At 34.8% G+C, this 71,519-nt stretch overlaps 9 protein-coding genes and 1 non-coding gene across 11 annotated transcripts; 6 read left to right on the forward strand and 4 right to left on the reverse strand.

Annotated features, from left to right (window-relative positions):
* The first annotated feature begins 691 nt into the window (after positions 1–691).
* Positions 692–9,949, forward strand: LOC109168289. Its single transcript, XM_019317307.1, has 21 exons — positions 692–793; positions 2,247–2,282; positions 2,384–2,419; positions 2,521–2,556; positions 2,658–2,693; positions 2,789–2,830; positions 2,932–2,967; positions 3,069–3,104; positions 3,206–3,241; positions 3,343–3,378; positions 3,480–3,515; positions 3,617–3,652; positions 3,754–3,789; positions 3,891–3,926; positions 4,027–4,062; positions 4,164–4,199; positions 6,674–6,829; positions 7,963–8,115; positions 8,257–8,313; positions 8,453–8,889; positions 9,204–9,949. The coding sequence occupies exons 1-21, from the start codon at positions 703–705 to the stop codon at positions 9,819–9,821; spliced, it is 2,058 nt and encodes a 685-aa protein (XP_019172852.1). The 5' UTR covers positions 692–702; the 3' UTR covers positions 9,822–9,949.
* A 181-nt stretch (positions 9,950–10,130) lies between these two features.
* LOC109168343 lies at positions 10,131–11,272 on the reverse strand. Its single transcript, XM_019317358.1, has 2 exons — positions 10,661–11,272; positions 10,131–10,546 (listed from the first exon to the last, which is right to left on the reverse strand). Exons 1-2 carry the CDS (start codon positions 11,150–11,152, stop codon positions 10,466–10,468), a joined length of 573 nt encoding a protein of 190 aa, XP_019172903.1. The 5' UTR covers positions 11,153–11,272; the 3' UTR covers positions 10,131–10,465.
* Positions 11,273–17,945: 6,673 nt separating this feature from the next.
* LOC109168297 (ankyrin repeat-containing protein NPR4-like) lies at positions 17,946–21,526 on the forward strand. The gene is made up of 5 exons (XM_019317315.1): positions 17,946–18,271; positions 18,878–19,027; positions 19,726–19,791; positions 19,986–20,419; positions 20,832–21,526. Exons 1-5 carry the CDS (start codon positions 18,022–18,024, stop codon positions 21,447–21,449), a joined length of 1,518 nt encoding a protein of 505 aa, XP_019172860.1. The 5' UTR covers positions 17,946–18,021; the 3' UTR covers positions 21,450–21,526.
* A 339-nt stretch (positions 21,527–21,865) lies between these two features.
* Positions 21,866–24,955, reverse strand: LOC109168283. The gene is made up of 3 exons (XM_019317301.1): positions 24,593–24,955; positions 22,248–24,496; positions 21,866–22,134 (listed from the first exon to the last, which is right to left on the reverse strand). Exons 1-3 carry the CDS (start codon positions 24,783–24,785, stop codon positions 22,054–22,056), a joined length of 2,523 nt encoding a protein of 840 aa, XP_019172846.1. The 5' UTR covers positions 24,786–24,955; the 3' UTR covers positions 21,866–22,053.
* A 4,663-nt stretch (positions 24,956–29,618) lies between these two features.
* Positions 29,619–30,416, forward strand: LOC109165584 (agamous-like MADS-box protein AGL62). Its single transcript, XM_019314423.1, has one exon. It carries the CDS (start codon positions 29,619–29,621, stop codon positions 30,414–30,416), a length of 798 nt encoding a protein of 265 aa, XP_019169968.1.
* A 1,086-nt stretch (positions 30,417–31,502) lies between these two features.
* On the forward strand, positions 31,503–31,575 carry TRNAF-GAA. The gene has a single exon. It is a non-coding gene; the product is annotated as a tRNA-Phe (tRNA).
* A 2,274-nt stretch (positions 31,576–33,849) lies between these two features.
* LOC109165592 (agamous-like MADS-box protein AGL62) lies at positions 33,850–34,897 on the forward strand. Its single transcript, XM_019314435.1, has 2 exons — positions 33,850–33,989; positions 34,322–34,897. Exons 1-2 carry the CDS (start codon positions 33,867–33,869, stop codon positions 34,895–34,897), a joined length of 699 nt encoding a protein of 232 aa, XP_019169980.1. The 5' UTR covers positions 33,850–33,866.
* Positions 34,898–38,677: 3,780 nt separating this feature from the next.
* LOC109168310 (protein PFC0760c-like) lies at positions 38,678–41,454 on the reverse strand. Of its 2 annotated transcripts, none has more exons than XM_019317332.1 (2): positions 41,099–41,454; positions 38,678–40,123 (listed from the first exon to the last, which is right to left on the reverse strand). In XM_019317332.1, exon 2 carries the CDS (start codon positions 40,079–40,081, stop codon positions 38,942–38,944), a length of 1,140 nt encoding a protein of 379 aa, XP_019172877.1. In that variant the 5' UTR covers positions 40,082–40,123; positions 41,099–41,454; the 3' UTR covers positions 38,678–38,941. The 2 variants fall into 2 exon arrangements, with proteins under 2 accessions (XP_019172877.1, XP_019172871.1); XM_019317326.1 differs by having other exon boundaries at positions 38,678–40,120; positions 41,094–41,454.
* An 18,286-nt stretch (positions 41,455–59,740) lies between these two features.
* Positions 59,741–60,402, forward strand: LOC109168402 (basic form of pathogenesis-related protein 1-like). Its single transcript, XM_019317427.1, has one exon. It carries the CDS (start codon positions 59,783–59,785, stop codon positions 60,287–60,289), a length of 507 nt encoding a protein of 168 aa, XP_019172972.1. The 5' UTR covers positions 59,741–59,782; the 3' UTR covers positions 60,290–60,402.
* A 7,719-nt stretch (positions 60,403–68,121) lies between these two features.
* LOC109168397 (basic form of pathogenesis-related protein 1-like) lies at positions 68,122–68,790 on the reverse strand. Its single transcript, XM_019317413.1, has one exon. It carries the CDS (start codon positions 68,739–68,741, stop codon positions 68,235–68,237), a length of 507 nt encoding a protein of 168 aa, XP_019172958.1. The 5' UTR covers positions 68,742–68,790; the 3' UTR covers positions 68,122–68,234.
* Positions 68,791–71,519: the final 2,729 nt, after the last annotated feature.

Below are 71,519 nucleotides of genomic sequence, written 5' to 3' on the forward strand. Positions count from 1 at the left end.
CATCGGGGTGCATCAAATATAAATTCACAGGCTTAAATTACCTAAATAATCTAACATGACATGAACCAAACGCCGCCCCTTTATTGTACAACGTAACAACTCTACAGTTATGAAGATAAAGGAATCTTTACCTCTAGTTGGTGCAAACAATAATACAGTAGGACCTTTGGTTGGAACGTTATACTGTGAGCACGTACCGACCTTGCAAGGTGGGCATAGTTCCATATCCATAATTTCTATACTATAGATTCATAATTTTTATACTGTAGATCCATAATTTCTATACTGTAGATTCATAAAATTTATACTTTAGATTCATAATTTCTATACAGTAGATTCATAATTTCTATACTGCAGATTCATAATATCTGTACTGTAGATTCATAATTTCTGTACTGTAAATTCATAATTTCTAAACTGTATAGTTATCAATTATGAACATATAGTTCTCTGATTTGTGAAAACAGAGTTTAACAATTGAAATCTAAAGTATAAATTTTATAAATCTACAGTATAAAAATTATGGATATGAAATCGTGAGGTGGGCACATGCTCACAGCATAATTTGTCCCTTTGGTTGGTGCAAAATTTAATAATGTAGGAAACCTACCTACCGGCATGGCCGGTTTGCAGCTATTTAAGGTGCTGAGGCACTTCTCATAATATAACATTAAGGTCTCATACAAAATCACTGAGTCAAGCATGCAATTCAGCTTAAGGCAACAAGTTAAGGTCTCATACAAAATCACTAAGTCAAGCAAGCAAAGGAAACAAGTATCAACTAAGGCTAGAGGTTAGACCTATATGTTTCATGTCATTTATATTTTTACAGTTGGTAGATGAGAACATGATGATGGATCATAGGCAAATTATGCTGTGAAACCACAACCCCGATAAATAACCAGTACCTCTTCTTCTCGCAACATCTTCTCTATCCAACCACAACCCCCATAAATAACCTACAAATAGCTCATCATTTTATTTCTATTAAACTTACTTTCTCAAACTATCTCTTCTGAAAAACTTAACTTGTTCCATTTCTCTGCGATCAATATAATGTCTCAGTGAATACGTTGATGTCAAGTTACCGTGTCTGCTTCATTTGCTAAGGCTTCGGATGAGTGTTCTATTGTAGTTGCGCTCCGAATGAGTTTTCTTTTGTAGTTGTGGTCCGGATGAGTGTTCTATTGTAGCTATGCTCTGGATAAATGATTCGTTGTAGCTGCTCTCCGTATGAGTGTTTTGTTGTCGCTGAGTTCCGGATAAGTGTTCCGTTGTAGATGTGCAGTGCTTTGAATGAGTGTTGTTCCGTTGTAACGATCTTGAGGCTGAAATTTTTGATCCGTCAGGATTATTTTATTTTGTTCGTGACAAAGTAGCATAAAAGGAACTACAAGGAAACTACATCTCTACAAAAAGACCACACATCTTTACTAAGTCACTAACCACAACAAGGCTAAATGATCTAAGGGACGAGCTCAATTTTCTTTCTTGAAAACCTTAACTTGAGGGGCATATTAAGACTCTATATTCTGACACACTAGAATTCATTTTTCCTTTTCTTATATTATTAGGAATATTACCATTTACCATTCATATCATAACTGTAACTCTTTGTATCCTTATAAATACACATCTTTATCATATACTTCAAATCATCATTGATGAATAATAATATCATTCCTACCATTATTATTCTAATAACATTGTGTTCTACTGATTTTGCAAGGCCGGAATTAGTACATTAAGCGTATCATTGATTAAAGGGACAAATTAAATTGTGATTTTTTTTTTTTTGGGGGGTGTTCTTATGGTTTCTCGGACCGAGATCGCATTAAATTGTGATTCTTTGCTTATTGATATAAAAGCAACTAACAAAAAGTAAGAAAAGCTAGCATAGCTTTGATTCCTATGAATTTGGTAGTGATTAGCATTAAAAAAAAAAATTACACTTTTTAATCCTAATTTATAGAGTAATCGTAGATTTCGTTCTTATGTGTTGGTGGTACTCACTTTCGTTCCTAAGTTATCATTGACGTTGCATTTTTCGTTCCTTTACTAATAAAACATTAGGGACGAAATTTGCAATATTAGTATAACTCAGGAATGAAAAGTGAAATGCCAATGATAATTTACGGACGAAAAGTGCAATGCCAATGATAATTTTTGTGTGTGTGTGATCTATAACTTTGGGATAAAAATCTAATTTGTAAAAATTAAAATTAAATTAAATTAAATGGATGCAGCTTCTTCCCAAGTAGCACTTCCTCAACAACCGCCAGGTAGAGTACGTACTATATATATGTGTGTGGCTTAATCTATAACTTTGGGATAAAACCCCAATTTGCAAAAATTAATATTAAATTAAATTAAATGGATGCAGCTTCTTCCCAAGTAGCACTTCCTCAACAACCGCCAGGTAGAGTACGTACTATATATATGTGTGTGGTTTGATCTATAACTTTGGGATAAAAATCCAATTTGCAGAAATTAATATTAAATTAAATTAAATAGATGCAGCTTCTTCCCAAGTAGCACTTCCTCAACAACCGCCAGGTAGAGTACGTACTATATATATGTGTGTGGCTTGATCTATAACTTTGGGATAAAAACCCAATTTGCAGAAATTAATATTAAATTAAATTAAATGGCTGCAGCTTCTTCCCAAGTAGCACTTCCTCAACAACCGCCAGGTAGAGTACGTACTATATATATGTGTGTGGCTTGATCTATAACTTTGGGATAAAAACCCAATTTGCAAAAATTAATATTAAATTAAATTAAATAGATGCAGCTTCTTCCCAAGTAGCACTTCCTCAACAACCGCCAGGTAGAGTACGTACTATATATATGTGTGTGGCTTGATCTATAACTTTGGGATAAAAATCCAATTTGCAGAAATTAATATTAAATTAAATTAAATGGCTGCAGCTTCTTCCCAAGTAGCACTTCATCAACAACTGCCAGGTAGAGTACGTACTATATATATGTGTGTGGTTTGATCTATAACTTTGGGATAAAAATCCAATTTGAAGAAATTAATATTAAATTAAATTAAATGGATGCAGCTTCTTCCCAAGTAGCACTTCCTCAACAACCGCCAGGTAGAGTACGTACTATATATATGTGTGTGGCTTGATCTATAACTTTGGGATAAAAACCCAATTTGCAGAAATTAATATTAAATTAAATTAAATGACTGCAGCTTCTTCCCAAGTAGCACTTCCTCAACAACCGCCAGGTAGAGTACGTACTATATATATGTGTGTGGTTTGATCTATAACTTTGGGATAAAAATCCAATTTGCAGAAATTAATATTAAATTAAATTAAATGGATGCAGCTTCTTCCCAAGTAGCACTTCCTCAACAACCGCCAGGTAGAGTACGTACTATATATATGTGTGTGGCTTGATCTATAACTTTGAGATAAAAACCAAATTTGCAGAAATTAATATTAAATTAAATTAAATGGCTGCAGCTTCTTCCCAAGTAGCAATTCCTCAACAACCGACAGGTAGAGTACGTACTATATATATATGTGTGGTTTGATCTATAACTTTGGGATAAAACTCCAATTTGCAGAAATTAATATTAAATTAAATTAAATGGATGCAGCATCTTCCCAAGTAGCACTTCCTCCACAACCGCTAGGTAGAGTACGTACTATATATATGTGTGTGGCTTGATCTATAACTTTGGGATAAAAACCCAATTTGCAGAAATTAATATTAAATTAAATTAAATGGCTGCAGCTTCTTCCCAAGTAGCACTTCCTCAACAACCGCCAGGTAGAGTACGTACTATATATATGTGTGTGGTTTGATCTATAACTTTGGGATAAAAATCCAATTTGCAGAAATTAATATTAAATTAAATTAAATGGATGCAGCTTCTTCCCAAGTAGCACTTCCTCAACAACCGCTAGGTAGAGTACGTACTATATATATGTGTGTGCTTGATCTATAACTTTGGGATAAAAACCCAATTTGCAGAAATTAATATTAAATTAAATTAAATGGCTGCAGCTTCTTCCCAAGTAGCACTTCCTCAACAACCGCCAGGTAGAGTACGTACTATATATATATGTGTGGTTTGATCTATAACTTTGGGATAAAAATCCAATTTGCAGAAATTAATATTAAATTAAATTAAATGGATGCAGCTTCTTCCCAAGTAGCACTTCCTCAACAACCGCCAGGTAGAGTACGTACTATATATATGTGTGTGGCTTGATCTATAACTTTGGGATAAAAACCCAATTTGCAGAAATTAATATTAAATTAAATTAAATGGCTGCAGCTTCTTCCCAAGTAGCACTTCCTCAACAGCCGGTTGGTTAAAACGCGTTTATTATGGCCTGTTTGGTAAAATGACTGTTAGCTGATAGCTGTTAACTGTTAGCTGATTGTGTTAATTAGAGGGTATAAATAGTTTATAACATTGGCTATTGTAGAAAAGTGTTTGGTAAATTAGGTGTTAGCTGATAGCTGTTTGGTATAATTTATTTTATCAAAAAGCTAATTGAAAAAGTTGCTTGGAGTAACTTTTTGTATTTTAGCCTTTTGGAGTTGCCAAAAGTTAATTAACCAAACATTTGTATTGATATTTTAACTAAATCAAACAATTAATAGTAGTCAAATAAGCCAAAATTGGCCTATAGGCCAATTTTTTTACCAAACAGGGCCTATATATGTGTGGTTTAATTTTATTAATTACTCCTTGTACTATTTAACGTGTTTACTATTCATTGGTTAAAATAATTTTAATTTTTTTATGTTTATTTTTTAGTAAGTTTTAATTATTTTTTAATTGATTTTTTATTTAATTTAATAATTCTTTTAATGTAATTTATAATATAAATATAAATTTTATATAATAATATTGAGGTGTATTTAAAAAATTCGAAAAATTATTTATAAAAATTATTTTTCAAATTTCTCGTGTTTGGTCAAGAGTTAAAAATGTGAGTGAAAGTCATTTTTCAATTTTCATACCAATACCGAACCACCACTAGCACTATTACCACTGCAACACCACCACCACCACCATCGCCAACACCTCTAACACCACCACCACCACTACTACTAGAGGTGGCCACAGGCCAGTTCAAGGTCGAACCAACCCTGAGTCAGCCCGGAAAAAAGTGGGCCTGGGCCTTACTGGGCCTGAGCCGGGTTTAGCTCGAACCGGAACCGCCTTGTTAAGGGCTGGTTCAGGTCCTTTTAAAAAAATTCGAGGCCCAGCACGGAACCGGCCCATGGCCCAGGCCCGGGCCTAGGCCCGGGTAAACAAAACGATAGCAGCAAAGCATGCCAGCTTTGCTTCCATGGCTAAATGCCTAAAATTCTAAACAAAAATAGTAATTTTGATTGTGGCAGCTAGACTTATTACTTACTACTTATCCCTGCAACGTGAAACGGCCAAATATATTTGGCCGTTGCATGTAGCCTCTGTCGGAGGCTAGACTAGGCTTGGCCTCCGGTAGAGGCTACTCCTGTTCTCGCCTCTCGATCAGTGCAACGGCTAAATTTGTTTGTTTTTCTTCTTTTTATTTACCATTTTACCCTATAAATACTCTTTTCCAATTTATTTTTATCACACAAAAATTCTTAATCCGACACTTTCTTACTTCTAATCACAACAATTCCCCATAAATTAAAAGCAAACCCAATTTAAAAGTCTTTTATAAATTTTTAATTTATCATCTAACATAATTTAGTGAGTAAAAATCAAATGAACTTTATAAACTATACTACATTTTATAATATTTATAAAAGTTATCAAATAATATTAAGTCAATAAGTCTTATATAAAGTTTTAATAGTACAAGACTACAAGTTCAAATGTATTTAACGTCATTTATAAATTTTAATTTAGTAGAAAATCATGTTAATTTTAAATTTTGCGATTAATAACAAAAATATTAATTTTAGAAAAGTGTGTGACTGTGTGTAATGTGTATATATACATTAATTATTATTTATGTATCAAGAGGTTGTAATAGCTTAATTGGAAAGAACTTAAATTGATAACTAAGATTAAGATAAGATAAGAGCTTCAGGGTTTAAAACTCATTTTAAACAAAAATATATTAATTTATAAAAAAAATTATATATTTAAAATAAAATAAACAATATAATAAATTACGGGCCTAGCTCGCGGTCGGCCCATAAGAAGCCTGGGACCGGCCCTGACTACTATGGGCCGGTCCCGAGCTGTGCTGGCTGAGGCCCAAGATCAGTCCGGGACCGGACTTTGGCCAGCTCTAACTACAACTATCAGTCTACCACTACGACTACCACAATTTATATTATTATTATTATTACAAATGTTATATTCTAAACAAACATAAATAAAATGTTTAATTATACAATTTTGCTCATTTTTTGAAAAATAAATCAAAAGACAAATTTCTAAAATGCAACCAAATTAAACATTGAAAATGAAAATGTTTTCTGAAAGATGACTCATTTTTGAGAAGTTGTTTTCTTAGTTTCTAAGCACACCATAAACTTAATATTATGAAAAATTGAATTAAAAATAGTTTCAGTCAAGTCTTGTTAATTAGAACCAGACACATAAAATAGGACGGGGAGTAATTAATTGTAGGTAGCTTCAATTCCCCGGCCCAAATATGATATGATATGATGATGATAGACGATGAACATGATGTTGCAGTTGATTACAGCAAATACCGGCCACTAAACAGAGCTATATTGGCAGCAAATTGGGAGGAAGCTCAAATATTCTTCAACCAACACCCTGCAGCAATTCAATCTCCACTTAACAGCCACTTAGAGACTGCATTGCATATTGCTGCTAAAGTAGGTAATGCCTCCTTTATGGAAAAGCTTGTAGAATTATTGTTGGACCATGAACTTGGCCCCAGAGACGTCAATGGGTGTACCCCACTTCACTACGCTGCCCAGACTGGAAACATTGAGGTGGCTGATATCCTTGTTCGCAGGAATTCTAATCTCCTCTATCTTCGCAGCAAGAATGGTTTTTTCCCCATCCATTATACGGCTATGCCTATGAATAATCACAAGGACGCCTTTGTGTATTTCCTTGGTGTGACTAGGGATTACGGCCACCCTAATCCATATGCAGGCCCAACTGGTGTCTCTTTGCTTGTTCTATTAATCGCAAATAAATTCTATGGTACGTATAGTAGTACATACCCGGCCTGGCCCCGCCAACTATATCTTATCCATCTTAATTACCCTCTTTGCTTAGCTAGCTTATTATAATTTAGAGTTAATTCCAGCAATGGTTCTCCGACTATATTGATTTTCCAAAATTAGATTCTGACTTTTAATTTGGACACATTAGGTCCCTCGACTTTCAATTTCTTTCCAATTGAGGTCCTTTCGTTAGAATACAATTAATTGAACTTTAAATGAAAGGGTAAGCTCGTCCTTTCACCTGCCTATGTATTATTCTTCATATTTCTCCCTTGTATAAGCGATATATATATATATATATATATATATATATATATATATATATATATATATATATATATATGTATGTATATATATATATATATATATATATATATATATATATATATATATATATATATATATATATATATATATATATATATATATATATATATATGAAGATAATCTCAGTCGAAGTCCTAGAATGTTCCTCGCCGTTCCCCATTTATTGACTGCTCATGTGTGCGTTTCTCCGTTATTGAGATGTCTACAAGGTATAACAGCGAAATACAAAGGGAAAAATACGAAGAATAATACATAGGCAGGTGAAAGGACGAGTTTACCCCTTCATTTAAAGTTTAATTAATCATATTCTGACGAAAGGATCTCAATTGGAAAGAAATTAAAAGTCAAGGGACCTAAAGTGTCCAAATTAAAAGTCGAAGACTAATTTTGGAAAACCAGTATAGTCGGAGGACCATTGCTGGAATTAACTCTTATAATTTATATATACAGATTTGACTCTGCAGTTGGTTGTAAGGTACCCTGATTTGGGCGGTCATAAGAGGTTAGGTAACGATATATCAGCTTTGGATGCCTTAGTTCTTGGTGACTGTTCCATTATTAACAAACACAATCTAAACTTTTGGCAAAGTTTCATATATTACTGTGAGTAATTTTCCGTTATTTAATTTCCATAGTCCACCTTTATTTATATATAGACTTATTCTTCCATCTCGTGCCTGCCAACCAATTAATTACTACTCATTTCGATCTTTAACTTACTAGTAAAATTATTATTGCATGCAGGTGTTTCTAAGGCCGAGTCAAAAACAATTTTCCACCTCATCACCTCACTACTACCATGTATGTATGTATGGATGTGTGTGTATACATAACTACCTAACATGACCACATCAAATCAGAACATATAGTTGGAAGATATATAATAATAAAAATATAATAGATTTTCATTTTTATTGTTTTAATTCGATATATCTATCAGGGCTTGTAGGGAAGAGCATAGTAAACAAAATGGTGCTGCACCACCAAGCTATGAAGCTTCTTAAATGCTTGTGTGATCAACTCACAACCCTAAATGATACACAAGTAGTCTCATTGGCAAAACGTGCAGTCTTTGAAGCAGCGAGTTTAGACATTTGGCAAGTTATCCTAAATATTGCGGAAGCACTTCCTACGTCCGTTAATTTCAGTAACCACAAGAAGCAGGGTATACTTCACATAGCAATAGAGAACCGTAGCGAAAATGTTTTTAACCTTGTTTGTGGAACCACCAATATGCTTAGGACTAATTTACCGCATTTTGAAGACATAAATACTAATACTCTTTTGCATTTGGCTGGGAAATTGGCACCTCCGCACAAACTAAATCTTGTTTCTGGTGCAGCTCTTCAAATGCAACGAGAGCTTCAATGGTTTAAGGTATGGTATGTCACACTCCATCTCTTATGTGTTTTCTCTCATTGTTTCATTTTTATTTTTGTGATGACGGTGAAGCTCACATCCATAGATTACACGAAGGTACATACACAGGGTAAACCCCATGCTAGGACGTCTTGTCAGTAAATCAGTCTAGATAGTTTTATTGAGAGTCAAACTTGTTAATTTGTAATTATCAAATCAACGACCAATTTGGTTGGGGTTGGGTTCTCTGACCAACTTTAATTTTTATTTTTAATTTTTAAACACACACACATATATATATATATATATGATTCGTTTCATCTGATCTGCAGGAAGTGAAAAAAATCACACCATTTAATTACTTTCAACTTCCGAATAAAGATGGCAAAACTCCGAGTGTGGTCTTTACGGAGGAGCATAAGGAGTTAAAAGAGGCAGGGGAGAAATGGATGAAAGACACAGCAACTTCATGCACAATTGCAGCAGCCCTCATTGTTACTGTTGTCTTTGCAGCTGCCATTACAGTTCCTGGTGGCAACAATGATAAAAATGGCCTCCCATTCTTCTCCAACCACAATGCTTTCACAGTATTCGCCATCTCAAATGCTGCATCTCTCTTCACATCAGCTACTTCCTTGCTCGTCTTCTTGTCCATCCTAACTTCGCGCTATGCAGAACAAGACTTCCTATACGCTCTTCCCAAGAGATTAATCATAGGCCTCTTCACCTTGTTTTTGTCCATAATATTTATGATGATTGCCTTCTCCGCCACAGTGTATCTCGTATTCGGGCAAAACAGAAGGGGAGTTCTTATTATGGTGGCTTCATTTGCATGTTTGCCGGTCACTTCATTTGTGCTACTTCAATTCCCTCTGCTGATAGATTTGGTGTCATCTACGTACGGACGGGGCATTTTCGATCAGCGTGGCTTTCCCCAGCTCCCATTTTGACTTGCATGCCACTCATATTGAGTTTGTAATGCTTTGATCATTTTAATTTGTGGTTCTAGGCATAAGTTTAAGCCAAAGTACATTTGTTATGAGCTTTCTCGTGAATCAAATAGACTAGTTTCACATAATGGAGATACCATATCCTATATCATTACCATATTTTTCTTTGAACATGTTTTAATAAAATATTTAGACTTTATACAATATATATTATTATGCTTTTTAACTATCACAGGCCACTTAAAGTCATTCTTGGTGTTATTGTATTCTGATCTTATTGAAAATTTATAGAGTAAATATATTCTTGCTTATTGTGCATACATATAATTGTTTGACATTGTGAAGTTGTGGATAATAATCTACTCACTAGACCACGCTTTTTGATTCCATAAGGCAACCATATATCTCCAACACACTTCACCACAAGTACTAAATATAAACAGAATGTGAACAAAAAAAACAGCAATGTTTTTAACCTAAGCTACCAACATCCTAGAAAATCACAAACAATCATTTCAAGTTCAGTCAGAAACTGACTATAAATTCCCATCTGCACACGTGAGATGTTAAAATCTAATGCCTAAAGTTATGTTGAGAGCTGAGTTCTTCAGTTCATGGTGAAGAAAGCTTCAGACTTGAAGAATTCATGGTGAAGTAACTTGGCTGCTTCGAATTCTGCTAGAGCGCCTCACAGGAGTTATAATTTCTTCACCTCCACCACTTCCCTATATATAATAACAAAGAAAATAGGTTAAATAGCCATAGTTGTTAGAAAACGACAACATTTTTAGAAGAGGGGAATGGTGAAAAAAACAACATTTTTAGACTGATGAACTTACATGTTTGATTGGGATCTTCTCATAGGTGGTGAAACTTCCATAAGAAGGCGATGGCGAACCCAGAGAGTAATCCGAAGAAGCAGCAACCGACTCCCTTCTCGAACTGCTGCTTTTACCCGGTTTTCTTTCCCGTCTCTGAGCTCTGCTGGTCTGCATTGCATCATCCTTTCTGCTGTGAGATGTGCTCATTTCCGAAGGGCAAGACGACTCTGCAACAACATCGGTTTCTGGTTCCCAATCCTCATCAGAAGATTGTTTCTCTTGCACTATAGGCTTTGCAGAAGCTGATGATACTAGGTTGTTCTTGGGCAAACATGCTGGAACCACCACATAATCTGGAGTTGCATTCTTTTGTTTGAGAAAGACAAAGGCTGCAACTGCCACTGCACCGAGTAAGAACGACGAAATTCCTAGGATTGTAGAACTCCTTTCCTGAATCGTAGACGCCAGCATTTCTAAAGTTGAGGGCTTCTCAACACAAGAATCATCCATTTTAGTCTCGAGATTGGCATCCAACAAAGCGGTTTCGTGCGCCCGACTGTGTCCATGTTATGCGCCAAACGCGCACAACATGTGATCTTTTTTTTTTTTTTTTTTCCAATGCTCCCCATACTTGTAAGTCTATTCTTTCCCCCATTCTTTCTTCTTCACACTAATTATTCTCCCCATTTATCTCCACATTCTTTACTTAGTGTGGATGCTCTAAGAGAAGTCCAATCAAATTAAATATAATGTTCAGCTTACTCAAATTCAAAACCAGCCAGCTGAAATGCATTAAATAAAGAGCAGCGTAAAATGGCAAAATCTTTAGGAACCCACCAACCACCCACTCCATTAAATGGTCATTTAGACCTTAGTTCAAAAAAAATTATATAATATATTACGGAGTATATGTTAATTGAAGATACATAATATGCACATGCATTACAATGTACATAATAATAATGAATCTTGATCCATTAAAAAAGATGAAGAGTACAATTTCTGCCTTTTTAAATCAATGCCTTGTTAGATTGAGAATATATATATATATATATATATTGGGTGGCCTGGCGATTGAAATTCGCAATTAATATCAAAGTGTATGCATTATAATTTCTGTTTACAATTAGCAGGATATGCTTTCCTTTTTTTCTTATATACTAGTTACACTCGCGCATTGCACGGATGGTTCAATGTCCAATATGTATTTTAAAATTAGTATTTCAAAATTTATCAAAGTATTATTTTGTATACTAATATATGATTCTAATTAATTGACTAAAGTAATGTTAAAATTTATTTTGTATTTTTTTAATACATTGAATTTCAATCTAACATATTCATAATATATGTAGGTGTACCGTTTTATCAATGTCAATGTGTGATTCTAATTAGTTTACCAATGTTCATGTTAAATTTTATTTTTTATTTTTTTAATACACTGTATTCTAACATATTCTTAGTATATGTTTAATAATTATGTCAATTTTGATTGGGATGAGATTAAAACCTAAGACCTTTTTTATAAAATTACAATCAATAAGTAAGTTAACAATAATAAATTCTTCTGTTACTAAAGTTTACATTAATAGAATGGATGGTATATTTACAAGAAAAAGAGAGATAGGGAGGGTGAGGCTAATGATGAAGAGTCAAAAGCTAAGCAAATGACACTTCCAATAAAGTTGGTGTTGTAGTGGATAGTATTTCAAGAAAGCTTTGTGGGTCTTTATACATACTTCATAAGCAGACAGAAAAAAAGAGAGAAAAGATGGAAAAGGTAGGGAGCAGTACGTTCGGCTGGGAGAGTTCATGGTAGTTACAACCAATCTCAATGTCTCATTGCTTTTGGGAAGTTATGAAGAAAAGAGAATGCTGGAAAATGGAGAAGAAAATGGGGAAAGAGTGTGGGTGGGAGGTGGAAAGGGGAAGACAAAAATTAGTGGAGGAAAAAGGAGAGGAAGAAAAAGGGAGGAAAAGAGAAAGGAGAGGAGAAAATGGAAATGGGATTGTATTTTTTTAACAAGAGTGTTTGTTTTTAGAACTATTGACCCTAAGAGTCAATGGTGTCCCCAAAGACACTCATAACCTCTCATATGGAAAAATCACCGTGTTACTAAATCACAAAATTATTAGTAAAATAAATAAATAAATAAATAAATAAGATTATATAATTTCAATCGTTATGTTGTGCATCTGTATGCACTATGCATAGTGCATACGGATGCAAAAACGACGTCGTTTTGACGTCTAACTTAAAAAAAAAAAAAATGAAGGGTCTAAGTGCTCTGAGCTTAGCATTCAACTGTTTGCTAGCTTGTTTAAGGCCACCCAGTGACCTTGTTAACCTGCAAACTTGGTTAGGTGGAATGGTGCATTTAAGGTAGAGTCCAACACTCTTAACCCTGTAATTTTATTTCACTCCAAAAAATAATCCCACTTCTACATTATCAAATTTGTAAATTTGTAATATTTTCACTATTTTTTTACATCTCTAAAATTTTAACTCCCTCCGAAAAGTGAACCTCAATTTTAAATCCATATAATTCCAACTCACTTGTTAACACTAATACTAATAAAATAATTTTAAAAAATAGAAAACAAGTACAAAAGCTAAAAAGCTTAGCAAGCTTGCAAACCAAGTGGCAAAAAAATAAATTTTAAGTAAAAATTTAAAAAGAAATTGCCATGTGGACTTGCAAGCTCATATCATTTCAAGGATGGAGTTAGCCTAAGAATGTTGTTGAAAATTACCGACTACTGCAACTTAAATTTAGAAAATTATCATGTGATGTGTGGACCATTAAAAAAAGTATATTTTTAATATATTAAAAATATATTATTATTATACTGAATATACATTATACAAAATAATGTATTCTTAGTACTTAAATAATGTAATTTCTCTAAGGTACTGTTTAGCAAACTTAGCTGAAAAGCTATAAGCTATGAGCTGAAAACTAAAGAACTGTTATGATTAAAAGTGTTTGGTAAAATTAGCTTTTTGATAAGCTGATAAATGTAAAAAGACTAAAAATGACATCTTTAAAAAATTTAAAGTAGTTTGTTAACATATTAAAATTTAACATTTTGTCTTAAAAAATTAACATTTTGAAATAAAACTATTAGCATAATCATGATCTAGCATCACATAATGATGTAACAATATTGTTGCGAATCTCCTCCATTTCAATAGAGGTCTGACTTAAATTTTCGTTGATGGAGATATTACTACTTGAAGATGAAGGGAGCGGAGTGCGAATGAAGATAATGGAGGGATTGTCGTGCGGTTAAAGTTGTTGAGAAGAGAAAAGGGTTTTAATTGAGAATGGTAGAGTATGTCATTTCTTTAAAATAATAAGGATAAAGATTGAAAAAAAAAATTAGGAAGCTAGTAGCTTATTTTGAAACGCTACATAAATGTAGTGTTCCAAAATAAGCTCTTATTTTAAGCTAGGAGCTTATTTTAGGAACATTACCAAACAGAGCTTATAGCTTATTAGTAGCTTAAAATAAGTTATAAGCTCTTAAATAAGCTTTGTCAAATAGAGCATTAAACTCTGTTGGGCAAACTTAGCTGAAAAGCTATAAGTTATAAGCTATGAGCTGAAAACTAAAGAACTGTTATGATTCAAAGTGTTTGGTAAAATTAACTTTTTGATAAGCTGATAAATGTAAAAAGATTAAAAAGGACATCTTTAAAAAATTTAAAGTAGTTTGTTTACATATTAAAATTTAACATTTTTTCTTCAAAAAAAATATTAACATTTTGAAATAAAACTATTATCATAATCATGATCTAGCATCCCATAATGATGTAGCAATATTGTTGCGAATCTCCTTCAGTTCAATAGAGGTCTAACTTAAATTTTCGTTGATGGAGATATTACTATTTGAAGATGAAGAGAGCGAAGTGCGAATGAAGATGGAGGGATTGTCGTGCGGTGAAAGTTGTTGAGAAGAGAAAAGGGTTTTGTTTGAGAATGGTAGAGTATGTCATTTCTTTAAAATAATAAGGATAAAGATGAAAAAAAATTAGGAAGCTAGTAGCTTATTTTGAAACGCTACCTAATGTAGCGTTTCAAAATAAGCTCTTATTTTAACCTATGAACTTATTTTGGAAACATTACCAAACTAAATTTATAGCTTATTATAAGCTATATGCTTCTAAATAAGATTTGTCAAACAGAGCCTAAATATAGCAATACAAAACATTACTTTCCAAATATACTCTAGTAATGTTATTACCGTCAAATTCGCAATCACTACATTTGAATATGTAGACAAGATAACTCATTATTTAGGTTTTATGACACAATCATTAAATTTGAATAGGTTTTATGACGAGGGAAATCGCAAATCACAATCATTACATTTGAATATGTAGACAGACTTTTGGTTTTTAAGATTTGAGCAATTTGAATTTTAAGCATTTGATGAGAAAATAGGACCTCGGGGGAAGGGAAAGTTTTGGCCAAGGGTGTGGCAGAGAGAAATGGTGACCTAACCAACAAGAATCAAACTCACAACTTTCTATTTCACAACACAAACATCAACCATCCAAACTACCACTCATCTTGTGTATAGGAAGGAAGGATACTCTATTTACCCATTGTAGTTGCGTTCAGAATGAGTGTTCCATTGTAGATGTGTTCTAGATAAGTGTTCCGTTCAAGCGATGTTTCAAATGAGTATTGTTTCGTCGCTGCAGATCCTTAGGCCAAAAATTTTGGTCCGTCAGGATTCTTTTATTTTATTCGTGACAAAGTAGCATAAAAGAAACTATATCTCTACAAAAAGACCAACTGGCAAGCATCTTCACCAAGTCACTAACCATAGCAAGACTAAATTATTTAAGGGACAAGCTCAATGTTTTCTCTAGAAAATCTTAAACTTGAGGGGGCGTAATCTTAAACTTGAGGGGGCGTATTAGGACTCTGTATTTTAACGCACTAGAATTCATTCTCTCTCTCCTTATATTATTAGAAATATGATGAAGGAATATTAACCATTATCATTCCTATCCTGAATTTGTTATATCCTTATAAATATTAGGACTATATTATTCATATTTGACTAGGACTATTATTCGTGTTAGTTTAGGATTCTATATTCGTGTTGGTCTAGGATTCTATCTAGTATCTCTATATATTTACATTCTGTACTCTCAGACATCATTACTGAATACAATACTTTTACATACACTCTCATCTTGTTTCAGCTTCTAGGTTTCTCTCCCATTGAAGGTCCCGGTCTACCTGATGATGGCTCTGCTCGATCTTCTGAACGGACCATTACCGAGACTTCTCCTATGCCTACTGGGAATAGCCTATCATCGGCTCATCACTTTGTCTCTCTCAAATTGACCTCCCGTAACTATCTGTTTTGGCGAACATAGATGCTACCGTTCTTGGAAGGTCAAGGCCTTCTTGGCTTCATCGATGGGACTATTCCGTACCCGGTCACGTCGTCGGTTGCTGCTGCCGACACCGTCGCCTCGACTGCCGACAGCATGGCGGCGGCGGGTGAACTCGTTGCGCAACAGACGGCATGGAAAAGGCAAGACAAAACTATTTTATCTCTTTTAATTTCGTCTCTCTCAGAGGAGACGATGCGTTTTGCTGTTGGTTGTTCCACTTCGCGGAAACTCTGGCTCACCATAGAACAATCTCTCGCTTCTTCTTCGAGATCCCGGGCATGGCGATTGTTCGGTGAGTTACAAGCTTTACGACAAGGTGACTCTTCAATAGCGGACTACATCGGCCGTGCGCAACTATTAGTTGATGATTTGGCCATGGCCGGTCGCGATGTTACGTTAGACGATCAAAATTTGTATGTCTTTCGTGGCTTGCGGTCTAAGTTTCGTCCACTTGTGGCAACCCTAGCTCGGAGTGCTCTGGTTCCGCTTGCCGAGGTGGCAGACTTCTTGGTATCTCAAGAATGGATCTGTGCCGGGGGTGTGGCGGCAGTCGCGATGGCAGCAAGCAGAGGCGGTGCAACTGCGGGTCACGACGGCCATGGCGGTCGCGGCTCGGGCGTGGCTCAAAGTCAGGTCCGCGGTGTCAAATTTGCAACAAGCAAGGTCACGATGCTCTTGCGTGTTGGCATCGGTGCAACTGCGGGTCACGACGGCCATGGCGGTCGCGGCTCGGGCGGAGGCAGGCGCGGTCGCGGTCGCGGGCGTGGCTCAAAGTCAGGTCCGCGGTGTCAAATTTGCAACAAGCAAGGTCACGATGCTCTTGCATGTTGGCATCGGTTCTTGACCCCCCCCCCCCCCCCCCCCCCCCCCCACGGGCTCCTCAGGCGAATGTGGCCGTTCCTGGTGATAATGGTGATAGTACTGGTCCCAATGAGTGGTTCCCTAACACCGGTGCTACGAATCATGCCATCCATGATTCATCCTTAATGACCTCTGCAACAAGATATGATGGCCCAGAAACTCTACGAGTCGGTAGTGGTACATGTTTGCCTATAGTTAATGTTGGTTCCGCTTCGTTAGCCACTAATTCTAGGTCGTTTAAATTACATGATGTTTTGCATGTCCCTGGTCTTTCTTCCTCTCTATTGTATGTTCAACGCTATTATTCTAGATTCGTGTTGGTCTATGATTCTATCTAGTATCTCTATATATTTACATTCTGCATGTACTCTCAGACATCATTACTGAATACAATACTTTTACATACACTCTCATCATAAATACATATCTCATCATGTATTTCAAATTATCACAGATCAATAATATACAGTTTGCATCGCACGGGTGGTTGATATAAAAGCAAAAAAGTAAGAAAAGCTAGCATAGCTTTAATTTGAATTTGGTAATGATTAGCATAACAAAGAATGTGGTTGTTAGGTTGTAAAGTAGGTGATAGCAAGCCTGGCCTGGCCTACCTGCTTATATATAAATCCATTATTTTGAAGTTTGAAGCGCTATAAAATGAAACGGTCTGCATAAATTTTAATCGCCAGATAGAGTTAGTTTATAAGAGCAGATAGAATAAATTTGCAGAAATTAAATTAAATGGCTGCACTTCCTCCACAACCGGCAGGTAGAGTACGTACAATATATGTGTTAATTAATTCTTCCAAATATGATATGATATGATGATGAGGATGATGTTGCAGTTGATTACAGCATATACCGGCCACTATACAGAGCTATTTTGGAAGCAAATTGGGTGGAAGCTGAAATCTTCTTCACCCAACACCGTGAAGCAATTCAATCTCCACTTAACATCAACTTAGAGACTGCATTGCATGTTGGTGCTAGAGTAGGTAATGTCTTCTTCACCCAAAACCTTGTAGCATTACTGTTGGAAAATGAACAAGTAGAAGCGCTTGGCCCCAGAGATGCCGAAGGGCGTAACCCTCTTCACATGGCTGCCCGGCATGGAAACATTGAGGTGGCTGGTATCCTTCTTGCCAGGAATCCTAATCTCCACTATCTTCCCAACAACAATGGCTGGTTCCCCATCCATTATGCGGCTACGAATCATCGCAAAAGCAAGGACGTCTTTCTCTATTTCTATCGTCTCACTAGGGATGGTCAACACGGGCAGCCTAATCCATATCAAGGCCCAACTGGTGTCTCTTTGCTTGCTGAATTAATCGAATATAAATTCTATGGTACGTATATATAGTACGTAGTACAACGGCAAATTATGCTGTGCATCCGTATGCACCATGCATGGTGCATACGGATGCAAAAACGACGTCGTTTTAATAAAACGCGCGTTTCTCCTTAAAAAAAAAAAATCAGGTTCGATTCCCAGCAACAACATATGAACTAAAATTTCATAATCGATGAACTATATTTCCATAATCGATGAACTATAATTCCATAATCTAATCTATGAACTAAAAATTCCAGAATGAATGAACTAAAATTCCATAATCTATAAACTAAAATTTCAGAATCGATGAACTACAATTCCATAATCGATGAACTATAATTCCATAATCAATGAACTATAATTCCATAATCTATGAACTAAAATTCCAGAATGAATGAACAATATAATGTTGTTGCTGGGAATCGAACCTGAAAATTTTTTAAAGGGGAGACGCGCGTTTTTTAATAAAACGACGTCGTTTTGGCATCCGTATGCACCATGCATGGTGCATACGGATGCACAGCATAACGATTGGTAGTACAACCCCGTCCAACTATATTTGCTTAGCTAGCTTATTATTAAAATTTAATTGTGTATATATATATATATATATATACAGATTTGGCTCTGCAGGTGATTGGACAGTACCCTGATTTGGGCCGTCATAAGAGATTAGCTAACGACGCATCAGCTTTGGTTGTCATACTTAATGACTGTTCCATTGTTAACAAACACAGTCTAAAATTTTGGCAAAGTTTCATATACTATTGTGAGTAATGTAACTTTCCATTTCTATCGTCTATCTTTATATATATATATATATATGAGTAAATACTCAAAATGGTCCCTCGACTATAGCTAAATTCACAAATTGGTCCTCGACTTTTAATTTCAACCAATTAAGTCCTTAACTTTGTAATTTTAACATAATTTGGTCCTCTGTCTATTTGACCGTTTGTTGATTGTGATTTTTGAGGATATATATGTAATTCCATGGTCCATCGTCGGTTTTTTAAGGTTCTAGTTGCATTTCCAGACCGTACTGTTACATTTGAATCTACTGCCAAAAGCAATGTACCAAATCCGGTCGCCTTTCTTCATACCAGAGCGAAGAAGACGACGTGTTTCCGAACCAGTGCAACGTCATCCTGGAGGCCTCCACGTGCTCTGACGAGAGCTAAAGGTTCTTCTGGAGATCGTCGATCACGGTCAACAAACATTCAAGTAGATAGAAGACCAAATCGTGTCAAAATTACAAAGTTAAGGACTTAATTGGTTGAAATTAAAAGTCGAGGATCAATTTGTGAATTTAGCTATAGTAGAGGGACCATTTTGGGTATTTACTATATATATATATATATATACACACACTTATTGTTCGATCTCGTGCCTGTAAACCATTTAATTACTGCTCATTTCAATTTTTAACTTACTAGTAAAATTATTATTGCATGCATTATATTGCAGGTGTTTCTAAGGACGAGTCAGAAGCATATACACCAATTTTTCACATCATCACCTCACTACTACCATGTATGTATGTCGTATGGATGTGTGTATACATAACTACCTAACATAACCACATCAGATCAGAATATATATATATATATATATATATATATATATATATATATATATATATATATATATAGTTGGAAGCTAAGATATATAATAATAAAAAGTAATAGATTTTTATTTTTATTGTTTTAATTGGATATTTCTATCAGGGCTCGTAGGGAAGAGTATAGTAAACAAAATGGTGCTGCACCACCAAGCTGTGAAGCTTCTTAAATGCTTGTGTTATCAACTCACAACCCTAAATGATACACAAGTGGTCTCACTGGCAAAGGATGCAGTCATTGAAGCAGCGAGTTTAGACATTTCGCAAGTTATCCTAAATATTGTGGAAGCATATCCTATGTCGGTTTATTTCAAGAACTCCGATGAGCAGAATATACTTCACATTGCAGTAAAGAAACGTAGCGAAAATGTTTTTAATCTTGTTTGTGGAACCAATGTGGTTAGGAGTACTTTACTGAATTTTCCGGACATAAATCTTAATAGTGTTTTGCATTTGGCTGGGAAATTGGCACCTCCACACAAACTAAATCTTGTTTCTGGTGCAGCTCTTCAAATGCAACGAGAGCTTCAATGGTTTAAGGTATGGTATATATGTCACAATCCATCATATGTTTTCTCTCATTTTTATTTTTATTTTTATTTTTGTGATGACGGTGAAACTCACATCCATGGACTACATGAAGGTGCATACACAGGGTAAACCCCATGCTAGTACTGTCTTGTTAGTAAACCAGTCTAGACAGTTCTATTGAGAGTCAAACTTGTTATCTTGTAGTTATAATTCAACAAACTTGTTATCTTGTAGTTATAATTCAACAATTTAGAGACCAATTTGGTTGGAGTTGGTGTTGGGATTGTCTGACCTAACATACTTTTATTTTTATTTTTTAACTAACACACACACACACACACACACACACACACACACACACACACATATATATATATATATATATATATATATGATTCATTTAATTTCATCTAATCTGCAGGAAGTGAAAAAAATCTCACCATCACGTTTCTTGTCATATCGGAATAGAAATGACAAAACTCCGAGTATGGTCTTTACGGAGGAGCATAAGGAGTTAAAAGAGGCAGGGGAGAAATGGATGAAAGACACAGCAACTTCATGCACAATTGCCGCAGCCCTCATTGTTACTGTAGTCTTTGCAGCAGCCATTACAGTTCCTGGTGGCAATAATGGTGGAAATGGCCTCCCAATCTTCTCCAACAACACTGTTTTCACAGTATTCGCCATCTCAAATGCTGCATCTCTCTTCACATCAGCTACTTCCTTGCTCGTCTTCTTGTCCATCCTAACTTCACGCTATGCAGAACAAGACTTCCTATATGCTCTTCCCAAGAGATTAATCATAGGCCTCTTCACCTTGTTTTTGTCCATAATATTTATGATGAGTGCCTTTTCCGCCACAGTTTATCTCGTATTTGGACATAACAGAAGGGGAGTTCTTATTGTAGTGGCTGCATTTGCATGTTTGCCGGTCACTTCATTTGTGCTTCTTCAATTCCCTTTGCTGGTAGATTTGGTGTCATCTACGTACGGACGGGGCATTTTCAATCAGCGTGGCTTTCCCCAACTCCTAGTTTGACAACTTATTAATTACTGCTTCATATCTTGTAATCCATTTGTTGCGGGCTTTGATTTAAAAAAGGAAAATTATGTTTTTTTCCATAAGTTATATGCTTATAATACTTTTTTCTCATGAGTTATTCATTCTATGAGTGGAAGGATTATTAGTATGCTATTTGTGGGTGGATTTATAGTAAACTGTTATTCCATTTAATTTGTAGTAGTTTTTATGAAATCAACGATGAAGCAATAGAGATGAATACAAAAGAGAGAAACTAGAGCTTACTGGAATTGAAGCAAGAGAGGATGAAAGAGTTTGTTATGAGTTGTTACAATTTTTAGTACCCTATTTGATTGAAATCAGGCAGCCATATATCTCCAACACACTTCACCACATGTACTAAATATAAACAGAATGTGAAAAACCAAAAAAAAAACAGCAATAATGTTTTTAACCTAAGCTACCAACATCCTAGAAATCACAAACAATCATTTCAAGTTCAGTCAGAAACTGACTACAAATTCCCATCTGCACACGTGAGATGTTAAAAGCTAATGCCTAAAGTTATGTTGAAAGCTGAGTTCTTCAGTTCATGGTGAAGAAAGCTTCAGACTTGAAGAATTCATGGTGAAGTAACTTGGCTGCTTCTAATTCTGCTAGAGCGCCTAACAGGAGTAATAATTTCTTCACCTCCACCACTTCCCTATAATAACAAAGAAAATAGCCATATTTGTTAGAAAAAAACAACATTTTTAGAAGAGGGGGATGGTGTTTATCAGCCTGAAAAAAATAACATTTTTTGAGTGCTGGACTTACATGCTTGATTGGGATCCTCTCATAGGTGGTGAAACTTCCATAAGAAGGCGATGGCGAACCCAGAGAGTAATCCGAAGAAGCAGCAACCGACTCCCTTCTCGAACTGCTGCTTTTGCCCGGTTTTCTTTCCTGTCTCCGAGCTCTGCTGGTCTGTTGCATTGCAGCATCCTTTCTGCTGTGAGATGTGCTCACTTCAAAGCTGCTGCTCATTTCCGAAGGGCAAGACGACTCTGCAACAACATCGGTTTCTGGTTCCCAATCCTCATCAGAAGTTTGTTTCTCTTGCACTATATGCTTTGCAGAAGCTGATGATACTAGGTTGTTCTTGGGCAAACATGCTGGAACCACCACATAATCTGGAGTCGGGTTCTTTTGTTTGACAAAGATGAAAGCTGCAACTGCCACTGCACTGAGTAAGAACGACGAAATTCCTAGGATTGTAGAACTCCTTTCCTGAATCGTAGACGCCAGCATTTCTAAAGTTGAGGGCTTCTCAACACAAGAATCATCCATTTTAGTCTCGAGATTGGCATCCAACAAAGCGGTTTCAAGTTCAGTATGGGGAATTGCATTATCATCACCCTCGAATTTAACCACTTCGACTACTTCAGGCTGAATATCAGCGGGTGCAGTAGCAGATTCAGTTTTGATATCAAAGTCCTGTGACACAGCAGCAACTTCATCAGCATTAACAGAATCATAGCAAGAAGCAACGAGCTCTTGCTTTAGATCCTGACCACCCTCGACTTCTAACACGAGGCTTTCTTCAGATTCCATTTCCACATCCTCTTCAACCTTATCCTCCTCCAATTCAAATTCAGCCTCTTCAGCTTTGGCATCCTCTTTAACCTCAAACTCGAGGTTTTCACCTTCTTCTTCTTCTTCAGATCCTTCACCATCAGACTCAACATCCTCTTTCACCTCATCTTCTTCAACTTTTTCTACCATTTTCTCAGGTTCTACATCATCTTCTTCCAATTCCTCAAACTCTCTATCCTCTTCTAATTCCCATTTACTACCCCCTTCAAGATCAGCACTGATGTCTATAAACTGCACTGGACTAAAACCCGAAGTCCCCATGAACTGATCCTTCAAAGTAGATTGAAACAACCCAGAAATTTGTGATCCCAAGTGAGAGATATTGGTGAGTTTCAAATCTTTGACTCCATAACCATTGAGGATTGGAGTATCAGTCACTGAGATTGATAAACAAGCAATCATGACAAGGAAAATAGTACTATAAAACAACTTCGAATGGACATAGAATCTACGTTTCGTTGGCTTAAATACATCTGGGATTTCCTTAACCATTTCATCTGTTTCATCAGTTTCTGGTTCTAGTACTATCTCCTCCTCCAAAGACTTATCTACCACCACTACCTCTTCCTCTGAAGACTTAGGCTCTTCAGCCATGTCTGTTTCTTCAACTGCAGATTCTACTACTACTACCTCTGCCTCTGAAGAAGAAGAATCCTCAGATTCCTTCTGAGAATCTTCCATCTGAGACTCAGAGTCAGAGTTCTCAGATACAATTTCAGACATAAAACTCTCATCTAGCTGCTTAGGCTCCCCCATATCACCACCCTTATCCAAGCTTCTAAGAACATCAATTCTTGGATTTGGTCTGTAGTGAAGAAACTGAGGCCTAGGAGAAAGGTAATTAGTCTTGGGATCATAAGGGCTCGGAGATGGATCAGCATCAAGTGGAGCTATATTAGTACTAGGAGAAGACAAAGTGGAACAAGAACTTATGTTCTTTGAGGATGTTTCAGCAGTGAAACAATCAGAATCTGTTACTACTGTCTCAGATAATGAATCAGAAACATTATCACAATATAAAGGTACCTCAGCAAATTTTACCCTTTTCAAGGTTTTTGTAACTGGAGGACCTTGAACTTGAAGAATATCCTCCTTATGGTCCGGAATGCCCAGAATGCTGCTCTTATCCGCACGAATCTCGGGCTTTGGCTTGGAATATTCGGTAGATTCTGAAGAGATCGATGAAAAGAACGTAGCTTTACCGTCGCACAACGTGATTGAAGACCGAACCGGCTCATTTCTGTCCACCAAGACCTTCTTTTTGGGTGATGGGCAGATCTTGGAAGCGGCGGAAATGGTCGGAGACATGAAATTTTTGGAGCCCTTCGCCGGTGACCGGAGTTTCGCCGCTCTTTCGTTTTCTTTCTCTGCGAAATCCCATGAAGATGCAGCAACCTCCTCTTTCACCGGTAAACCCCTCCTCCCAGAATCTGAAAAACACCCAAATCCAATTAAAATCAAGAAAAAACTAATTTTTTAAAAAAATCTTGATAACTCAGTTTTCTTGAATTCAAAAAGCTCAGTACCTGCCGGGCTATTAGCGGGAGTGATGGGATTGAAGCTTCGTCTAGGGTTCGTGAGCGGAAAAGGCTTGGGAGAAGGACTGCCACTGAAACTTCTCCTGGCGGCGGAATGGACCTCCGAGGAGGAGGAGATTCTTGGGTGGGGACTGTGCCTTAACGGCACCGGCGACGGAGATCTATTGGAGGAGCCCGCCATTGTTGATGAAGCAAGAGATCAGCACACAAAGAGGGATGATTTCAAGTTTGGAAATTTCTCAATCTTTGAAACGGTGGTTTAATTTTAGGAAGATATTGATTGATAATAATGGATATGATTATGGAGATGGTCAAAATCAATTTTATTGGTCGAGTGTGGTAACGGCTAGTTTCCAATTTGAGGAGAGGGTTTTGGGGATTTGAATTTTGGGGTTTGTGACCGTTAGGGCAAAGAAAGTAGCCAATATGTCCGTTTGACTATCTTTTTGTTTCTGCCAAACTATTTTGATCCGTGGTGACTCTAAAATTGTACTCCGTAATTCAATTACTATTGTAGTTTACTAAGTTCTTAAAAATTTATAATATTAAATGCTATGTACTAAATTTTTAATATAGTTTAAGATTTGTAGTAATCACCCACCTTAAATATTATTTTAATTGTAAATATATTTATGTTCATAATTTTATCATAGGAATTCACACATAATAATTATTAAATAACAAAAATTTTATATATGAATAAACCTCATATATTGTATATTTTTATAACATATTTTCCGTGCATCGCACGGGACAAATACTAGTTGCAACATAAAAAGATAAAAGAAAAAGGTTTAAATTCCTATTGCTTTGCAAACCTTTTTACAGTTTAAACAAACAAACTTAGATTAGAGAAGTAAATGTAGGCATCTAATGCCTCCCCCAAAGTAAATCACGGGTGTGTATGGGTTAAGAGTTTGTTAAATTAGTTCATACTATATAGAGTTAATACCCAAAATTGTCCTTGACTATAGTGGTTTTTCTCAATTTTGTCCTAAACGACTTTGATGACCTAATATAGTCCCAGACTTTTGTGTTTCGCTCAATTTAGTCCTCCGTTTGTTATTCCATCAAATTGGTGTTAAATAAAGGGACAATTCAATAATATCAATATTGACCTCTCTTTACTTTCAACCTGCGAAGTGAAAAATCTCTCTTTCTTACACGAATTACACCCAGAGTTACTCTCAGACCTACGAATCAAATTTTATATTCGCAACTTTAGAAGTGATTCTGGGAATAATTCGTAAAAAAAAAAAAAAAAAAGGGATTTCGCACTTCACATGTCTATGAATAAAGAGATGCCAATATTAAAATTAATGAATTGTCTATTTATTTAACAACAAATGGACGGAATAACAAATGGGAGACTAAATTGAGCAAAAACACAAAAGTCTGTGACGAAATTGAGTAAAAACACAAAACTCTGGGACTACATTAAGTCACCAAAGTCGTTTAGGACAAAATTGAGAAAAACCACTATAGTCAAAGACGATTTTGGGTATTAACTCATACTATATACTTAGGCTTCACTATGTAGCTGTGAACATAATTGAAATTGACATCGTTTTGAATAGTTAAATTTTAGTTTTAAACTAATAACATGTGATTTAAGTATAAGGGGTTTGGTTTTTCTTAATTAAGGGTTGATAATCAAAGTATGAGTTATTGGGAGAGCTTATCCCATAATTGATCCGACAAAGCTCGAGTCCAAAATGAACTATAGACTTAATTGAGTTATTTTTATGTTGGGATGTCTAGTTGAAATTGTGATGATTTGTTTGACATTTTCCTTTACCTTAAAACTAATGGGAGTGTTTAATTTTAGGAAGATATTAATTGATTTTTAAAAAAAGTTGGACGTTGCTATGTCGTCGCATACCAACGCCATTTAACCAACAAGAAATAAGGAAAAAAAATAGTATTTAAAAAAAAAAAAAAAAAAAAACCGGCGGCCACTCTGAATCCCCAACACACCTGCGAGGTGGTCCGTGGCCCTAAAACACGCGTGTACTTGTTTCCCTTCCTAGTTCCTTCTCATGCAAAAGACTTGTTTTTGCAAGTGAAAAAATCCTTAAAAAAAAAAAAAAAAAAAAAAAAAAAAAAACACCTCAACTTCACATCTGGAAAAATTAAAAACAATTGCTCCAGTATTTTGGTATGAAAAAATCTCAAAAAAATCATAGATGGGGATGGAGACCCTAAAATGCGTGTCCTTCATAGATTCCATTTGATTTAAAAGCAGCATAGTTGTGGCTTCTCAAATGAGAGGTCTTAGGATCAAAACCTAGTGTGGAGGCATTAACTCTTTGTACTTCAGTAGGTTGAGAAAGTATGAATGAACATGTACTACATTGTAATAGAGTCGGTAGCTTTCAAAAAATAAAAATAAAAAATCAACTAACTTAATTGGCATGAGTGATCGTGCATTCTCATACGTTTGGTTCGCGGAATGAATTTTGAGGGAATATGAATACTATTCCATAGGGAATGGAATAGATAAAGAATAAACTAGAAATTGTATTTTATTGTTTGGTTCGGTGAAGGAATAGACTTTATGAATGTTATTATAGTGTTTGGTTGGTTTAAGGAATAGAAATGGAATATATGTGTAAAAGACATAACTACCCTTATACATAGGGGTGACCACGGTTCCGGTTCCAGTTCGGTTCTGGCTCGGAATTGCCGGTTCCGGTTCCGTAGATGGCGAAACCGGAACCGGAACCTTATAGTAAGGTTCCGGTTCCGGTTCCTTTTCATCTCAAACCGTAACCGGAACCATATTGGTTCCGGTTAGGAACCGGAACCGGAACCATACAGACGATTCGGCTCCAGTTCTGATTCAACAGTGCACGGTTCGGTTCGAACCGAACCGTGATCACCCCTACTTATACAGAATATATAATAATAATAATAATAATAATAATAATAATAATAATAATAATAATAATAATATTATTATTATTATTATTATTATTATTATTATTATTATTATTATTATTATTATTATTATTATTATTACATAAGATTTATAAATAATATTATTCAATATAATATTGATACGGTTTATTCACAAGGATGTATGTATGAACAATGATGTATGTAGACAAGAAGAAATAACTCAAATACTCTTTTATTCATTGATGTTCTTGTTTCTTTCTAGAGAGAGTTGAGAGTGAATTGTGTGTAGAGAGAGAGGGTAGTGGAGGAGAGAGAGGGAGGAGCCCCAAAAATGGAAGGCTAAGACCCCTTTTATAGGCCCAAGCTTGGGTGGGGTTGACTTTGACTCGTGGACCGGGACCTGAACCGTTTAACCCCGACCCAAACAGGAGCACAGAGCGTATGGGGAGAGCCTGAACTAACCCAGGGTATATTCCCCATCAAATATCAATTACAATATTGTAAATCTATGTCTTTTCACCAGAAGCGATCTTGTGCCTGGCCTGGACTTCGGCGATTAAGCGTCTACAGGCCGGCAAACCCCTTCCGCGACCATCCCCAGCATGGTGATCGCTACCATCACTTTGGCGTCTGCGAAGTCTCGCGTCGCGACCCTGTCTTCGTCGTCAGGGGCTTTGCCGGCGACTAGGACATCGCATGCACGATCGGATGGTGTAGTTGGTGTTGGGGATGTGTCGCGATTGTCACCCACTGCTCAGATTGTTGATCGGAGAAGTTCGGAATTTCCGGACTTTGTTGCGACGCCGGCAGTTTCCCGGCGACCTGCGACTACTGACAAAGAAATGAGCGTTGGTGATGGGCTCGGCGTGGTTGGGGCTGTTCTTCCCACTGGTCAAAAGTCCCCATACACTATATAAAATCTATTAGAAGAGAATGACTTTGCACCCATACACTCCCCATTTCCTACTATCAACTTTGAAATATAGTCAAGTTGAAGGATCAAAATTCAACATTTGTTTATATTTTTTCTTGCAATTATTATTGTATGTATCTCCTACTCCTTAATACATATACTTTAATGTAATACATTTAAGAGATTATGGTAGTGATATTTTTATTAGAAAAATACATTGTGATATTTATTTTTAAATACGATACATTTACATCGTTATACTCTTAATGATATGGAGATATTATGTTCTTATATGTATGTTGTACCTTAAAAAAATTATACTCCATATTACTTTTTCATTTCAAATACAAATAACATTGTAAATATTATCATTTCTAACTCCCCTTTCCCACCCCAAAAAAAAAAAAAAAAAATGCTCGAGTTTGGTATGGTATTTACTATTTAGCCTACACTGTACAAAATGGTAACATCATTACTTTCTTAGGAATGACCAAATGACAAGTCATAGATAAATTATCGACTACGGTACCTTTACAAAAAGTGTTCAAATTCATACCAAACATTATGGTTTTATATTCATTAATCACATATTAACGGGGTCAGAGACCAAAGGGATTAAATTTTATGGCAAATTATTGTGTGGACCACGATACAAAACAATATCGTTGAATATTATGAGTAAAAATAATGTATATTATGTGTTAGAATAATGTACATTACGTGTTAGAATACTAAAATTTCTGGGGTAATATAATGTAAATTATGTTTTAGAATAATTTATATGATGAGTTAAAAAATGTATATTAGTGCAACGAGTCACGTAAAAAGATAAATGCAAAATCACGTCGTTTTTCGACCATGGTCCAAACAGCCGTAACTATTTGAAACTTTATACCTGAATTCATTTTTATTTCCTAATACAGTGTATTTGTAGTCCACGTAAAAGCTGGCCTGGCCTATACAAAACAGATTAAGTAAATAATTATATATAATTTAAGGATGAACTTTTAACCAAAACCAAAATGGAGTACAGGTTGATTGTTCCAGGCAATTTTACATATTAAGAAATAAATTAAAGAGCAATTCACAAAACCAGCTTAATAATCCTATAAATATATTTGTTATAAGCATGAGAACATAAAGCAAAGCAGCAAATTTAACGTTGTTGTCGATCATATCCTTGAATTGAGAAAGTTAGCGATGGCGGCGGCGGCGAGAACAAGTAAGGGCAGGCAAAGGGTTGAGATGGTGAAGATGACAAACGAGAACAACCTTCAAGTCACGTTCTCGAAGCGCCGCGCCGGACTTTTCAAGAAAGCCAGCGAGCTTTCCACCCTTTGCGGCGTCGAGGTCGCCATTGTCGTTTTCTCGCCGGGAAAGAAGGTTTTTTCCTTCGGCCACCCGAGCGTGGAGGCGGTGGTGGAGAAGTTTCTCGGCGGCGACAACAGCAATCCGGTGGGTAACGAGGCCGGCGGGGTGGCGTCGCCGACGGAGCAGCTGATTGAGGCTCACCGGAGTGCGAGACTCCGGGAGCTCAGTATGGAGCTGGCGCGCCTGGAGGCGATGATGGAGTCGGAGAAGAAGAGGGGCGAGGCCATTGATGAAGCTGTGGCGGCGAACCGTGAAGCTCAGGGATGGATTCGAGCTTCTCCCGATGAACTCAACTTGCAGCAGCTTCAAGCTCTGAAGAATGGCATGGAGAATCTGATGGTGGAAACTCACCGGAAAGCTCAGCAGGTTATGGTGGCGATGCATGGAAATAATGGGTTCCCTTTTAACCCATATGGTGCAATTATTAGGGGGGGCTCAACTTCTGCACTTGGTGGTGTCGCCGCCGGAGCGCTTCCTTTGAATGGTGGTGTCGCCGCCGGAGCTCATCCCTTTACTAGTGGCGGCGCCGCCGGAGCTTCATCAAGTAGCTACAATGTATTCACTGCAAGGGGGGATGCAAGCACCAGTGAGGGCGCTAATCTTGGAATTAGCCGCCAATTTTTCTAAACATCTAAATATGGTAATATTTTTTTTTAAAAAAATAATGTCTTTATTTGATACTATTATTTACTCTTTCTTTTTTTTTTTTTTTTTTTTTTTTTTTTATTGTACTCCATTATACATTACAATGTAAGGCTGGTATTTTAAAAATTTTCAATCTATTATATACAAATTGAATTAGATTTTTTTTTTAATGTTCAAATGTATGTTCATATATTATTATCGATACGTTTGATATTAATTTTTGATTAAGTAACGATACATACAAATTTTTTATTTTTTTTTTACAATAACATATTGAATAAGAAAGAAGTCAAATACAAAAATAATAACATCAAATAATAATAATGGTAATTTTTTGGATGCATTAGAGAGAAACATTAGAAAAAAAAAATTGAAAATAAAGAATGTTAAGATATAATCCATTCCAGCTCGTAAGTTTCTTGAATGTTAAAGAAAATCGACTTACATGTGGACTCCCTTTCAATAAGTCTATGTCAATTTGAGCATGATATGGGAGCATTATTGAAAGTCGGGTTCACATGTAAACCGCTTTTCTTTTAAATTAATAGGTAAGAAAACACCCGATTTATCTTCATGAAGAATTTGTCATAGCGACCTGAGGGGCCATCAATGAGTTGAGCCATAGTTCTCCAGGAATGATGCATTTATAAAGAAGTCCACATCTATAGGTTCTATCATTTTCTTCTTCTTCTTCCAAAAGGTTGAATTCCAATCTCAAGGGTATGGACCATGGTCCACTATATAACAATTGGCAAATGCTCAAGAAATCTTAAAATATTAACTTTGATTAATCCATCTAATTCTGTAAATAATGTCTTCATTCTTCTAAGAAAAAAATAACACCATTACATCATCTTCAAAGCCACCAAATTGTCTGGACAAAACCGGCTCCCCACATGCAAGTCGCATAAGTGATTATTAAGGAAAAAATTATCAGCCTAAAGCATACACAGCTAACATGATACAACAGCAACTAGGGTTTTAGGATGGGACAAAAATGTTTTTTTTTTTGGTATCCTTCTATATAGTTTGTATAAAATATAAAGGTTTACTCTTTTAGGCACGCAAGCGGGGATAGCTCAGTTGGGAGAGCGTCAGACTGAAGATCTGAAGGTCGCGTGTTCGATCCACGCTCACCGCAATCTTGGCATTTATTTTTGTCTAAAATCTGATGATCTATATTTTTGTTTTTGTTTTTTTTTTTTTTTCCCTCACTAAATAACTAAAATTCAATATTTAATGGATAACATTTTTTTTAAACAAATAAAACTTCGACTTTTAAAAACACAATTTATAATAATGTTTAAGGAAAGCTTGGAATTTTCAATTGTTGCCATAATAGCCAAACTTTTTTTTTTTTTTTTTTGAATGCTACTGACTCTATTACATTGTAGTATCTGTTCAAACATACTTTCTCAACCTACGCCTCTACTGAGGCTCGATCTCATGACCTCCCACATGGGAGAGGTCATTACATGCCATCTGAACACAAAGTGCTTGGCTCATAATAGCCAAACTAAAATTTAATATTTGGATAACAATTTTTTTTTTTTAACGTGGGCTTTTCAAAATACAATTTTATAATAATGTTCAAAGAAAGCTTCAAATTTTCAATTGTTGTCATAATAGCCATTGTATAAGTTCATGAGTTATATATAATCTCAGTAGTGTCGATTTGCTAATGTTAACTATAAGTCTAAAATTTGAAATCCATCAGTATAAAACTTGTTTGGTGATAGTCGTAGTAAGCAGGGAATGGAAAGAAGGTTGAGAAAGTGAACTCTTCTGAGATGTGGTTCTCTAAAGATGACGAATGAGAATTGAGCAATGCGTGGCTAAGCACAAGGGCGTAGGAGCACTAGATAGTTAAGTCTCAAAGCTAACCAAGGAAGCATAATCAAAGTAATACAAGTAAAAGTAAAGCAACAAGCAAATGTAAAGAAAGCAAGTAAACAAGCTAATTGGAATCAAGTGAATGGAGAACTTAATTGGACTAGGTGTTCCTTGATGGGATACAATAGAATAACCCTAGGTATAGGAAGTAATCACGATTCTTGAAAGATGTTTTCCATTGCCAAAGCCACTCTTGCGGTCTATCTGGCCTATCAAGTAGTAGAATCCCCCTTTTTTTTTTTGAATGTTACTGACTCTATTACATTGTAGTATCTGTTCAAACATACTTTCTCAACCTAATGAAGCACACAGATCAGAGTCAACAACGCCTCCACTGAGGCTCGATCTCATGACCTCCCACATGGGAGAGGTCACTACATGCCATCTGAGCACAATGTGCTTGGTCAAGTAGTAGAACCCTACTAGTTGAGACATTTCATCGAGCACCTTAAATCTACATCTTCTTCTGAATTCCGTCTCTCGACATAAGGTGGGAATTGCAAGTGGAATAGACTATAGTGTAGTCACAATCTCTTGGAAACTACACGCCTCCTAGATCTCTTGTAAAATGTGACCTTCATTATACAAGAGTATACACAAAGTTCACTTCCAACAAAAATTCAAGCCAATGCATCAAGTCGTATCACTATCTAACTGCAATCAAAACATTCTAGTATCCTAACAAGTAAACATAATCATAATTCTCTAAGAATTAGCTACACATTGTCACATATGCATAGTGAAGATGAAAAATCAATGGAAGCATTTGAAATTAAAATTAATACTCAAAATTGTCCTCGACTATAGTGATTTTTCTTAATTATCGACGAAAAAATCCGTTGTTAAATTTAGCGACGGAAAATATCGTCGCAGTTCCCTTGCAAAGTTTCTCATCCAACGAAGTGAACGAACTAATTTATTAAAGTATGGAAGTGATATTGAGATCAACCTCATCTAAGTTAGTCGGATAGTAGGTTAATTAGTTTGATAACCATGATTTTCTTAGTCTTAAGCTAGTCAAGTTATGCTTGGATTAACTCGATCACTCTCGAGACTCCTCTTAACCATTATACGGATCGGACCGGAAACCAATTTACTAAATTAAATTATCAATGACAAACATGTGCACGTACAAATCTATTATATACCTACACCTAAAATTATCCAATTTTATCATGATATGTATTTAGATTCTTTATGTAAGGCATATATATCAATCAAACTTCCCATCACAAGAGGAATTATAAGTTCCTAAACAAATAACATGTCTAATATGTTAAGATAATAACAGTGTTTTATATGTGCTACTAGAAATAGAAATTATAATATAACATTATTTCATGATTAAATAACAAGAAAAAAACTCGTGCCAATTACACCTATAAGGAAATACCGTACACAATTCATAGGAATATAATCCATTTCGAGGCTTACAAAACGTTATAAAAACGCTCCTCCATCTTCAAGAATTCATCTGAATCCTTTGCCCACACAAAAGGCAAAATTCTCCCAATTGTCTGAATCCTTAACGGATCAAACATGGCGAGGAAGTGTAAGGGGCGACAAAAGATCGAGATGACTAGGATGTCCAAGGAAAGCAATCTTCTGGTGACGTTTTCAAAGCGGAGGTCAGGTTTGTTCAAGAAAGCCAGCGAGCTGAGTGTAAGATTTTTCGTAATAATATATATTATATATTAGGGCATTTCTGACTAGACTTACGGTACTGGAAATTCTGAAATTTCCGACGACCATCTGAAAGTGATCTTTAATCAAGTTGAAAGCCTTGTTCCGACTACTTTTGGTATCCGGAAAAATCCTTGTTGCTATTTCCGACCACTTTTAGTATCCGGAAAAACCATTGTTACTATTTCTGACCACTTTTTGCTTTCAACTGATTTAAGATCACTTTCAGATGGTCAGAAATTCAATAATTTGCAGTAGTGTATTATTAAGTACTTTGGTTGGACTAAATACTAAAGTTGTTATTCAACCAGACTCTATGCGGCGTGGAGATTGCCATCATCGTCTTCTCCCCCGGGAAGAAGGTGTTCTCGTTCGGGCACCCCTGCGTGGACGCCATCGTGGACCGTTTCCTAGCTCGGAGCCCGGCGGCAGCGGCGGCACCGACCGCCGCCGCCACGAACACCTCCCAGCTGATCGAGGCGCACCGGAACGCCAGCGTCCGGGAGCTGAACGTGCAGCTGATGGAGATCCTGAACCAGTTCGAGGTGGAGAAGAAGCGCGGGGAGGAGCTGACGAAGATGAGGAAGGAAAACCAGGGGAAGTGGTGGTGGGAGAGCCCCGTGGCGGAGCTCCGCCTGGAGGAGCTGGAGCAGCTGAAGGTGGCCATGGAGGAGCTGAAGAGCGGCGTGGGGAAGCAGATGGAGAAGTTAGTGGTGGAGGCTTCAAACCCTAATCTCTACTTCGGAGCACCATCGTCGTCTTCGTCGAGCTCCAAGGGTTTTGGGTTGTTTGATGATGCCAAGGCTTCTGGGCTTGGCCTCTCTGTCACCCCTCACCATCTTCATGGTTTTGCCAGCTTTGGCTATGGCGGTCGTGGCTTCTTTTGATCATCATATCATCCCATATTGGCTTACATTAATAATTCATTATATTTGATTATTATATATATTTATTCTTCAAATATTAGTAAGTTTTATGAGCTTGTAATAAATTTGTTCTTCTGCAACATGTGGTATGATGAACAATATAATACAACTTTTTAAATATGAGGGCATATTTTTTTCTTCTTTTAATTGATTTATCAATTCATACTGGTGTGTTTCTTTCACAAAAAAGTTAAAACGAAATTTTAATCAATTGTCATAAACGGACTCAAATTTTGCCCCCTACTAAAATAAGTGTACACAAATCTCTATTCACCTTTTAGTGAAAATTTTGGATCGCATAAACATATTTATTTCTTACCATGATTGTCAAAAAATACTCAAACAATTATGTTATTTATATGACCACTATTTTTTTTTTCTTTTGTCGGTGGACTATTAGAAGCCTTAGTGGATAATAATAATAATAATAATAATAATAATAATAATAATAATAATAATAATAATATTATTATTATTATTATTATTATATTATTAAGATAGAAGGTTAGTTAACCATAAATAAGGTTGGATTATCCACAAGGGCAGCTCAATTAGTCATATGGGTAAAGTTTAAAAACAATGACTCGGGATCGAGTCTCACCAGCAGTATGGGAGCAACCTCTCACAGAGTGAGGGGGCTCTTTATGCGCAGTAAACGAAGGTCTAGCATCTGTTTTCAACTGAGTTACCATGATTTACATCCTCTACATGCTCTGTCGGACTCTTTGTGCGCAGTACTAAACGAAGGTCTAGCATCTGTGTTCAACTGAGTTACCATTATTTACATCCTCCTAGATGTTCTGTCGGACGGGGCGTGAGGGACCATTGGGATTGAGAATTCAATCTTTGTGATGAACAATAAATCTGGTTGGATTTTCCAACGTATATTTTAGTATTTTACCTTATCTATGTAAGTAGATGGTAATAAGTGACTTCAATTTTTAACTAAAAAGGGTGGAAATTATGGTGTTTTTAGTAGTGTAGATAAAATTTATTTTCTTGAGATAATGATGGCATGATGCTAAGGCATTAATTGGCTTTGAGTTCAGAGTTCAGTTCAGATTTCTAATCCCAAAATTAGAATGTTGTTAATATTTCAAAAACAAATATACGGAGTAGTAAATAAGTGGATATATATGAATTTTTCATTACTTTTCTGCCAAGACAACTCCCATTCATCTTTTAATGGTATGAATCCTATATCTTGATTTACCAAAAATGGAAAAGCTACTACCACTACTAACTTTCAGCATTTGAAACATGTGGAGATTAATTTATATAGCACATTTTCAGCATTTGAAACATGTTAATCTCAATTTCTATTTTTGGTTTTTATATATGTTCACAAAACATTGTTTTTTCTTTGATTTGCGGACCACACCTGAAAGTACACTTTCACCCGGAAAGTATGTTTTTGGTGAAACCGTCTTGTGACTACTGACTACTGTTGCAAAAATCGGCCTAGACGGCCACCTAGGCGCTAGGACGCCCCTAGGTCGTGCCGATTTTTCCTCCATAAAAGGTCAACTGCCTAGACACTTAACTCGCCCAACTCGGCCTTGCTAATCTTTTTGCTATATATATACTCCATCCGTCCCATTTTATGTGTCTGGTTCGGTTAACGAGCCTTGACTGAAGTTATTTTTAATCCAATTTTTCATAATATTAAATTTAATATTAGTTTATAAAATTTATATATTTAGAAACTACACTAAAAATACTATTAAACACAAAAAATTAAATTTAAAAATAATTAAAGAATACTAAAGAAAATAAACTAAGAAGAAAGAGTTGGTTTGACCAATGAATAGTAAGTAAGACAAGATAAAATGGGATAGATGGAGTATATATATATATGTGTGTGTGTGTGTGTGTGTGTGTGTGTGTGTGTGTAATATGACATACACTCAGCTCGTACACGACCAATTTTTTTCTTTAGTTAGTCGCCTAGGCGCTACGTGCTACTCTACTGCCCGACTAGCGCTAGCGCTTACTGCAACCATGCTTGTGACCCTAGCCGGGCAAAGGACCACAAGGAAGTAGATTAGTATTGGTTACCCGTAATTACTTGACTCAAACAAAGAATGTCAATAGACAGCTTCCACAGGGAGTCGAACTTGAAACCATGTGGTGGTAAATTATGCTGTGGAAACATGTTCACCATGTGCATGGTGAACACAGGGGTAGATCCGTAATTTCTATACTGTAGATTCATAATTTTGTTTTTCATTTGTTGTTACAGATATTATGAATCTACGGTACAGAAATTATTAATCTACAGTATAGAAATTATGAATCTACAATACAGAAATTATGAATCTAAAAGTATAGAAATTATGAATCTACAGTATAGATGTTATTAATCTACAGTATAGAAATTATGAATCTACAATTTAGAAATTATGAATCTACATTTTCAAAAAAAAAATTATAAATCTACTACATAAAAATTATGAATCTACCCCTATGTTCACCATGCACATGGTGAATGCGTTTCCACAACATAAATATCCCCATGTGGTTAGCAAACTAGCTTCTAGACCAAATGGGCTAGGGTTGCCCCAAAAATTAGTTTTTCTTGACATTGAGAGAAATGGCACAACTCTTTATTGTTTGATGCCCCATATATAATTGGCTTCATATAAGCTTACTCATTTACTCGTCCATATCTCCAACTCTACCAGCCCGTGGCCTTTCACCTATCCATATATGATATATCCAGCCCTATCAACGTCTCGCGGTCTTTGGCCTATCCAGCCCTAGTAGCCCGTGGTCTTCTTTGTTGCCACTAGTAAATTTATGAGTTAGAATAATGTACATTATGTGTTAAAATAATGTACATTATATGTTTGAATAATGAAATTTCTGGGTAAGATAATGTACTTTATAAGTTAGAATAATGTACATTATTTTAACACATAATGTACATTATTGACCCTGTTTAGTAAAATAGTTAGCCTAGGCCAATTTTGGCTTATTTGACCACTATTAGCTATTTCACTTGGTTAAAAAATAAATATTAGTGTTTAGTTAATTAGCTTTTTGTAACTCTAAAATGTTAAAATTCAAAAAGCTGCTCAAAGCAACTTTTTCAATTAGCTTTTTGAGAAAAGAAATTATGTGAAACAGCTAATAGCTAATTTACTAAACACCTTTCTACAATCAACTAGTTCTACCCTCTAATTAACTCAATAAGCTAATAGCTAACCGCCATTTACCAAACAGGATTATTATGCTTTAGAATAATGTACATTATGAGTTATAAAAATGTATGCTGCAGTGGGTCAGTGTGAAAAAAAAAAAAAAAAAAAAATTACGCAAAACAATGTCGTTTTTGGATCGTGGTGGTCCTTGCAATAACTATTGGTTGCCACTGCATTCAAGCTTCCATTTTTCATGACATTGGCTGCTAGAGTGGATCAAACTATCTAAGTATGGATGCTTGTAGGCCATTTTCACAAAATTAAAGCTGAGAAAAATCAAGGCAGATAGATCAAGAATAGTGACAATCCATCCCTTGGATGCTGCATTGCCAAACTAACATCAATTGTTAGCTAACTGTTTAATTTCCTTTTAGTAGTTTATATTCATTCATCTGCAACCTGTTTTCTGTAATTACTTAAACTTCATTGTTCATCGAGTTTTGATTAATGCATGAATGAAAGAGTAAGTGCACTGGAATTCAAGATTTTGTGTTAGTGTTGAAGCATTATATACAGTTCATAGTTCAATACCAGTAAGTTCAGAAAAGCATAAACAGATTAAGAACAACAAAACCACAATTTGATATACAAGAGTTGATTATACAGAACCCAACTTTGCCAACATTTTGCCCACAAAGTTGTACAAGCTGTTTCTCTATCCATACTTCTCATATTCAAAAGCATTCATAGAACTTTTTGCAGATTCATAAACTAAATAGTGAATTAAACAAAAAATGAAGAAAAAGAAGAAGGAATTATAATAATAATTTGAGCTGCAGTAGAAATGGTATATTATACAGTTTCATTTGGCTGCAGGATCTTCTGTGTTACTTCCTTCGGTTTGTATTTCCGGAAGGGTTTCGAGATCAGTGCGTACATCTTTCTCGTCCAGGGAAAACGACGAATCGGAGGAGTCAATCAGATCTTCGATTTCACCTATATTCTCAGTATTGAAGGACTCGAACTCTTCGTCTGCTCTGCCTGTTTCATCAACTGTTCGAGATTTCTCAGCATCAGTATCGATTGTCGTGGACCATCGGTCATCCTCGGTTGTGAACCGAGGATGACCATGTATGACCTTCTCCGAGACAGAAGATTTCGAGTGATTAGATTCAGCTGAGGAATCTGATTCGGTTGATTCTGCATCCCCGTTTTTTAAGGTTGTTAAATTAGACTCAGAGAGACTATTATTGACAACCAAAGCAGAATCATCTCTTTTCTGGATGGATAAATCATTTGCCTCCCCGGTTTTCTCGGTCAAATTTCTTTCCACGGGATGACCATTTAACCCTTCCGAGACATGCTCAGATTCTTCGTGGCCTATTGTGTCTTGACCATCGCTAATTTTGTTGTCGTTATTGACTACTCCTGCCTGTTCCAGAACATTTACCTCAGCGTTCTCGCTTACTTCCTCGATGCTATCATGAGTTACTGCACTTGAAGCATCGTCTGCTTTATATAGTACCTCTTGTGCCTCGTGCTTACTCCCCGAATCCTCATCGTTTTCATTGTCCTCGGAAATCTCGTCCCCGTTATTATCATCAGAATCTCGCTCCTCACTCTCCTTCTCATCATCACCCACCGCTTTGTCTTCTCGTTCAACCTCGCCATCATTTTTCTCCCGATCGTGTTCTTCTAAATCGTCATCTCCACCTCCTCTACCATCTTCTTCCAGGTTGTTATCTTCCGTGCCACTATTAGCCATTCCCTTCGAATCGGGGAGGTATTTTCGTCCTAAATTTGGACCTCCATCGCTGCTGCTTCCCGTTTTCTGAGACAAACTCGACTCGTTCCCATCAAACTGTTTCTTCTTCTCGTGGGACTGTTTCACTTGGTAAACCAGCCAAAGGCAAACGGCAAGCAACACACAGATTTGCAGAACGTTCTTCACCTTAAATCCTCTCGATCTGTTCATCCTCCCACTAGGCGACTGCTTGAACATGATGAGAGACAACAAGAACTATATCTCAATATCCCCTCCCTGTTTCATAAACGAGCAAGAAACACTAAATTATGCAAATTCTACCGCTACCCTTAACTATCAAGTACAAATAACCAGACAACGAAAGCTGTGAACCAAATAACCGCAACTGATTACATTCTCAAGGTCCAATTTATAGATAACATATCACGTGACTGCTGTAAGTCAAACACGCTTAACCACAGAGTTCTTTGGCTATCTGGCTGTCATATCCTACTTAAAACCAATTGATGATAAGTAGGTGGACATTAACCATTTAACAACATCCCTCCATGGTAAGCCACAACGCCACGTCTCGAATCGAACAGGGGCTTGAACTCAGCCAGCCCGGCCCCGACGCCCAACATACAATAACCAGAGAAAGAAAGCATTGAACCAAATAGCCATTTCTTCTTACATTCTTAAGGTTCGATGTCGAATCTTGCTATCTAATCATCTCAACCAAATAGCACAAAAATATGTATAAATGCATTTTCAAGGAAAAAGATTGTCCAAGAACTGCCACTAAATATCTATTAAAGGGAGCAGAATAAGCAATAAAATGCAATAGAAAGTACAAAACTTTATCATCACAATTAGATCTTTCCCATTACCGCAAAGTTTCTGCAGAGAGAATTCTTAATCTTCAAACACTGACAATGAAACTGGAAAAGAACAAAAATCTTGGAGTATTGATCTTTGCATCATTCACTAATTCCACACTCAAAACACTCAATAGACAAGAAAAGTAGAAAACCCCCTTCAAGCCTAACAAACATTCATCAAATTAAACATCAAAACTCCAAACCCATTTCCAAAAACATCCAATTTATGGTAAAGAATTACCCATTACTGCACTCAAATTCCTCAGCATAAACAAAAAATTGAAACTTTGGCCACTAATTCACATCACTAAAAACCAAAAGATACATAAAAGAACTGCAACAAGCTTAAAGATTACAACTTTGGGCAATTCTTGAACAACACAAAATACCTGGAGATGTGGGTAAGAGACTGAGGTCTGAAGAAATCAGCACAGTGACCACACAATAGAAAATCTCAGCTCCAAATCACAGAAATTGGATAAACTTTCTATCAACTTGTTTCTTGTCAACGAGTGCCCTTTAGCTTTTTAGACAGATATAAAGACAGAGAGAGAGAGAGAGAGAGAGGGCATTTCACATTTGACAGCTACTTTCTACTCTGCAATTTTGTTTCTAGTTCGGATCTACGAGAAAGATGAAGGCAAAGGTTTGTACGGAGTACTAAACTCAGTATAGCAGAGTGACAGAGGGGAAAGAAGCGTATGAGCCTTGGACGGAATCGGTTAATTTTCCATAAATGATACGTTTCTGATGAGGTTGTTTTGTCGTATGTTCTTGTTTCTACTTTCCACTTTCGATTTATTCAATTCAATAATAATAAATTAATAATACTACGTAATTCATTTTGATTGGAAATACATTATATTGTGTGATTAATGTTTCAATCATTCCAAAACTAGACAAAAGAATGAATGTCCATTCATTGTAAGCTTCAAGTTGCAACATGCAAAGTAGACAACCAGACATTTGTTATGAGATTTGGTTCATGAATGAACCTTAAAAGATAGGATAGCTAACAAGTAACAATTCACATAAATAAATATCAATTCCACAATTAATAGCAAAAATATGATGGATGGACTAATGATACATATATGGGTTATATAAAAAGCACTTTTAATATGGATCAGGTTGATTTCGAGGTGTTAAGTATTTTTTTATGTAAATCACAATGTGGTCGCGGTCTTTCTCTGTCTGTTTAACGATACAGGTCCACCCAGTTCGCTCCGAGAGGTACAGAAGCTGGCCCAGAGGAAATCATCACTTGTGGGAATCGAACTCGAGTTATCCCGAAATGAGGTGTTAAGTATTAGTTTATGATATTATGCTGTGGAACTGTGTCCACCTTGCAAGGTGGATACGGTTCTATGTTCATAATTACTGAATTATATGTTCATAATTATAAAGTTATATATTCATAATTTTTGAACCTCATATTCATAATTATTGAATTCCATATTCACAATTACATAACTTTATGTTCATAATTAATGAACTATATGTTCATAATTATAAAATTATATATTCATAATTTTTTAAATTCATATTCATAATTATTGAGTTTCTATATTTATAATTACTAAAATATATGTTCATAATTATAAAGCTATATATTCATAATTTTTAAAGTTTATATTCACAATTATTAAATCTCTATTTCATAATTACAGAAATATATGCTCATAATTATGTTCACAACTCTATGTTCATAGTTTTTGAACTATATATTTTCATAATTATGAACAGTTTGGGAACCGTGTTCACCTTAGCATAATTTGCCTGTTTAGTATTAATGAGCTTATTAATGTATTTTTTGACCAATCTCGCCATCTCGGTTAATAACAGAGCCTAATTCAAAAGTCTACTAATACTAGCCCGGTCCAAGAAATTAATTTAATTCATTAATGTGCTTTTGACAATTTTTTAATATAAAAGCGTTACAAATTTTGTAATATATTGAGAAGAGAAAACATGGAATAGCTATACCGGCAAAATCCTCAAATAGCAAATTGATATGTGAACATCTCAAAACAAAATGTCATATAGTCTACATACTAATTTGTACATAATTGTATAATAGAATGTACATAATTATATAACAGAATATAAATACACTTTTTTGAAAGGATAATGCATATAATCTAACATAATACATAATACACATAAACTCTTAACATAATACGCATAAACTCCTAATTCTTAAAAAATTCCCTATTTCGACTGTACATAATTGTATAATAAAATGTACATAATTGTATACTACAATGTACATATATAATTGTATAACAGAATACATAAACTCTGTCGTGTCAACTCCTCACCCAACTTAACAAAACGACGTCGTTTTGGGAGGGCATTGTGAGCCCTGATGCACAATATAACAATTGAGCTAGCTCGGCCCAAGAAATTAATGTGTTTTTGTCATTATAAAAAAAAAGGATCATTAATGTGTTTTTGTCATTTAAAAAAAAAAAAAAACATGCATCTACATAAAACGTGACATAGCTACACCAATTATCTTAATCCTCAAACAACAAAAGACTTAACCCCTTGGGAACATATATGAAGCCTAGTTCGAACATCTCAAAGCCGTCTAGTCTGCATATCTATTTGTCTTTTTAAGAATATGTCAAACAAAACAATACTAATCGTGTGTGTTGCGTACAGTTCAATCAGTTCGTTAGTAAGGTTTTTCAATCGCCAACGATGTTACCAGGAGGAGGATCATAGCTGCAAACAATGGAATACCAGGTACAATGTAACAACCAATACAGTAAAGATATATAATCAATGTTAAGAGAAGAAGGCTTGATAAGAAAAAAAAAGAAAAAAGTTAAATAAGAGTTAGAGGAAAATTTGCCTAAATTATTGCTATATATAATAAACTACATACGTAATAGTTTTTGTTTATTTGTAGTGGTGGTTTGGTTGTACATGACTTACTTTTGTGATTAACCTAAGCCTCTTTCAATAATAATAATAATAATAATAATAATAATAATAATAATAATAATAAGTCCCGAAACATAGCGCAGTTGGTTTGTATGAGAAAAAGGCATAAAGATGCTAAAAGGTCTGGATAGGATTTGACCAGTTGCGCGACTCGCGACTACAGTGACTCTAGAGGTGGAGTCTTGTGGGCTTAGGATTAGTCCGACACCTAAATTAAGATGTGGTCGAAGTGATGGAACATGATTCTCGACCTCAAGTCATGTGTAGTATACGTAATTTACAGACTATTACACATAAGATGATTGGTATTCCTAGTGGCTAGTGTAGTAATGTTTTGCAACCGTGTGCACCATGCATGGTGTGCACGGTTCCAATTCATAATTTCTATAATGTAGATTAATAAAATCTATAATGTAGATTCATAATTTCTAAACTGTAGATTCATAACTTAAATACAGTAGATTCATAATTTCTATATTGCAGATTCATAATATCTGTACTGTAGATTCATAATTTCTATACTGTAGATTCATAATTTCTGAACTATATAATTATCAAATTATGAACATATAGTTATTTGATTTATGAATACAGAGTTCAACAATTAGAAATATGAACATCAAAAATTATGAACATATAGCACTATAATTATGAATATAGAGTTCTGTATTTGTGAATATAGAGTTCAATAATTATGAACATATAGTTCAGTAATTATGAACATAGAATAATGTGCACCATGCATGGTGCACACGGTTGCACAGCATAATTTGCCCTACAAATTCCCGGAGCGTTATGTTGTGCAAGTGTGCAACCGTGTGCACCATGCAAGGTGCACACGGAATTGGATCCATAATTGCTATACTATAGATCCATAATTTCTATACTATAAATTCATAATTTCTATACTATAGATTCATAATTTCTATACTATATATCAATGTTGCAGTAGGCGCTAGGCGCTAAGCGCTAGTCGGGCGCCCGGGCAGCGCCTAGCGCCTAAGCGTCCTAGGCGGCGCTAGGCGGATGCAAAAAAAAACAGTGGCAGACTTGCAGTTTGACAATTTTAATGAGACTGTTTTCAACATTCAATCAAATAACACATCCAAATAAATGAAATAATGATTCATAAGTCATAACATCAAAACAATATTAAAAATTAAAAATATTCAAATATGAAATACTCAAATATTTCAATCATCCAAAGATTCAAAGTATCAAACTAGTCTACGGGTGTGTGTGTGTGTGTGTGTGTGTGTATGTGTGTGTGTGTTATATATATATATATATATATATATATATATATATATATATATATATATATATATATATATATATATATATATATATATAATGATAAAAAATTAGCCAAGCCGAGCTGATTGGGTTAACTTGATCGAAATGGACGAGTTAACTCGGCTAACTTAGACGCTAGGCGGCCAAGTCGGCCGAGTTAGGGGCTAGACGGACGCCTAAGCGGCCGGTCTCCTAGGTGGGCGCCTAGGGGGAAAATCGCCACGGTCTAAGGGCGCCTAGCGCCTATACAAATTTTTGCAACAGTGTTGTTGATTCATAATTTCTAAACTGTAGATTCATGATTTCTATACTATAGATTCATAATTTCTATACTACATATTCATAATTTCTAAACTGTATAGTTATCAAATTATGAACATATAGTTCAGTGATTTCTGAATACAGAGTTTAACAATTGGGAATATAAACATAGAATTTTGTAATTGTGAATATAGAGTTCAATAATTATGAATCTATAGTATAGAAATGATGAATTTATAATTTAGAAATTATGAATCTAATTTCGTGTGCACACGATTCCAGAACATAATTTGCCCAAATTCCCCTCTTCCTCCGTTGTCTTATTCCCTAAAAATACACACACAAAGTTTCTTAAGTTGCAACCTGTGGGCTATGGTCTACAAATTGGGCTGAGCTGTATCAAGAAAGCCCAAATAAGTTTCAGACAAACTAATTAAAGGCCCAGTTATGTGGCAAATTATATCGTGCACCACGCCGCACATAGCAATGTGCGCCCAGGCACGAAACGCGCGCGTTTTATGCTGACGTCATGATGACCTCACTCCGTCCATCTGAACAGACCAAACCTCATTATGTGTATTTAGTTAAAATTTTATGTGTATTGTGTTATGAGTTTATGTGTATTCAGTTAAGAGTTTATGTGTATTATGTTAACCAAACCCCATTATGTGTATTCAGTTAATTTGAACATCGAAGTGCAAGTAAAATGTATTACAAGTGCATGTAAAATGTACTATAGGTGCAAGTAAAATTTACACTGAGTATCAATACTAAGTGCACCTATAGTTATAAGTAGTTACACTTATAGTTATAAGTAGGTGCACCTATAGTTATAAGTAGGTGCACCTAGGTGCATTAATGTTTGCGGCAAGTGAATGTTAACAAGGCAAAACTACATGCACTTATAGGTGAAAGTAGGTTCACCGATAGTTATAAGTCGTTGCATCTATAGTTATAAATAGTTGCACCTATAGTTATAAGTAGGTGCACTCAGGTGTATGAATGTTAACAAGACAAAATTACATGCACTTATAGGTGAAAGTAGGTGCACTCGTAAGTGTTTTTACTTGCACTTCGATGTTCAATTATTTACGAAAATGCCACCGCGTTTTTTTAATCTATTAGATCTGGATAGGTGTCGCGCGCGAATTTGTCCGCATATTCCCTCCTCGGCACGTATTCGCACCTGAGTGCATCCATATATATATATATATATATATATATATATATATATGCGCTAAGGATCCTGTGATGAGAACACTACCATAAGAGAGAAATAAAAACCAATCTCACATTACATCAATTCACTTATATCCATGGGGCCTAATTGTGTTGATGAATATTATATTCACTTTCTTGCTATAGATAGTCTACCTAGAATCGAAATATTTGTGTTGATGAATATTATATTATATTTGTGAGGTGACCATTATTGTTTTATTTGTAAGCCATAGAAATGATTAAAAGCAATCCACTCTTTTAGGATAGATACAGTAGTATTTTTCATCCATTCTTTCTAACTATTTTGAACCAATTTAAACGTCTCGTTTTGAAAACCTCTACTGTTACCAGACAGTTGCACTTGTGGGGAAGAGTGGGAGTGGGAAGTCGACAGTGATAGCATTGCTGCAGAGATTTTATGATTTTGATTCGGGGCGAATAATGCTAGATGGAGTTGATATTAGAAATTTGAACCTGAAATGGCTAAGGAAGCAGATGGGGCTTGTAAGCCAAGAACCAGTTTTATTAAATGACACCATCAGAGCAAACATTACCTATGGGAAAGAAGAAGATGTAACAGAAGGAGAAGTCATAGCTGCAGCAGAGCTGGCAAACGCTCACAAGTTCATCAGTGGCCTGCAACAGGTCAGAATTAAATGAGTGTTTGTCTTATACTCCTGCGATTTGGGTTAGACTCATTGTATAGGGATTAGATGTCTATAAATAAATTGGTTCTTAAGCTTAACATGACACGAAATATGCAGGGATATGACACGGTGGTAGGGGAGCGAGGGATTCAGCTGTCTGGGGGACAGAAGCAACGAGTGGCCATTGCCTGAGCCATTATGAAGAGCCCGTGAATACTTCTGTTGGACGAGGCGACTAGCGCACTAGATGCTGAATCGGAGAGGATGGTTCAGGATGCACTGGATAAGATTTTGGTGAATCGGACCACGATAATGATAGCACACAGGCTGTCAACAGTTAGAGGAGCTGATGTAATTGCTGTAGTTAAGGATGGGGCTGTTGTGGAGAAGGGAAAGCATGATATGCTTATTGCTAAAAGAGATGGTCACTATGCTGTTAGAAATAATTATTTCCTAACAATGATTTATATAATAAAGGTTGTAATTCCATAAGGTACTCACGTTGATGATTAGTGATGTGTAAAGGCGGAATTACTGGGTGAAATTCCCTCCCTCTCATTCTGTTAAAATTTAAGTTTATAAGGGTTAAAAGATGTATAATGGATAAGGTTATGGGTTTCACAATCCTAAAGGGATTTCTATTCCTAAAGGAGGTCACATTCCTAAAGGAATTTCTATTCCTAAAGGAGGTTCCCCATTCCTCTTGAAAGAGGTTTCTCATCACATCTATAAATACCCAGGAAAACTCTAGGGATCTTAACGGTTTTCAAATCTCTAAGTTTTCTAGTCTCCGTATCATCAGGAGGTGAATAAGGTATACGGATCAGAGAGGTGAAGCATTATATTCTTGATTCATTCAATCTAGAGATTACATCTTCAATGGAACCAAGTAAGTCATATCTTTCCTATTTAATTAAAAGTCCATGATCATGAACAATGTTTAGTTGATTGATTTGATTTAAATGCGATCATTGTTAATTGTGCTTCCGCATTTAAGTTATAGCGCATAAAGGATTATTTAACATTTGGTATCAGAGCCTGCTTGTAAATTGATTAATCACTAACATTAGGGTTCATGATATTTGGAGATTTTTTAATTATAAGGTTTATTGATTGTGGGTTTGTTGTTTATTGCGTCATATGTACGTTCTGCATCGTTGATGATGGATTGTTATGGATGTTAACAACAATTGATTTCTTGGAATTAAATATCTTGTGCGAATATTTGATGGATTCACACACTGTTCATATACATATTTAATTAAAAGAAAAACTGATTTCTTGTGCGAATATTTGATGGATTCACACACTGTTCATATACATATTTAATTAAAAGAAAAACTGATTTGCATGTTCTGGAATCTATTGTGCAATGTACTGTTCTCTGGGAAGTAACTCATATACATATATGTATGCAAATGTTGTTTTGAAATTGAATCAAATAGGATTAACATATATATATATATATATATATATATATATATATATATATATATATATATATATATGCATATATACGTACTGTTCAAAAGGAAAATTATAAGCTATGTACGTAGTGTATGTTCTTTGCTATGTTGGAATAATCAACAAACATATACGTCATACGTGGATGCATGTACTGCTCTATATATATGTTTGATACTGGATTATTTATATGGATTGTTTATTAATGTGGTTGTCCATATTACTTGTTATTGCATGATTTATGTGTTATATGGTATGACACTATTAATCATGTATTATATATATGTTATAAGAGAACGACATAAAAATTAAGGTTTATTTTGTTTGGACAATTAAATTGAGTTTATTTGAGTTATTTAAAGTATTATGGACTCACTTTAAATTTTAGACTCATTTAATTTGTGTTTATATTTGAGTCTATTTGAGTTATTTAAAGTATTATGGATTTACTTTAAATTCTAGGCTCATTTAATTTGAGTTTATATTTGAGCCGTTTGGTTTATTTAAGGCATTAAGGATTTGTTTTAAATTATAGGTCCATTTGGGATCAATTATGGTTGGAGGTTATATCCACTATTAGTTTATATATATGTTTATAAATGAATTATTAGCATAAAGCGAGTGCGTTAGTCGCCAAAGCGGCCCACTCAAGGTAATAGCTAATAATCATTTATGTTTATGTTTATAACATATATATAAATTAAGGTTTACTTACATAAATGAGTTATTAGCATAAGGCGAGTGTGTTAGCCGCCAAAGCGGCCCACTCATGGTAATAGCTAAATAATCATTTATGTTTATGCTACAACATAAATTAAGGTTTATTCACATAAATAAATTATTAGCATAAGGCGAGTGCGTTAGTCACCAAAGTGGCCCACTCAAGGAAATAGATAAATAATTATTTATGTTTATAAATGTTTACCTACACAGGTATTTTGCATCATTGAATGACACTAAAGGATTGATAAACATTTGTGATCATTAACACATGGTTCTAGCGGTTGCCCAAAGGTAGATCAGACATGTGATTATTGACAATTTAGGAGATATTCTTGTTTTATTAATATGTAGTGCATGTCCAAAGATGGCCTACATATTAAATTGAAATTTGATGAATAGTCTCATTCAAGTATGTGTGAATGATGCATGTCGGTAAATTGACATTGTATTTAAATTTGACCCAAAGGCGGATTTAAATGCAAACTTAAGGTCTATAAATTATAGTCTGAATAAAGGTTTGTTACTCAAAGCAATTGATGAATGTGAGATAAATGTTTGCAGTGAACACTATCGTATTACGCTATAAGGTGACCGTTTTAATGTCAGTGATAATAGCAGCAAATCTAAAAGTAGTAAAGAAGGGCAAGCATCTTATGAAGGTGCAAGGTGATTCTGTAACAAACCTGGGCACAAGAAGGCTGAATGCCTGAAGAGGAAAGCTTGGATGGAAATAAAAGTATACATTCAGTTTCAGTATGCTTTGAATCCAATCTTGTTAAGGATCCTTCTAATACTTGGTGGTTAGGCACTGGTGCTACAACACATGTTTATAACATTAAACAAGATTTTTGATGTTTTAACCTCACATGGAAAATGAAAAGTGTCTTTTCATGGGAAACATGATGAAAGCTAGAATTGAAGGTATTGGAACTTACAGAATTAAGCTAGATACAGGTTTTTTGCCTTGATCTTGAGAGTTGTCTGTATGTCCCAAATTGTTCTAGAAATCTTGTTTCAACAGCTAGGTTGGAAACATTGGATTTTTACTTTAAGATTGGAGACAAATGTTCGTATCAACAAAACCCTTTATGGTTCTGGTGTTTTGTTGGATACACTATACTGTTTCAATCTTAATGATGACTTTGTTAATTCCTTGTTTAATGTGATGTTTGTGTTAAAAGGAGTGCACTAAAAGAATCTTCAACTGACTTGTGGCATAAAAGGCTTAGTCATATATCCAAATAAAGGATATTGAGACTTATTAAAGTTGAAATTTTGTCTCAATTGGATTTTACTGAATGGGATGGTTCATGTGTCGATTGCATAAAGGTAAAGCAAGTCAGACATGTACTCAGCCACAAGAAGCTCATGATTACTTGATTTAATACATACAGATATATGTGGTCTCTTTTGATGATCCGTCTTGGAGCGGTGATGAATAATTTATTACCTTTATTGATGATCATTCTGGGTACTGTTACATCTATTTACTGTGTGAAAGATCTCAGTCTGTGGATGTCCCAGAGACATTCATATTTGAAGTTGAGAGTCAGTTAAATAGAAAGGTAAAGACAATTAGATCATATAAAGGTGATGAGTATTATGGGAAAACATCAAAAGTTGGGCAAATTCTCGGTCCATTTAAAGAAATTCCTCGAATCTAAGGGCATTTGTGCATTATACACAATGCTAGGCACACCACATCAAAAATGGTGTGGAAGAAAGGTGAAATCGTACTATAAGGGAAATGGTTAGGAGTAAGGTCAATAACTGTACATTGATTGTTTCATTGTGGATATATGCATTAAAGACAACAGCATATTTACTCAATAGGGTTCCTAGTAAGGTTGTTTTTTAAAACACCTTATGAATTGTGGACAAGAAGGAAACCTAGTTTGAGGCATCTTCACATTTGGGGCTGTCAAGCTGGAGTGAGGATATATAATCCACATGAAAATAAATTGGAATCCAGAACCATTAGTGGTTATTTCATTGGATATCCAGAAAGGTCTAAAGGGTACATGTTTATTGTCCTAATCATAAGTACGAGGATTGTTGAGTCTGGTGATGCTCGCTTCATTTAAAATGGCGAAGTCAGTGGGAGTGTGGGAGCTTGTAATGTTGAGATTAAGGAGTCATTGATGGTTACAGATTCATCAAGTGATCCTTTTTCATGTTGTTGTTCCTATTGCTCAGTGTAGTGTAGCCTTATGGAAATACTTTGGAACAACAACAACTAGATGCTCAAATTCCACATGAGGAAGCTATTGTAAATGAAGATGAGGTTGAAACTCAAGATGATGATCAAGTGAAATCTCAGCAGGAAGTGGCATTAAGGAGATCTACTAGATAGAAAAGATCAGCCATTCCTGATGACTATATTGTTTATGCACTTGAGCATTGATAATTATCCAGTCTCATTTAACCAAGCCATGCAGGATAATAATTCTCCTTGAGAATTATTTTGGTTTTGGTGGCTCATTCTGTTCTTGAGCTCCACCAAATGGTTGTTAAAATCGCCTTTCTGAATGGTAAATTAAAAGAGGAAGTATACATGGATTAGCCGCAAGGCTTCATGGCCACAGGAAAGGAAAATCTGATATGTAGATTGAAGATGTCGATCTATGGATTAAAACATGCTTCTAGACAATGATACTTGAAATTGTCATATGGTTTTGATCACTGTTGATCAGTGTATCTACATAAAGGTTTAATGGAAGCAAGTTTGTAATCCTAGTATTACATGTTGACGACATTCTTCTTGCTGCTAATAATAAAGGGATGTTGCGCGATATTAAGGAATATCTTTCTAAGAACTTTGAAATGAAGGATATGAGTGAGACTTCATATGTGATTGGAATAAGAAATATTCTGTGATAGATCACACAATGGGATTTTAGGTTCATCCCAGAAGACTCACATTAACAAAGTTTTAGAAAGATATAAACTGGAAATCTGCAAAGAGGGTCATGTGATACTTACAAGGCACTAAGGATCACATGCTCACCTATAAAAGGAACGAATAACCTAGAGGTTATAGGTTATTCGGATTCAGACTATGCCGGATGTTTGGATACCCGAAAATCCACATTCGAATACTTTTTTTCCACTTGCTCATGGAGCAATATCTTGGATGAGTGTGAAGGAGCCTGTCATTGCTACTTCCACTATAAAAGCAGAATTTGTAGCATGCTTTGAGGCTACAATTCAATAATCATAGCTGCGTAATTTCATTTATGGTTTGGGCATTGTCGACACTATAACCAAACCATTGAGGATTCATTATGATAATACAGCAGCCATGTTCTTCTCAAAGAACGACAGATATACTAGTGGTGCCAAGCACATGGATTTGAAATTTCTGTCTGTTAAGGAGAAGGTACAAAATCAAAACAGTATCAATAGTGCATATTGGCACCGATCTTATGATCACGGATCCGTTGACTAAGGGATTGGCGCGCACGACCTTCATTGGCCATGTTGGAAGGATGGGCATACTGGTAAAGTCCTTGTATAACGGTTAACTCTGCCATACATGTATGGATTTATGTTTGATAGCACATCAGGTTGATGATACTCTTAGGTATCTATTCAGGTTTTGATTTTGTTATGGTTGATGTTGATCACTTATTTATGCATAATTCAGAAGTGATAACAATGGTCTTGTTTAAGACATAAGGAATAAGGTACTTTCGGATTTTACCTTATTATTATGGTTCGAATTCTTATTAACTGTGATACATGGAAGGGAGCGGGACGCTATGTCAGGCCTGTAACCGCCATGATTCGGTTAATAAAGTTCGATAAGGTGGTGACTTTTACATTTTCATATTAAGTGAGCTCAAATTAAGGATTGAAAATTGTAAAGTCACGCATATATGAATCAAGTGGGAGATTGTTGGAAATAATTTATTCCTAACGTTGATTCATATAATTAAGGTGTCATGCTCATATGAATCAGTGGGAGACTGTTAGAAATAATTATTTCCTAACAATGATTTATATAATAAAGGTTGTAATTCCATAAGGTACTCACGTTGATGATTAGTGATGTGTAAAGGCGGAATTACTGGGTGAAATTCCCTCCCTCTCATTCTGTTAAAATTTAAGTTTATAAAGGTTAAAAGATGTATAATGGATAAGGTTATGGGTTTCACAATCCTAAAGGAGGTCACATTCCTAAAGGGATTTCTATTCCTAAAGGAGGTTCCCCATTCCTCTTGAAAGAGGTTTCTCATCACATCTATAAATACCCAGGAAAACTCTAGGGATCTTAACGGTTTTCAAATCTCTAAGTTTTCTAGTCTCCGTATCATCAGGAGGTGAATAAGGTATACGGATCAGAGAGGTGAAGCATTATATTCTTGATTCATTCAATCTAGAGATTACATCTTCAATGGAACCAAGTAAGTCATATCTTTCCTATTTAATTAAAAGTACATGATCATGAACAATGTTTAGTTGATTGATTTGATTTACATGCGATCATTGTTAATTGTGCTTCCGCATTTAAGTTATAGCGCATAAAGGATTATTTAACATATGCTTCCCTAGTGGCACTCCACAAAGGCCCTTCATCAGAACCCTCACCAGCAGCAGCAGATGTATGCAGCTTATAGAAATTTTGTCAAGGCAACTCAGTTAGTTTCTGGGTGGTAGATTGTGTGTAAAGACACAAGATCAAACCTGGCAAATGTGGGTTGAAGTCATAATCCATATGTTCAGCAGCTGAGTCAAATGACTACTAGCTGAGCTGATCTAGCATTGAGCTTTGTGTATGTCATGCATGCACTGTATGTAGAAGTCATAAATTAAACCATTTAGGTATTTATTCACCAGCTGAGTCAAATGATTACCAGCTGAGCTGATCTAGCATTGAACTTAAGGGATGGTTTGTGTACTTAAGGTGCGTTTTACGCACAATTGCACGGGAAGCCTTCCCGCACCTGAACCCATATATATATATATATATATATATATATATATATATATATATATATATAACATTCTTTTATATTAATAATGAGATGTGTAATTTATAATGTATTTTCTATTCTAACTATTTTATTATTTTATTATTTTATCAAATTAATTGTGTTTCATATATTGTTATGAATATTTTTATAAAGTTTTGATATGTTTTATTTTTAGTCTATATCCAATAATATTTATGGCTATACTTGTGTGTGTGTGTGTGTGTTTTTTTTCAAATTATTTTTTTTGTTGTAATGTTCCGCCCCTTCTGAAAAAAAAAAAAATCTGGTTACGCCCCTGAGTATCAACTCGTTTACCAGCTAGAGCTAGTATATTAGCTCATTTGTACATCAACTCATTTATCAACTTGAGCTAGTATAAAAAAACTCGATAGACCTTAAGCAGTAAAAATTGAGCCAATCAATACTCAAAACAAAGTCTTAAACTCTAAGAGCATCCACTATAGAAGATTATTCCAAGTTCTTTCTACATGAATTCTTTTACGCCAAGGAGCATAACATATAAGGGAATGAGATAATTCAAAAAGATTCATCTTGCGTCTCACTACCCAACCAGCGGGCGCGTGTGCGCAACGCGCCCGGCTGGGCGATTAAGAGTGGCCGCTAGCCGGCGGCCACTCTCAATTAAATGAATTCTAACCGTTGCTGGCCGAATTCTAGAACGGCTCTTTCCAAAAAAAAAAAAAAATTAAATGTGTAAAATGTGTGTCTATAAATACCACTTGTCTTCACATTTTATCCCACCGTCAATTCATTCATATTATTCTCTCAATTTCTACTCAATTCTTTTTATCACAATGGAAAAAGACAATTCTACCAATCAAAATTCACAATCCAATTTCCCTTTTTCTCAATCATCTTCCCAAAATTCTCAATGTCAAACAAATTTTCAATTTTCACCAAATTTTCAATTTTTACAAAACTCTCAATTTTCACACGAGGCGATCATGGAGTTTCAACAATTATGCTAGAAGCGGTCCCATCGACAGACTTATGGATATGTCATGCATTCTTCGGCAATGCATTTTTGCAAGTGCAATCTTTAATACTAAGTATGCAAAATGTTAATAAATGTAAAAGCCTGGAAAAGTCTTAGAATTGCCGATTTTAGTGTTCAAATTTACATAGTAATTACGAGAAAGCCATCTCATTTAAAAAAATTTTTTTTTTTTGATCTAATCCATCCAATTTTTCCAGATGTGAAACTGATATTTATACTAATTTCTCTTCTAAGAACTTTTTTTTTTAATGCTACTGGCTCTATCTGTTCATAACTACTTTCTCAACCTACTGAAACACAAAAAACCAATAACCTCCACTGAAGCTCGAACTCACAACCTCTCATATGGGAGTTCAACGCGGGTTTTAAGAACTTGTTTCATTCTCTTTTAAACAAAAATATTAACTTATGATTATTTTATATAATTTTAAAATAAATAAATAAATACTTGGCCTAACATGTGGTAGCCCACAAAAGGCCCAGATATGACCTAGGTAATATTGGGCAAATTATATCATAACCGTGGTGCATAATCGATTATGCATCGCGCATCAAAACGACGTCGTTTTATTTAATGAAAAGAAACAGAATCTTTGTAAAAAAGAACTCTGTTCTTCAGTTTCATTTTGTATACATTGCAGTTTCAGTTCAACACAACTACAGTTTCATTCAATATTTATACACTCAAATATGTGAAAATGTTATTTAATTTTATTTTATATACACTATAGTTTTATTAAAACACAACTACATGATCATTTCAATATAATTATAGCTTCATTCTACAATATACACTCAAATATGTGAAATGTTATTCAATTTCATTTTTTATAAACTGTAGTTTCATTTCACCACAACTACACTATCATTTTGATATAACTGCAGTTTCATTTAATAATATAAAAATAATACGTGAGACAGTGTCGGTTTAGACACACTGTAGTGTCACTCCGTTATAACTGCAAAAACAGCGCCGTTTTGACGCGCGGTGCATGATACAACGACTGATTTAGGGTGGTCTCAATCTGTGCTAGCGTAAACTTAGGATCTATTCAGAGTCGGACTTTGACAATCTCACCTAGTGTTACGCAAGAAATTTTCCCCTACCCCAATAAAATATTCGAATTTAAAATAATTATAAAATGAATCCTACATTCAAAAGTTTTCAATAATTATAATAAAATTTGCCCACATTTTTATTTATTATTGCCCTCAACCATTTATAGATCTTGATAGACGGCTAAGATCAATTCTCACTTTTTATGTTCTCATCTATATATGTATACATATATGTTGCAATTAAAAAAAAATCAAACTCCAAGTTTGATCTAAGCTTGAATATATATATATATATATATATATATATATATATATATATATATATATATATATATATATATATAGAGAGAGAGAGAGAGAGAGAGAGATAATTGCACTCAGGTGCGAATGAAGCGCCCAGGAGGGAATATGCGAATGAATTAACGCGCGACACGTGTCCAGATCAATGGATTAAAAAAAACGCGGTGACATTTTCGTAAATAATTGAACATCAAAGTGCAAGTAAAATGTATTACAAGTGCATGTAAAATGTACTATAGGTGCAAGTAAAATTTACACTGAGCATCAATACTAAGTGCACAGATAGTTATAAGTAGTTGCACTTATAGTTATAAGTAGCTGCACCTATAGTTATAAGTAGTTGCACCTATAGTTATAAGTAGGTGCATGAATGTTTGCGGGAAGTGAATGTTAACAAGGCAAAATTACGTGCACTTATAGGTAAAAGTAGGTGCACCGATAGTTATAAGTAGGTGCACCGATAGTTATAAGTAGGTGCACCGATATTATAAATAGTTGCACAAGGCAAAATTACATCCACTTATAGGTGAAAGTAGGTGCACTGTAAGTGATTTTACTTGCACTTCGATGTTCAATTATTTACGAAAATCCCACCTTGTTTTTTTTAAACTATTAGATCTGGACAGGTGTCGCGCGCGAATTCGTTCGCATATTCCCTCCTGGGCACTTATTCGCACCTGAGTGCATCCCTATATATATATATATATATATATATATATATATATATATATATATATATATATATATATATATATATATATATACTAGTTTTTTACGAGCATTGTGCGATTGGGATAATGCCCAATGTTTTTCTTAAATAAGTATTTTAAAATATATCAATTCAAGATTATATTAGAATTGTTCCTGCATAGATTATATTAGAATTGTTCATGCATAGATATTATATTACAAATGCAAGATAATATAGTCAAGATTTATTATAATTGTCAATAAAATAATTGTATGGGTATGGTTGAAACCAAATACGGGACATAAGGGAGAGCAAATAAAAATTAAAGCATAAAATGTTAAATATATACTAATATTGTTTGAGAAGATTCCGGCACTACGATTTGTGGTTAGAGTTCTATTAATACTTTAATATTTAGATTAATGTTGTAGTTATAATTCAATATTAGACTTTAATACTAGAATTAGACTAACGGTGAATTAACGGTACTTAATGAAAAGTTAACGGATCGGATCGGATCGGATAATCATATAATTAAGGATAAATTAAGAAATCTCAAAAAATTAAAGCTAGATCTACAAATTTTACACACACACATGTATATATATGCACACTACATAAATAAATAAATTTAAAATGTATTCACAAAAATATATACAAAAAATTAAAGCTAGATCTACAAAACAAATCGACATAAATAGAAATTTTAAAAATATATACACATATCTTAGCTTGATTTCAACACTATAGTGAAAAAATCTCCTGCAAAAAAAATAAAAAATACAAAAATACAAAAAGGTTCAAACTAGCTACTAGATCTATAAAAAAAATGATATAAATGGAAGTTCTACGTATATATATACATACCTTACTTGATTTCTACACTATTGTGAGTGCTTTAGCAAAAAAATCTGTGGAAAGTGGTAAGAAAAAAAAAAAAAAAAAAAAAGAGAAGTATGGAAACTGGGCAGAAAGTGTACTGCGCAGGGGTAAGTATAAAGGAATTTCCAACCACCGACAAGTGGTCGGAAAAAGTCAAATTTTGAAATAATAGCCCAGCGATGTTCCGACCACTATTGGGACGTGTACGCAGGCATGTAAGGCGGATAGCTGGCCGGTGGATAATACATTGGTGTCCTAGGCCAACAACCATATTGAGGAGGTGGAACTGGATATGGATAACTCGCCGGGAACGGATATTGTTGACCGGGCGTTGGATACATCGGTTGAATATAATTGATCGGGTTGGGAGCTGCCGATCGAGGAGGTGAGAGATTCAAGTTCAGGTCAACTGTTTGACCCGGCTGCTGTGTATAATGATGACCGGATGAACTAGCTTCCTCATCCTCCGGTGCTTGGTACATGAACGGAAACATGATGATGATCGGGATCTGGTACTCGTCTACAATAGCTTTTCGTACCGAGTCCCCACAGACGGCGCCAAAATGATAGTACTAATATCCACGTAATGCGGTCAAAGTACTGAATGAGAACAAATAATAATAGTAAAGGGGGATTTTATTGATCAAAAGGAGTCCTAGAACAATCTAGATGGTTATCCCGAGGGCCGACTGACTGCGGTTGGGCAGCTCTGTAAATAACCTATTGATCGTCCAAAATCCCCCTCACTCTAGCCGCCGTGGGTACTTATAGCCTTTGGCCGGAGACAACCCTCCGGCCTACCGGCATGCTACCCACGTTGCGTCCACGCGTCTTCACCCGGCGAGCCCTCTATGTCAACACATAACATTGCCACGTGTCTCTCTTCATCATCTTTGTCTCTTTGCAAAGTAAAGGCACAATAACCGGGGTAAAACATCGATCGGGAAACCTAGCGGTCGGGTCCGACCGCTCTGGCTAAACGACACCAGACCTAAAGATCCTGCACAAACAACAAGAAAGGCCTAACTCATGTCGGTCGGAAAATATATCCTATCAACAGGAAACCTTCTTTATTATGATACTACATCAAAAAATTAATCACCATTATATTACTAGGGTTGCTTCATATCGTGTATTTTTCTTGGGCTTTCTTGATCCAATTACTTTCTTAGACCGGTCCATGTGGCCCAGGCCTAGTATACTATCCATCACTATCTATAAATTAATCAATTTAATTTTAAAATAAATAAATTAGGATTCCATGGTTAATGATGAAAAGTTTGATAAACATTTTTTTTCCCACTTTCTTGCTATAGATAGTCTACCTAGAATCGAAATATTTGTGTGTTCCTTATTAAATGTGTTGATGAATATTATATTATATTTGTGAATTGTGAGGTGAGCATTATTGTTTTATTTGTAAGCCATAGAAATGATTAAAAGCAATCCACTCTTTTAGGATAGATAGAGTAGTATAAATAGCGTATAACCCAATGTGAATGGCATTGCATCTTAGATTGCATCTCGATCGATCGATCATAAGAATAAAAAAAAAAAAAAAAAAAAAAAAAAAAGATCGAAAGAAGAAATGGGGGAGTTTTCTTTTCTGCAGGTGTGTGTGGCCATAAATATAATTGGGTTAGCCGCTATTAGCCAGGCATCTTTTGGAGAGTCGGCCTGTGATTCTGGCTGCATTGAAGGGTTTCTTGCTGCACATAACAAAGCACGAGAAGCTGTTGGTAGTCCACCTCTTAAGTGGAACACCACCTTAGCAGAATATGCGGAATCCTATGCCACCAAGAGGGCTGCCGACTGTTTGCTGGAGCACTCAGGAGGGCCGTACGGCGAAAACATCGCGATGGCCGGTTCTGAATTGTCTGCGGAGGCTTCTGTGAAGTTGTGGATGGATGAGAAGCCATACTATAACCACAATACCAATGCTTGCGTCAGCCAAGAGTGCCTCCATTATACGCAAGTGGTTTGGGGCAACACCACCACTATTGGTTGTGCTAGGGCTACATGCAAGACTGGTTGGATGTTCGTCACTTGCAACTATTACCCTCCCGGTAACTATGCCGGCCAAAAACCTTATTAAACCTACACCTACAATTTACTTACTTTTTTTATTTTGTGAAATGCACACAATGCATGCATTATAAAAAAATAATAAATTAGAATATCATATCTGATGTATATATTATTATGAAACAAATTAAATATTATTGTTTCATGCATAGATAATGTTTTCAATTAAATTTCAACTTTTTCAATTCCTTCTTGCTATTTTTTCGGGTGTTCAATAGTGTATATATAATACTTGATATCCCACTGCACCATTATATTGTGAGCTTAATCATACTTGTAGTAGCAGGGTATTTCTCTGATCTTATCCAACAACACTCTTTAAACTGCGTGGTTAGTATGCAATTAAAATATATAACATTGGCTACCGTTTCAAATCTTCTCTTGTTAGAGAAACACTAAACCTGCTTGCAAAGATTTATTATACATAATTATGCTCATATTCAAAAGTTATCTTCATGCTAGGGTGACATCAAAACTATTTGGTTAAAATATGCCTTTTTGTCTCATAAATTAAAATCACTTCTTTGACAAGTCATCTAATTAAGTACAATTAACCAAAATAAAAAGAGTATTTAGGGCATTTATCACACATGAATTTTGTTGAATTCATTAACAGTTCCACATTATTATTGCAAAATAAACCAAAACAATATAACATTAGAAACAAAAATATTAACTTATGATTATTTTATATAAAATTCAAATAAATAAATAAAAATGCATGACCTAGCATGTGGTAGCCCACAAAAGGCCTAAATTTGGCCTAGGTAATTTAGGGTGGTCTCAAATCTCAATCTGTAGCGTAAGCTCAGAAAACCGGACTTTGACCATCTCACCTAGTGTTACCTAAGAATTTTTCACCTACCCCAATAAAATATTCAAATTTGAAATAATTATAAAATGAATCATACTTTTAAAAGATTTCAATAATTATAATAAAATTTGCCCACATTTTTTTATTACTAATTTTTTACCTATTTTTTTTTTTAAATAAGTACTTTAAAGTATATCAGGGCAAGACTATATTGGAATTGTTCATGCATAGATAATTGAATGTTAAATTTGTGTATTTAAATAGACAATTTCAAGTTTACAAATGCAATATAATATAGTCAACATTGATTATAATTGTCAATAAAATAATTGTATAGGTATGGTTGAAACCAAATACAGGACATAAGGGAGAGCGAATAAAAATTAGGGTATAAAATATTGAATATATACTAATATTGAAGAGTGATTGCCAAACAAGGACATTGTGAGATCGTTTCCCACTTCAATTTGTTGTGTGATTTGAATACTCATTTTGTCAACAATCGTTATACCCGGCCTACACCACGGCGCACGTAGCACTGTGCGTCGCGCCTCCCAAAACGATGTCGTTTTGGGAGGCGCGGTAGGAAGTTGCTGTGATTATGTATATTTGTTCACACAATTATGTATATTTGTTCACACAATTATGTATATTTGTTTATACAGTTATGTACATTTTTTATACAATTATGTACATTCTTTTTATACAATTATGTACATCCGAATCAGAAAATTTGTGTGTATTATGTTAAGAGTTGATGTGTATTATGTTAAAAGTTTATGTTTATTATGTATTATGTTAGATTATGTGTATTATCTTTTAAAAAGAGTATGTATATTTTGTTATATAATTATGTACATTCATGTATACAATTATGTGTATTCTAGTATAACATTATGTACATTTTTGAACAGGGGTTTTTTTTTTAAGAAAAAATAACTGCCATGGGGCGAGAAATTTCAAAAAAAAAAAAAAATTAAAATGACGTCGTTTTGCATCTGGGCGCACAGTGCAACGCGCGCCGTGGTGTAGGATATAAATTGCCTTTTGTCAATAAATCCCCCAAGTAGTTAATATGATTGGCTTAATTATATATTTTTTAAAACAATTATTATTATTATTATTATTATTATTATTATTATTATTATTATTATTATTATTATTATTATTATTATTATTATTATTATGTCATTTTACATGTTAATCTAAATAGCTAATTTTTTCAAATATCGTTTTACAAATCGTTGATATAATTTGCTGGTTAGATTCGCTAATATAATCCGGTAACGCTAACCGCTAACTGCTGATTGTCAAATAAGGATATTGCGAGGTAGTTCTCACTTCAATTTGTTATGTGATTTGAATACTTTCTTTGTCACAAATCCCTTAAAGTAGTTAATATGATTATATATATATTTTTTAATTTTTTCATGATATTAATAAAATACTTGGTAAATAAACATATAACATTATTTTGTATTATAACTTTGATATTTAATTAAAAAAATAGTGCACAAAAAATATAATAGACAATGTAATGTGTATAATCAATTGATGAATTTGAATGTAAAGAATTTTTACATTGGAGAAATATAAAGACAATATAACTAATAAAATTATTTCTCTTAATTAATTTATTGATAATGAATAATTTTTTTTAATACAGACATTGTAGGGACAATGTAGCAAAGTGCTTCGGAATTGATCTCAATCTTTTAAGAATTTTCGTTGGTCGAATATAATCAATTGATGAATTTCAATGTAAAGAATTTTTATATTGGAGAAAAATAAATACAATATAACTAATGAAATTATTTCTCTTATTTTATTTTTTATGCCCTTTCAAAAAAAATAATTTTTATGAATAAAGACATTGTAGACACATAATTCTAAATTAAAGAAATGCATATGTATTATTTTTTGTTGTAGCTACTAAATTATTCTTATTTAATTTCATAAGAGTAAAATATAGTACTAATTATGCCAACTTTGATTGGAATGAGGTTCGAACATAAGACCTTTCTTATTAAAATCAATGAGTAAATTAACGGTGAACTAACAGAAATTAACGGAAAAAATAATATTTAACGGAAAAGTTAACGGATAATCATATTCATTAAGGATAAATTAGGAAAATCTTAAGGAAAAATTAAAATCTGATCAATCTGAGCCATTCATTTGATTAAAAAAATTGACCGCCATTTTTTCTACCCATTATAGGTCTAACTCTCTTGGGCTCTTATTAGTATATATATATAGTAGATAAAAAAATTGACCGCCATTTTTTCTACCCATTATAGGTCTAACTCTCTTGGGCTCTTATTAGTATAGTAGATAGTAGATAGGCTAGCCCTCATCTTGATAGACGGTTAAAATCAATTTTATGTTCTCATTTGATTTTATCCCATATATATATATATATATATATATATATATATATATATATATATATATATGTACATACATATATGTTGCAATCCAAAAAAATCAAACTTCAAGTTTGGATTGCAACATATATGTATGTACATATATATATATATATATATATATATATATATATATATATATATATATATATATATATATACACATATATATAGCGTTCAGGTGCGAATGGCTTGTCCGGGAAAGAAAAAAGAATGCATGCTATCTGTCTACGTGTGCAGATCTAATGGATGAAAAACACTGATTTTAAAAAAAATACGGTGGCATTTTCGTAAATAATTGAACATCGAAGTGCAAGTAAAATGTATTACAAGTGCAAGTAGCAGTTTCATATAGTGCACCTAAGTGCAAGTAAAATGTATTACAAGTGCATGTAAAATATATTAAGTATAAAAACTAAGTGTACCTAATGTTATCGGTAAGTATAGTTATAAGTAGGTGCACCTAGGTGCATGAATGTTAACAATGTAAAATTATATGCACTTGTAAGTGAAAATAGGTGCACATGTAAGTGATTTTACCTGTATTTTTTACTTGCAAAGGTACACCAGCTACTTGCATTTATAACACATTTACATGCATCAAAGTTCGAGTTATTTACGAAAATGCCACCGTGTCGTTTTTTTAAAATTACATCTGATTCATTGATTTTGACACGTGAATGGCTGGCATGCATTCTTATTTCTCTCCTGGCCGCCTATTCTCACTCGATCGTGACCCTATATATATATATATATATATATATATATATATATATATATATATATATATATATATATATATATATATATATATATATATATATATATATATATATATAGGGAAGGGATCAGGTGCATTTGTGGCTTCCCGTGCGGATGTGCGGTAGATTAATGTGCGTGAGGTTTATACTTAATGTGCGTGAGATTTGTACTCAATGTGCCTGAGATTTGTACTTAATGTGCGTCATGTTAATATGCGTTAGTTTTGTACTTAATGTGCCTGAGTATTGTGTTTAATGTGCGTGAGATTTGTGCTTAATGTGCGTGCATATTTCAGAATTACGAGCTCAGAAGGAAGCAGAACAGAAACTCACACACATTAACGCCCAATCTTCTTGTTACTTCTTCCTTCAATTTGGCCATGGATTCTGGATTATCAGCTACCTTCAATGCAGTTGAATGTTTATATAAATGACGCACGCACAGTAAAATTTGCACAGCAGCTAAGTGTGGATTTCTGTTGTATTATTCCCATAATTCTTAACCACCATAGCTCGCCTCCGCATCATCATCATCAGGGAGGGGGCAAATGGCTACTGGGGATGGGGAAGAAGCTGACATCAATATTTTCTGCTGCATTTTACACATTCACGCACATTAAGTACAAATTTCAGGCATATTAAGCACAACACTCACGCACATTGAGTACAAATCTCACGCACATTAATCCACCGCACATCCGCACGGGAAGCATTCAACCGCACGGGAACCTTTCACTATATATATATATATATATATATATATATATATATATATATATATATATATATTCTTGTGACAAACAACCATATTATTTGTTATGGAATGAGTAAAGTATGTATGGTTTTATATGTACGTACTATACCTTCTTTGAATTAATATGGCTCTCCATATTGCTTGTTATTACATGATTTGTATAGTATATAGTTTGTCACTATCAAATCATGAATTATATGTTATAAGAGAACGACATATAAATTGAGGTTTATTTTGTTTGGCCATTTAATTTGAGCCTATTTGGTTTATTTAAGGCATTAAGGACTTGCTTTAAATTATAGGGTCATTTGGGATCAATTATAGATGAAGGTTATATCCACTATTGATTTGTATATATGTTTATAAATGAATTATTAGCATAAAGCGAGTGTGTTAGTCGCCAAAGCGGCCCACTCATGGTAATAGCTAATTAATCATTTATGTTTATATATATAAATTAAAGTTTACTTACATAAATGAGTTATTAGCATAAGGCAAGTGCGTTAGTCGCCAAAGCGGCCCACTCATTGTAATAGCTAAATAATCATTTATGTTTATGTTACAACATAAATTAAGGTTTATTCACATAAATAAATTATTAGCATAAGGCGAGTGCGTTAGTCACCAAAGTGGCCCACTCAATGTAATAGCTAAATAATTTTTTATGTTTACAAATGTTTATTATACACATGTGTTTTGCATCATTGAATGACACTAAAGGATTGATAAACATTTGTGATCATTAACACATGTTTCTAGCGGTTGCCCAAAGGTAGATCAGACATGTGATTAATGACAATTTAGGAGATTATGATTCTTGTTTTGTTAATATGTAGTACATGTCCAAAGATGACCTATATATTAAATTGAAACTTGATGAATAGTCTCATTCAAGTATGTTTGAATGATGCATGTAGGCAAATAGACATTGTATTTAAATTTGACCCAAAGGCGGATTTAAATACAAACTTAAGGTCTATAAATTATAGTCTGAATAAAGGTTTGTTACTCAAAGCAATTGATATGTGAGATAAATATTCGCAGTGAACACTATCGTATCACGCTATAATGGTCTCAGTTCTGATGTCAATAGTAATAACAACAAGTGTTTTTTTTTTTTTTTTTTTTTTTTTTTTAAAGAAGGTGTTTTTTTTTTTTTTTTTTTTTTTTTTTTTTTTTTAAAGAAGGTGTTTTTTTTTTTTTTTTTAAAGAAGGTGTTTTTTTTTTTTTTTTTTTTTTTTTTTTTTAAGAAGGTCAAGCATCCTATGATGGTGCAAGTTGATGTTCAGAAAGTGCAGAAATGCTATTCTGTAACAAACTTGGGCACAAGAAGGCTGAATGCCTGAAGAGGAAAGCTTGGATGGAAATAAAAGTATACATTCAGTTTACATTCAGTTTTTGTATGCTTTGAATACTTGGTGGTTAGACACTGATGCTACATAACATTAAGAAAGATTTTTTAAGCAAGATTTTTTATGTTTCAACCTCATAGGGAAAATGAAAAGTGTCTTTTCATGGTCGGGAAACATGATGAAAGCTAGAATTGAAGGTATTGGAACTTACAGAATTAAGCTGGATACATGTTTTTTGCCTTGATCTTGAGAATTATCTGTATGTTCCAAATTTTTCTAGAAATCTTGTTTCAACAGCGGGAAACATTGGGTTTTTACTTTAAGGTTGGAGACAAATGTTCGTATCAACAAAAACCTTTATGGTTTTGGTGTTTTGTTGGGGATACACTATACTGTTTCAATCTTAATGATGACTTCGTTAATTCCTTGTTTAATGTGATGTTTGTGTTAAAAGGAGTGCACCAAAAGAATCTTCAGCTGACTTGTGGTATAAAAGGCTTAGTCATATATCGAAAGAAAGGATATTAAGACTTATTAAGACTTATTAAAGTTGAAATTTTGGCTCAATTGGATTTTTCAGCCATGCCACTTCAACTTTTTAATACAATAATGTTAAAAATATTATATATATATATATATATATATATATATATATATATATATTGGTTAATTGTACTTAATAGATGACTTGTCAAAGAAGTGATTTTAATTTATGGGACAACAAGGCATATTTTAACCAAATAGTTTTGATGTCACCTGAAGATAACTTTTGAATATGACCATAATTATGTATAATAAAGAGTAAATATCCAAAATGGTCCATCGACTATAGCTAAATTCACAAATTGGTCCTCGACTTTTAATTTCAACCAATTAAGTCCTTAACTTTGCAATTTTAACACAATTTGGTCCTTTGTCTATTTGACCGTTTGTTGACTGCACTTTTTTAGGATATATATGTAATTTCATGGTCCATCGTCGGTTTTTTAAGGTTCCGGTTGCATTTCTAGACCGCACTGTTACATTTGAATCCACTGCCGGCGCGCACCCTATGCCGGAGAGATTATAGCTTTTGATAAATAGATTCGGGATCCCCAAGCAGCAAGCGGAGAAGCACTTTCCCCCTCCGACTCCGAAACACAGCGTTGTCACCTCCAAGAGCGTTCTCTAAGCTGAACTGGCTCGTGATCCCCAAGCAGCAAGCGGAGAAGCACTTCTCCCTCCAAAACAACGATGTCACCTCCAAGAGTGTTTGAGCTTTGCAAGTGAAACTACATATATATCCTCAAAGATCGCGATCAACAAACGATCAAATAGATGGAGGACCAAATCGTGTCAAAATTACAAAGCTAAGGACTTAATTGGTTGAAATTGAAAGTTAAGGACCAATTTGTGAATTTAGCTATAGTCGAGGGACCATTTTGGGTATTTACTCTATAATAAATCTTTGCAAGCAGGTTTAGTGTTTCTCTAACAAGAGAAGATTTGAAACGGTAGCCAATGTTATATATTTTAATTGCATACTAACCACGCAGTTTAAAGAGTGTTGTTGGATAAGATCAGAGAAATACCCTGCTACTACAAGTATGATTAAGCTCACAATATAATGGTGCAGTGGGATATCAAGTATTATATATACACTATTGAACACCCGAAAAAATAGCAAGAAGGAATTGAAAAAGTTGAAATTTAATTGAAAACATTATCTATGCATGAAACAATAATATTTAATTTGTTTCATAATAATATATACATCAGATATGATATTCTAATTTATTATTTTTTTATAATGCATGCATTGTGTGCATTTCACAAAATAAAAAAAGTAAGTAAATTGTAGGTGTAGGTTTAATAAGGTTTTTGGCCGGCATAGTTACCGGGAGGGTAATAGTTGCAAGTGACGAACATCCAACCAGTCTTGCATGTAGCCCTAGCACAACCAATAGTGGTGGTGTTGCCCCAAACCACTTGCGTATAATGGAGGCACTCTTGGCTGACGCAAGCATTGGTATTGTGGTTATAGTATGGCTTCTCATCCATCCACAACTTCACAGAAGCCTCCGCAGACAATTCAGAACCGGCCATCGCGATGTTTTCGCCGTACGGCCCTCCTGAGTGCTCCAGCAAACAGTCGGCAGCCCTCTTGGTGGCATAGGATTCCGCATATTCTGCTAAGGTGGTGTTCCACTTAAGAGGTGGACTACCAACAGCTTCTCGTGCTTTGTTATGTGCAGCAAGAAACCCTTCAATGCAGCCAGAATCACAGGCCGACTCTCCAAAAGATGCCTGGCTAATAGCGGCTAACCCAATTATATTTATGGCCACACACACCTGCAGAAAAGAAAACTCCCCCATTTCTTCTTTCGATCTTTTTTTTTTTTTTTTTTTTTTTTTTTTATTCTTATGATCGATCGATCGAGATGCAATCTAAGATGCAATGCCATTCACATTGGGTTATACGCTATTTATACTACTCTATCTATCCTAAAAGAGTGGATTGCTTTTAATCATTTCTATGGCTTACAAATAAAACAATAATGCTCACCTCACAATTCACAAATATAATATAATATTCATCAACACATTTAATAACGATGAGTCACTTTAATTATTATCGAGAATTTCATTATAATAACTTATGCAAATTGAATAATGTTAATAAATATAAGATGTTTAACAATGCTGTATTATTTGTTGAAAATTTATATAGTAATATAATGGTGATTAATTTTTTGATGTAGTATCATAATACACAAGGTTTCCTGTGTAACAATATGTTTAACACTGATGTGTTTGTTGAAAATTTATAGTCTTTGGTGTGATCCTAGACAACCTTTGACAGGCCCAATAATATACTTAATTTTGTGTAATCCTCCAGAACCTCTCAGGTAATTTAATTAGGAGTAATTACAATTGGTATCAATGGAATATCGAACCTTAAGCATTAGGTCCCATGAATACCGGGACAGAGCCAGGATTTGTTGGTGCGGGGGCCGAGTTCACCGCCACTCTCGACAGGAGCTAGTAATTTTTTGAATTGAATCAAACTAGCTTCAAACTTTGATAATTCATATTAAGCTCAACTCAATTACATGTATCATTACTAAACACTAAGCACTACCAATTAATCAATTGGAACCAAATAATAACGACGAGTATCGATAATTTCATTATAATTAATAACTTATTATAGTAATATCCTCCCCACCACAAAGAATTTGCTTATAAAGAGGGTGGATGTTGAACCAAATTGTGCCATGTGTGGTATCATCCATGAAGACACTATGCATTCTTTGGTGTTATGTGATTTTGCAAGCAACATTTGGAGCCAATTTAGCCTTTCAATTCCTAATATTGTGACAAATGTTTTTCATACTTGGTTTAGTGAAGTCTTGAATATTGTAGACACTAATGGAATTATGTACACATCTGCAATTCTATATTATATTTGGAGGGCGAGAAATGGTGCGGTCTGGGATACTTAACTTCCATTGCCAAGAAGAGTGATAGCGGCCGCCACTACCGCATTGCAAGCATGGCGTCATGTTCATCCGGACAGCGGCCTCCAGCCACCGGCCGAGACCGCTGAACCATCCGACGCTGCCTTGCTTGCCGAGACCATCCATGCCGCTGCCAACCACGAAGTCGCGCCACTGCCGAGCCTGCCACGAATGTGCCGGGTCGATGCTGGTTACCGACATGCAACGAACAGCGCAGCGGTAGGAGCCGTCCTTCTAGACAGGAATGGTGGGTACATCTCGGCCTTTAGTGCTTCTCTCTCGGACTACTTCTCTCCACTTATGGTTGAGGCATTTGCATGCAAAGAAGCGTTGTCATGGTTGAGGGATTGCAGAGAACGGTTTATAGTGCTACAAACGGATTGTCTAATGCTTCAACGATACCTATCTTCGGCAGCTTCCCCAGTTCGTTCGTATATCGGCTATGCCATCGATAGTTGTAGGGTTTACACATCATCATTTGATTATTGTTTAGTTCAGTTTATTCCTAGATCTGAATTTTTTTTAGCTCATTTGTTATCTTCATCAGCTTTTGATCAGACTACTACTTTGTATTGGGATCAGGACCCACCTGATTCTATTTCAGCTTATTTTGAATAATACCAAGTTTGGTTGCTTTCAAAAAGAATAATGTTAATAAATAGAAGATGTTTAACAATGATGTGTTTGTTGAAAATTTATATAGTAACTAGTTTTACACGCGCATTGCGCGAATGAGTTAATGCCCAATATTTATATTTGAAGTATATATACATGAATGTTTATGTTAATATAAACAGGATTTGTCTTTGACAAAGACATTATCGTAGACCATCATAGAGAAGTTCATTATGAATCATATTAAGTTTGAAATTAATATTGTGGTTCATAGAAGGGACTGCGTTAAATTAAGTGACATATTACCGCCATGATTCTTATTAGTTTCTAACTTAACGATCACTTATGTTCTGACCAATATAACAAAGGAATTTCCTTATACCATGCATATTATGTTTCACGTTCATTATTAAATTTATGACTTATGAGTCAAGTGGAGAATGTTAGAATAATTATTATTAATATTATTCTATTTGCTCATTGTATTATCCTATGACTCATAACCATTTATTTATATTTAATAATGAAATAATTATATGATTGGCCAGTTAAAGATAATGGCAGTTTCAACTGCTCATCGGACCTCTCAGGTTGATGGAACCGAGAGATTATTATTAGCCACTCTGATTCTCTGGTCCTCTCCCAATCTTCTGAAAGAAATTAAACTCTCTTCATCTGAGTTAGACTAAGGAATGTTGAAGATCTGGAGGGAGAAACCAAGTCTCTAGTTCAAGAATTCACGGGACAACAATGGAGCTAGGTATGTTCACTAAACGCCAATTGAATACAGTATGTAAAATCATGTGTTCTGAAGATTTGGTGTTTATAGGTTCAACTTACCAAAAAAAATGTTTATCTTACTTTTCATCATTAAGCATGGAACCACGCACCTTAAGATCTGGTGTGAAGGACGCACCTTAAGTACACAAACCACGCACCTTAAGCACACAAAAAAAAAAAAAAAAAAACACCTTAAGAACACAAACCACGCACCTTAAGAACACAAACCACGCACCTA

Source organism: Ipomoea nil, unplaced genomic scaffold, assembly GCF_001879475.1.
Source record: "Ipomoea nil cultivar Tokyo-kokei standard unplaced genomic scaffold, Asagao_1.1 scaffold0317, whole genome shotgun sequence".
NCBI classification, from domain to species: Eukaryota; Viridiplantae; Streptophyta; class Magnoliopsida; order Solanales; family Convolvulaceae; genus Ipomoea; species Ipomoea nil.

What these genes read in the sequence shown, in the direction of transcription:
- LOC109168289 (XM_019317307.1), top strand. Translation starts at nt 703, where the DNA reads ATGCAATTCAGCTTAAGGCAACAAGTTAAGGTCTCATACAAAATCACT. An exon ending in ACTTCCTCAACAACCGCCAG is followed by an intron (nt 2,283 to 2,383) that starts GTAGAGTACGTA and finishes AAATGGATGCAG; the next exon opens with CTTCTTCCCAAGTAGCACTT. An exon ending in ACTTCATCAACAACTGCCAG is followed by an intron (nt 2,968 to 3,068) that starts GTAGAGTACGTA and finishes AAATGGATGCAG; the next exon opens with CTTCTTCCCAAGTAGCACTT.
- LOC109168343 (XM_019317358.1), bottom strand. Translation starts at nt 11,152, where the DNA reads ATGGATGATTCTTGTGTTGAGAAGCCCTCAACTTTAGAAATGCTGGCG. An exon ending in AGAAGATCCCAATCAAACAT is followed by an intron (nt 10,547 to 10,660) that starts GTAAGTTCATCA and finishes TATTATATATAG; the next exon opens with GGAAGTGGTGGAGGTGAAGA.
- LOC109168297 (XM_019317315.1), top strand. Translation starts at nt 18,022, where the DNA reads ATGGCTGCCCGGCATGGAAACATTGAGGTGGCTGGTATCCTTCTTGCC. An exon ending in CATCACCTCACTACTACCAT is followed by an intron (nt 19,792 to 19,985) that starts GTATGTATGTCG and finishes TATTTCTATCAG; the next exon opens with GGCTCGTAGGGAAGAGTATA. An exon ending in GAGAGCTTCAATGGTTTAAG is followed by an intron (nt 20,420 to 20,831) that starts GTATGGTATATA and finishes TCTAATCTGCAG; the next exon opens with GAAGTGAAAAAAATCTCACC.
- LOC109168283 (XM_019317301.1), bottom strand. Translation starts at nt 24,785, where the DNA reads ATGGCGGGCTCCTCCAATAGATCTCCGTCGCCGGTGCCGTTAAGGCAC. An exon ending in TCCCGCTAATAGCCCGGCAG is followed by an intron (nt 24,497 to 24,592) that starts GTACTGAGCTTT and finishes GGTGTTTTTCAG; the next exon opens with ATTCTGGGAGGAGGGGTTTA. An exon ending in AGAGGATCCCAATCAAGCAT is followed by an intron (nt 22,135 to 22,247) that starts GTAAGTCCAGCA and finishes TTGTTATTATAG; the next exon opens with GGAAGTGGTGGAGGTGAAGA.
- LOC109165584 (XM_019314423.1), top strand. Translation starts at nt 29,619, where the DNA reads ATGGCGGCGGCGGCGAGAACAAGTAAGGGCAGGCAAAGGGTTGAGATG.
- LOC109165592 (XM_019314435.1), top strand. Translation starts at nt 33,867, where the DNA reads ATGGCGAGGAAGTGTAAGGGGCGACAAAAGATCGAGATGACTAGGATG. An exon ending in AGAAAGCCAGCGAGCTGAGT is followed by an intron (nt 33,990 to 34,321) that starts GTAAGATTTTTC and finishes TTATTCAACCAG; the next exon opens with ACTCTATGCGGCGTGGAGAT.
- LOC109168310 (XM_019317332.1), bottom strand. Translation starts at nt 40,081, where the DNA reads ATGTTCAAGCAGTCGCCTAGTGGGAGGATGAACAGATCGAGAGGATTT.
- LOC109168402 (XM_019317427.1), top strand. Translation starts at nt 59,783, where the DNA reads ATGGGGGAGTTTTCTTTTCTGCAGGTGTGTGTGGCCATAAATATAATT.
- LOC109168397 (XM_019317413.1), bottom strand. Translation starts at nt 68,741, where the DNA reads ATGGGGGAGTTTTCTTTTCTGCAGGTGTGTGTGGCCATAAATATAATT.